Source organism: Trematomus bernacchii, unplaced genomic scaffold (assembly GCF_902827165.1).
Source record: "Trematomus bernacchii unplaced genomic scaffold, fTreBer1.1, whole genome shotgun sequence".
Classification (NCBI taxonomy): Eukaryota; Metazoa; Chordata; class Actinopteri; order Perciformes; family Nototheniidae; genus Trematomus; species Trematomus bernacchii.
This window is the reverse complement of record NW_022988043.1, coordinates 4,114,759-4,169,149: the sequence shown is the minus strand read 5'-3', so window position 1 is coordinate 4,169,149 and position 54,391 is coordinate 4,114,759. Positions and strand designations below refer to the sequence as shown.

At 39.8% G+C, this 54,391-nt stretch overlaps 4 protein-coding genes across 4 annotated transcripts; 2 read left to right on the top strand and 2 right to left on the bottom strand.

The window, feature by feature from the left end:
- Nucleotides 1–2,573: 2,573 nt before the first annotated feature.
- LOC117472723 (calcium release-activated calcium channel protein 1-like) lies at nt 2,574–7,397 on the top strand. The gene is made up of 2 exons (XM_034118085.1): nt 2,574–2,922; nt 4,837–7,397. Exons 1-2 carry the CDS (start codon nt 2,809–2,811, stop codon nt 5,380–5,382), a joined length of 660 nt encoding a protein of 219 aa, XP_033973976.1. The 5' UTR covers nt 2,574–2,808; the 3' UTR covers nt 5,383–7,397.
- A 1,324-nt stretch (nt 7,398–8,721) lies between these two features.
- Nucleotides 8,722–19,143, top strand: LOC117472554 (histone-lysine N-methyltransferase SETD1B-A-like). The gene is made up of 17 exons (XM_034117818.1): nt 8,722–8,859; nt 9,722–9,826; nt 9,913–10,183; nt 10,286–10,398; nt 11,087–12,093; nt 12,434–13,085; nt 13,206–13,322; nt 13,418–13,496; nt 13,594–13,787; nt 14,084–14,222; nt 14,312–14,707; nt 15,044–16,048; nt 16,636–16,802; nt 16,881–17,006; nt 17,720–17,839; nt 18,062–18,199; nt 18,891–19,143. Exons 1-17 carry the CDS (start codon nt 8,722–8,724, stop codon nt 19,062–19,064), a joined length of 4,941 nt encoding a protein of 1,646 aa, XP_033973709.1. The 3' UTR covers nt 19,065–19,143.
- A 188-nt stretch (nt 19,144–19,331) lies between these two features.
- On the bottom strand, nt 19,332–25,736 carry hpdb (4-hydroxyphenylpyruvate dioxygenase b). Its single transcript, XM_034118084.1, has 14 exons — nt 25,662–25,736; nt 25,294–25,320; nt 25,020–25,082; nt 24,600–24,704; nt 24,312–24,354; nt 23,705–23,787; nt 23,509–23,598; nt 23,313–23,416; nt 23,140–23,217; nt 21,488–21,650; nt 21,317–21,388; nt 21,109–21,231; nt 20,274–20,390; nt 19,332–19,971 (listed from the first exon to the last, which is right to left on the bottom strand). The coding sequence occupies exons 1-14, from the start codon at nt 25,662–25,664 to the stop codon at nt 19,861–19,863; spliced, it is 1,182 nt and encodes a 393-aa protein (XP_033973975.1). The 5' UTR covers nt 25,665–25,736; the 3' UTR covers nt 19,332–19,860.
- Nucleotides 25,737–39,855: 14,119 nt separating this feature from the next.
- aplnra (apelin receptor a) lies at nt 39,856–41,896 on the bottom strand. The gene has a single exon (XM_034118723.1). The coding sequence runs from the start codon at nt 41,766–41,768 to the stop codon at nt 40,683–40,685; it is 1,086 nt and encodes a 361-aa protein (XP_033974614.1). The 5' UTR covers nt 41,769–41,896; the 3' UTR covers nt 39,856–40,682.
- Nucleotides 41,897–54,391: the final 12,495 nt, after the last annotated feature.

Sequence of the window (54,391 nt, the reverse complement as noted above, 5' to 3'; positions counted from 1 at the left end):
GATAAACGAGCGACGTGATAGCAGCATCAATGCAACAGGAAATGGAGATCAGCAGGCAACACAAGATGATTCACTCCCACACACCTCCGTCTTCGCTTCTACTGGTTTTTGCGGGATGTGTGAGTCTAGCTATACAGGTAAAAATAAGGCATTCGAAATAGTTTATTTACCATTATGTATTATAGGTTTGGTGTTAGTAATGATGATTACAATGTCCTAAATGTTGTAGCTTAATGACCAAACAATGCAATGGTTTTTGACAGGTTAAGTAATTAACCTCATATAATCAGCACAACCTGATTAAAGATATCACATTGTAAGTGTCAACATCGTTTTATTGTTCAAGATTTGCTAGCAGATATGATTTTATATTATCATTTGGTTAATCTGCCCAATACATATAGTTTCCCCTTATTTGAGGGACTATTTATGTATTAAACATTTACAATTACCACTCACTATGTTGATCTGATGTCTTAAATAAATTAAAAGGGAAAGCTGGCCATTTCACCTAAACATATTGCTTTATATTAGATCCAGTGTAGGGTAGAGCTCCATACAAACACCAAACGTGTCTCTGGCTTAGACTGTATGATATAATAATCATGTGAGGCCATTATATATATAGATAAACATCTCTCTTTGGCATCATCCAGTGGTAGCATGAAGTGGTGGACAAATGCATGCAATATCAGGTATTGGCAGATATATTTGGCATTATTTGACTGTGTATTTTGATTTCACTGTGAATTGTGTAATGTATTCTACTGATCCAACACCAGGGAAGTTCTCTACACTGGTTTTGTATTATTTTACCTAGGTTATATAACTCGACACATTTTAATCGTCTCTCAGAAATAAGGATATGCTGCTACATGCCGATGAATGCTGTTTTTATTGCACTAAACTATTTATCATTCATTCACAATTTGTTGTGTTTTCTTTTTACAAAGTTTAGTTTTTTGATTACCAATGGACATTAATATAGTTTATATATGTTTTTATTCAACAGCAGGTGTACTGCAAACAGATTGAAGATCTACTTAAGCAAATAGAGTATGATGCATTAGGACTGTGACACTCTCTTTTTTTAATAATAGATTTATGGCTATGAGTCATTTACTGATGTGTTGTGCTTGCTGCCCTCAGGTGGTGGAGGGCTGCTATGCTACACCCTCTATTCATTCCACATTGGTCAGAAGTGTGAACTCAACACTGCAAACATCCTCACAAACACAAGTGACGGATTATTTAAACTTTCTCCTGTGCTGCAGCAGCATCACAACACAAATACGTCATTATTGTGAGATACAAAGTAATACAATTGAGAACGTTTTTTCCTTAATTTTAGAAACCAAGTCATCGTTTTGAAATAGCCTATAGGTTAAATTACTTTTTTGATTATTATTTTTGAAAAAACTAATATCGAGTAATTGTTGTATTTACATAAAAAAAATTCTTTGCACTTTTTTCTTGAACTTTTTTATGTATTTTAATTTTTTTGTATCTGCTCCATTGTTGAAGGAGCCAGAGACTAAAGCTTTTGCCAAAACTAAGCTATAGCTGTTGTATAGAAATGGGCGTCACGTTGTTCGAAAAAGTGTTGGGGACATTTTCTCCAGATTTAACATCAGCATAGCAGAAGACAAAATATGTCCTTCTCCTGCTGAACCTTGAGCACCTGCATGATAATCCAATGCATGGACCTCTGGACCACCGGACCACCAATGTGTTTTAAAATGTTGAACACCCAACTATAGGTCTTGCTGTGATGTGCATTTGTAGGTATGGAGGACAGAACATGACATAAGTAAAAAAAACATGAATAAATACAGGAATACACAAATACAAGAATAAATAAATGTGAAAAAAAATAAATGTAGAAATAAATACAGGAATAAATACATACAAGAATAAATAAATGTGAAAGAAACCCAGAAATAAATAAATGTGGAAATAAATACACAAATAAATAAATACAAGAAAACATTTATAAATATGGAAATAAATGAATGAATGTATACATATTTTCACTTACAAATGAACTTTGATTGACTTGAGTAGTAGAGTAAGGAGGAACGTTTTTTTTTTTACATTTTCTATTAAAGTTTACTAACATGTCCAAATTGCACATCTTGACACTAAACCAGTGTTCTTTAAATTATTACATTTCTTTGTGAACGCTATTTTTCAGAACATTTGTAAGTGAAACTTTTAAAAAGTAGTGGGGCCAAAATTGTCCGTTTCAAAAAGTGGTGGGGACATGTCCCCAGCGTCCCCAGCGAAAATGACGCCTATAATAAGCCTTTATACTTTTTTTGAAGATCTGTTTTTCATCGCAGTGTACAGTCTATGGCGGAAATGGGCTTTCATAGCTTTGTATACACATGCTGTTAATGTTTCCATGTTTTATGAAATGAATAATGAGTGGAAAAGGGAAAGAAAAACACATGCCACTAAAATATGCAGAAAAGCAGATGAGCGGATGGGTTTATGATAACAATATGTTATCTAAAAACAAGAGCTCCATAATGAATTTCTGGCGCAAGGAGGCGGACTACCGCAGTGGATTGTGGGTATCTTGTGTTTCCTGATAGACCCTGACAGTCGGTCAGCTGTTGCAGGAAAGTTTTGACATAGTTTGATAGCTTTCTGTACTATCTAGTGTTTATTAGATGTTTTACCTCATCTGAAGCAAATTCCCAGCGTGTGCTTTTCGTCGGTGTACTTCATCGACTTCCATCCAGTAAATCACTTCGGTTGATATCTTTAATTTGTAAAAGTTCACCGGGGAAGTAACTTTTCGGAATGAGTTTGAACGAGCACTCCTTGCAGGCTCTGTCATGGAGAAAACTGTACTTGAGTCGAGCAAAGTTAAAAGCCACGAGTCGCACTTCTGCTCTTTTGTCCGGATTCGCAATGGTAAGTTATCATTGATTTAACTTATTGTTGTTACAGAGTATTACTGCGCTAATGCAAACTCAACTTTAGGCCATCGGCATGTACTGCAGACACACAGCCGCACGTTATGTGACGCAGATGATTGTTTTCAAAGGCTGTCACTTTAAAGGCCTAATGACGGTTGCAGAGCTTAATATTTTCCATCTATCATTTCCGTAATGACAGACAGTGTTGGAAAAAAACAAAAAGTTAATAAAATATACTCCGAGATGCGTGTGCCTGTGCACGAGATGTATCTCACGGTGCAGTCGTGGAATGATAATAACGGAACAAGATAAACAAAACACTTTATGTAAACTCCACTGTGCTTGCCAACATACCAGTGCGGGATAACCTTCCGCCACAACAAGTAGACCGCATAGCAGCACTACAAGCACTCACCCATGTTGTTTAAATGTCTTTGTTCCTTTGGTTTTCAATTGACAGAAAACACCAAGTTGACATAAGCTTGTATTGTTAGCTTATTTAGGTAACACAAGTGGACAAGTAGCCATACTTGTTTCTAAAATGTATTAATGGGGAGGTAAGATATAATACCCCTTGCACTTGCTTCAATTTTTGTAATTCAATTTTTAGGAATACTTTCATTTTATATCCTTACACTACGGTGGCTGAGAGGTGCAATCGACAATTACAAAGTGTGAAACACTTTAACAAAGCTTGAGACAAATTTACATTACATACATAGCAAAACACTTTTACCAAAGAAGATACGATTCATTAGCCAGCTAAAGAGCGACTACAGGCTGCTTCGTTATAGCCACACACACACACACACACACACACACACACACGCACACGCACGCCCTGGTGACCGGACATCTCCTTCATAAATAGAATAATAAGGTGTAATAATCGGGCAGTTCGATGTGTGTGTGTGTAGAGGTGTGTGTGGCTATAACGAAGCAGCCTGCAGTCGCTCTTTAGCTGTCTAATGAAGGTAAACACAGCAAAGGCTGTGTGTAAAAGGCTCCACTTCCTACTTGGCGAACCTGTAACTTTCTCGTGTGCACGAGAACGTATCTCTTGCGCACTAGGAAGTATATCGTGCTGAGCAAAACCATGTCACTTGGCCCAGGTGGTTTCCACAGAACGGACAAAACATGTTTAACGACCATAAAGGTCCATAGGTACCGGCGTTCTATCCACCAAAACAAACTTAAGTTTGTGTCAATCACTTCTGGTATGATGGGCATTCCCTTTCCGGTTTGATTCTCTAGTTTGTTTACGTGTTTCGGCAAATGTTAAAGTGTTTCGAGAAATGTTAAAGTGTTTCGACACTTGTAAATTTGTCTCTAGCTTTGTAAAAGTGTTTTGCATCTCGTTAATTTGATTTTGTTAATGTTATATCTTATTTTCTTTGGTAAAAGTGTTTTGCTAATGTAAATTTGTCTCAAGCAAGGTAATTGTCGATTGCACCTCTCAGCCACCGTATTACACCCCTAGTATTAAACAGCAAAAACACACCAATACTGCATACAACTATAACCCATGCTCCTCTTCAACTTATCTGTGGCTCGTATAATGTTATGATTGATTTACAAATTTGTATTTAAGCAATGTAGTTACAATTACTTAGTTGTCCTGCTCTTATGACATTCAGGGGCCCGTACATCTCTTTATTGTAAAGTCTGCGTTTACTCTTTTGTCCACACACTACTAATAGTATCTAAAAATACTTGTATTTTACATTATATTCTATCCACATACGCAGCTGTCTGTCTTTGCTGTGTGGGAAGAGAAAGCAGTGGTTAGAGTTGTCTGTTAGACTTTTTATGTAAAACATGTAGAGTAATATAACTGATGTCTATTGTGTTACTCACTGATGAAGATATCAATTGGAGAAGATAAATTGTTCTTGTATGATTTTCCAAGGTTGCCATGGTGGAGGTACAGCTGGAGCGGGATTATAAGTACCCCCCCGGGCTGCTGATAGCCTTCAGTGCCTGCACCACAGTCCTGGTTGCAGTCCACCTCTTCGCCCTCATGGTCAGCACTTGCATCCTCCCGAATCTCGAGGCTGTCAGCAATGTTCACAACCTCAACTCCGTCCACGAGTCTCCCCACGAGCGCATGCATCGCCACATAGAGTTGGCCTGGGCTTTCTCCACAGTCATCGGCACCCTCCTCTTCCTCACAGAGGTGATGCTCTTGTGCTGGGTGAAGTTCTTACCCCTCAGAAGCGTCGACGAGAAGAACAGCACTATAAGTTCAGGGCAGGCTGCAGCCATCGCTTCCACCTGCATCATGGTGCCGTTTGGACTCGTTTTTATCATGTTCGCCGTCCACTTTTACCGCACTCTGGTCAGTCACAAAACGGACCGGCAGATCAAAGAGCTGGAGCAGGTCATCCAGCTCCAGACTCAGCTGGACCATCGGGGTGAGAACGACGAGCTGAAGGCCACTATCCACTATCCTTGATTATAGCCGCTAAGCACGCTACAGCAGCAGACATTCAACAATGCCTTTTATTGTGAAATAATCTTATAAAAGCTTTATTTGTTATGTATAACTGTGCACAAATGCTTTTTTGTGTTCACAAACCATTGAGCATTTCAGGGTGAAGTATCTTGCCCAAAGACGCTCTGACATGTTGACAGCAGGGAATGGGATCAAACCTCTTGAACCTTGCAACTTTTCTTTCAATATTCATGTAAAACATAAAAAGCCTTTGTTGAAGCCTGGTATAAAATGATAGTCCTGCTCCTTTCAATGGTCTATTTGAGCTGCCACGGTTTAATCTGTGCTGCTGCGGGTAGACACACTGAGTGACTCACCACCACTGCTGCATGCACCTGTGGCCTTTATATTGTCCCATGGTGGGTTGCATTGATTTCACATGTTCTCACATTTGTCTGGCTTTAAATTAGGCTTTGTAGAGAGCATTACCAGACCTTTATTTTCAATGCAGACGTTCAAAATCAAGGTTTGAGTTATCTGACTGAAATATCAGTTTGATTTGAATCACTGTATACATGCTTTAAAACCGAAATTATGGAACAACTTGCATGTTTTAAAACGTTTTTTTATATACAAACATTCATACTCATTGAACTAATTGGTTGTTTAATGAGTAAGAATGTAATCATAGCATAAGAATCGTGTGGGAACTTTACTACATGTTTTAGTCTTGAACAATGTACATTGTGTACATTTGCTAAACTAGCTTCGAAAATCAGTTTGCATTGGAGTCTTAAGATTTGAGCAAATAGCAGTTTAGATCTTTTACAAAACAAATAGTTACTGTATAAATCAACCCAACAGTATGTGTGTGTAATCTGAGCCAAAATTCCACTTCTGAATAAAGGGTGTTATTGCAGTACACATATGTCTATAGCACGGGTTCAGTGACAATCCAAAACGGTTTATTGAATAAAACCAGCATTCTTAATTTGTACCCTTGTAGAATAAATGTAGGGGACAAAATATGATGAGTTTTCTTGATTTCCTGCTGCTTTTGCGAACATACTGTTATCCATAAATGGTAACTAGCTTTAAAAGTATTGTTGAATGTATTGTTACAAAGCATGCACATATTGGAACTGTTGTTTTAGAGTTTGTATGTTTTTTACTTTTCATAGTTTACAAGCTTGAGTGTGTTCGTTCGTTGTTTAGGTTACAGATTGTGTGAATTAGCGTGTGGTGTCTTTGTCCTGTGGCACATTGTTGAATAGTTTTACATGGGTTTGACCATTTTCTATACTTTTCTTTATTATATCTACTGTAACGCTGGTACAAAAACACAGTAAGTGCTTAAATGAAGAAATATGCAAATATTTGTAGCTGCTGGACGACAATTCATTTTTTTCATAATACAATAGTATTATGAACAAAATTAATTGTCGTCGTCCAGCAGCTAACTGTAAAATACTGATATTATACCAAGGTAACTCTGGTCATTGTTGCAATATCCGATTTATCTAAACGTGGTTTGTGCTGAGTCATGGTTATGTTTCTGTAGATCACTAGCGCCCAATATTTGCATTGAAATTGTTTCCACCTGATAATAATATCTTCGTGACACAAACCAGAGAGCTAGAATCCAAAAGGGGTCAATCACTAACACACACGTTTAGAAAAATGGTCGTTACCTTTTTTAAAGATCACTGTTGATGTTTATTTTCACACAATGAAATATATAAAGAAGGTTTTATCCAGATAACCTCACACTCTCTGGACACTTCTGAAAGGAATTACCACAGATCAATGCAAATGAAGGCATTTTCTTCTGTGGGTCATTTTGCTGGTTTATTTATTTAATCCATATCAATGTATATAGAGAGGTTCCACTGTTTGTGTCGATGCACAGCTTTTAAAGGGATTTTTCTTTCAGCAAATACTGTATTGTAAGTTTTGCATATATCTGGTGTTTTAAACTTGAGTCAGAAGGACTTTGTTTTTGTTGCCGGTTCGAGAATAAAACACATCTGCGATAATTTGAGTTTTGTTTGAATTTTTTTAATACAGTTTTTTACATTTACAAAAATGCCTGGATAAAACAAACAAGGAAAACTAGACATGTATTGCATAAATAGTATTTTGGTCTATGAAAAACCAAAAGGAAAACCACACATACAGTTTGAGATAGCTGACACTCAGTCAAAGCACACACACTCCTCCGCTTGCTGACTTTTTCTGACAATCCTTTCTCTATTAGTGCACGTTTTGTTGTTTCTCTGAACAAGTAGTCCACATCTTCCCTGCATTCGCCTGTGCTAAATATAGCACAGCATCGATTTTCCAACCCGATTTTCCTTCTCTTCTGTTCTCTTCTCCCTGTTACAATGGAGTTTTACTCCCAAAAAATGATTGTGAAAAAAATATTTGTTATATCCAATGATTACACATTAATAGTCACTATTAAAAAAAGTCAAAAATAATACATCAGATTTATATAGCCCTAGTCATCATTACCAAAGAAGCTTTGCATACTTGAGGAAAAGCACAATCAAGCAATACAAAAAAGATAAGAATAAAATGAACATACATAAGAATGCTTGTAAAGACTTTTTTTTAATTTATGCTCTTTCTTATTATTGTAGGATCAGTTATACATTTTCACAATAACATCTCTGTAAGGATGTTTTATAACTGGATTATTAATGCCATTACACTGATAATGTGTAATACTCAATACTTTCTTTAAACTTTAAATGAATGATCCATTTATCATGCTCTATTCGGAGTCCCCTGATTTACATCTGATTAACATTTATATTTTACATTAACTTTTTATATTTTGTCATATTATTCGATTTGTGTTTGATTGTTAGTAAGTCATAGGCTGTATTCATAACTTATGAATACATATTATAATTATGAACATGTATTATTAAGGTTTATAGAAACACACCTCACACCTGTTCACACCTCCAACCCATCTAAATCCTTCCGCCTCACCGATGGATCTATATTCCGTCTCTGTCTCTTGGCGGATTGATCTTCTATCCACCTGGGCGACGAACTGTAAAAACAACCGAAGATCCCAACAGCTTTTCCACAATGTTGCTCCACCAAAGGATATAACCTTTGTAGTTACAGGTAAGCGAGATAAAGCATATTATTGGTCGACTTAACTTTGAGTATTTGATCACGTTTCATGTCACAATCTGTTTGAAAAGGATAACGTTACAGGTGATGCTCTCCATCACCTGTTGGGGCGTGTTAAGCTCCAGTGGCGGACTGATGTAAGCAGCTCTGTTTATCATGCTAAATGATACGGTGTTTATAATCTTTTATTTCCAGGTGTTGACGAATGTAATGGAAAGCGAAAAACAAACTACTGAGAGAGAGACACCGCCTCAGTTCTGGAGAAGCTGCAAGTTGATTATTGACCCTGCATTGACGAAAGGACTGCACAAAGTGTATCGTTACGATGGACAGCAATTTAACATACCCGTGAGCATTTATACATATATTTGTGTTGTCGCCTGTTTCCTATATTGATCAAAACAAGCATTGCCTTTGTTTCTATTATCAAAGATTCAAAGGCTTTATTGTCATATGCACGTAGCTGTGCAAGAAAAACAAGAGTGGTATAGATTAGAATAAAAAAGTGCATATTATGTTGCAGACCAATGTGCAAGTAATGCAGATGAAATAAACTATATATGTCTCAGAAAAATAAAAAAATAACTACAACAAGCTAAATAATGCAGAGAATGTTGTAAGTGACCAAGTAAATGCAGGAGTATACATGTAAATAGATAAGTGAGTTAAAGTGAACTTATATAGCGTACTTACATTTTCGATATTAATATTTTGAATTTTCTGCTGCTTTATACTTCTACTTCAATCTAGAAGTAAATATTGCTCTATTGTGCTTATTACTCCATTTTAACATTTGTATTCTACTGTTTCAGTTACTTTGCACATTAGGATTACATTAAGAACAATTAATACAAATATTCTTGTAAAATACTATTCAGTTGTTAAACTATTCAAATGAAGCAACCTCTGAGTATATAAATAGAAGCAGCAAATTATTAGCTCAAGACTACCTTAGTAAGCTACAATGTTTGAATGCTGCTTGCATTCATATCAATAATCTAATAGTATAATTTATGAGTAATTAACACAGCCAGAGCCAATCCCAGTGCGTTGATAGTACTACAATTTTATACTTGAAGATTATTTTTGTAATGTTATTAATGCTTGTATCAGAGTCCTTTTTTGTGTGTAACTGCTACTTTCATTGAATGAAAATAACGTAATACTTCTCCCCCCACATTATATTGATGGATGTTGTTTACTTCAACAGGTGGCGGATTTAGGTCTGTTTCCTGTAGGGACAGTCAGAGATCCCCGTGTCTGCCGCCTGTGGAGCAAATGCAACAAGACTGACCTTTTGATTTCTAAATTTAAGGTAATCTTCATTATGAGCATGATAGTTATTATAGTAATAGTAAACATGACAATAATGGGAGCTCTCGTTTACCTATGTCCTTTCAGGTTGATGAATGGTATGTTGGCCCCGTTCCTCCCAAAGAAGTGACAATTTCCAGGCTGAATGACAATGTGAGGAAGGCGTTCTTGACTAATATGTGCAATAAATATGGGAACATCGAAGAAGTGGAAATATTTTACAATCCTAAGAACAAGAAGCATTTGGGGATTGCAAAGGTCGTCTTCGACACAGTGAGGGCTGCAAACGAAGCTGTCCAGCACCTCCATCAGACCTCAGTGATGGGAAATGTTATTCATGTGGAAATTGATCCTAAAGGTACGACTGACTTTAGAACTACCTCATATTTGTATGAATTGTAATTAAACATTTGAATCTCTTTGAGTTTGTTGACTAATTACAATATGCAACCTTCCTCAGGTGAAAACAGGACGCGATATCTCCAGCTCCTCTTACAGGGGCTTTATACTCCTTGGACGCTGCCAGTGGGCAGCAATGAGCAAGCTATTCAAAGCTTAGTCGAGGGTTTGCTGGTAAACTGTTTAAGCTGCTTATGATTGATTCATTTATTTATTTATTTTCCTGCTATACACACAAAGCACTTAACCCTCAAAGGTTTACAAGATACCAAAGATACAGTTCCAGTGGTCAAACCTTTAATTCACTTTCAAAATCACAGGTTATTTTTCAGATTAGTTTTAAACTTAATACTTTTGCTTTCTATACCCAAACTTGGCAGGTAAACTCTGCTCTGTTTCCTCAAGCACACCTCAAATGTTTTCAGTCATCCATCCAAAGGAAATCAACATCAATTGAGGTCATTTAACTAAGAGGTGCATGTTTTCATAGACAGGACAGTAAATCAAAAAATGAAACCCATTTTTGATTTGCTACAACTCACACAACAGACCCATTTATAATCGTGAAGTAATCGTATATCACCCATTCTTGAGAATTGGGACAAATCATGTCCTATCAAAAAAACTTTGAATTAATACTAATTAATATATATCAAAAATAATTCCATGTTCTTTTTGTGAACATTTATTTTTAAAGGATTTATATATATGAAATGAATATGATATATAAATGTTTTGGTCTGCTTTCATTTTTGTTCTGGTTTATGAATATTGAATACATTCAATATTTATAAACCAGCTGTTGAACTAATACGTTTTTATGGACAATATAACTCATGTGTTATCTTGTTATCTCTTACAGAGCAGCGCAGCCACACAGACACATCTGAGCATCTCCAGTCCCACCAGCATCGCCACCCCCTTCTCTCTGGACACAGCCTACTCCAGTATTTGGCAGGATACACCTTGCAGCTTCAGGCTAACACCACATTCCCAGGGAACCCCCCGCACTCCCTGCCTGTCTGCCACTCCTCTGTCCCAGGACTCCTGCTACTCCAGTCTTCAGGCGACTCCAGTCCTCCAGGGGGAGCCCTCCACCTTTAGTGATCACAAACTTTTAAGACGAGAGCTCTGGCGTCGTAAGACTGAGAGGTATTGCAGAGGATCCGGCGAAGTCTCAGATGTGAACTTCATTTTGAGGCAATGCCAACCCCAGCTAGCAGAATCTTATTCTACCACAAAACAATCTAGCAGCCAAGAGTTAGCACTGTGGGGGCACAATGCACAATCCTCCAATCACAGTAATGCTTCCTTTAACTTTAAGTCTCCCAGTCAGGAGTCCAGAGCTGTGGTCACTGCTACCTCTAAGGATTTTGATAGAAGCTCCAACTCTTTAAGTATGCTGAGCATTAATTTCACATCTGAATATCAGACAGCAGCTTCCTTTCCATCTGATGACCATGCACGCATTACAGAACTACCCCAAACTGCTGGTAACTCTTCTTCAAGCCCCAGGCCTGAGGTGGAGAGTTTGGACTCTCGTATTGAGAGTTTGCTGATAAACAGCCAGAGTACTGACCCGTCCTACTTCTATAGAAACTCTTTGGAGGCTGATGTTCACTCTCAGGACAGCCCGACCTCACCTTGCTCCCCTAACGCCTCCCCTTTCTCAGATGACTCACCTGTTCGCACTCCAACTTCATGTGACTTCACAACGATAGATCAGCGCTCCTTCAATGACCTCATTGAAGATGAGCCAGATGAAACCACTCAAGCTGTTTTGTTTCTAACAAGAGACTCTCAGCCTCCATCTGATTTCACACGTTTTGAAAGGAGGGCTCACGTAAACCACAAAAAAGAGGCAGAAAGGTTGCAGTTATTCTCACGTTCAAAGGTAATTACTCCTCAAACATTCTTAAACAAGGTCATAATGGAAGATAATGTCCTAAAAGATAAGTTCATGATCATTTAAAAAAATTAACATTGTGTGAATTTGTTTGTTTTCACATGATAATTCCTGTTTTGTTTAAACTAGGCATTTTACTATCAAAAGTGGTAGTAGTTGTTGGTATCTCCGTTTTATTTTAGAGTCCTGAAAACGACTTAAAACTGATTATTTTGTGTCTTAGGAGCGTCATTCGAATAAGGATTACTCGAATAAGGATTACTCGAATAAGGATTACTCGAATAAGGATTACTCGAATAAAAGAGCGTTCAGAGCTTCAACGCCAGCCAGACAGATCCTTCTCCCTCAGCCTCCATCCTTTTCTCTCAATAGCAACACTCAACCCCCCTCCTCCAAAGCTCCTCCTGCTTTTAAATCAGGGTGCCCCCATCCACCAGCCACCCGTTTCCCTTTCCCCCTTCCTCCCTTTCCCCCATCTATCCCATCTATCCCACCTCGCCTGCCTAATGGCACCATCCCCATCCCACCTCCAGGTTGGATCCCTCCTCGGGGCCATCACCCCGGCATCTCTATTCCTCCTCCCGGTTTTCCACCTCCATCTTCTATTCCTCCACCACCAACCTTCCTTGGACCCCCACCTCCTGTGTACAGGTACCCCTTACCTGTTCATCCTCCAGGCACTTTAGATAAGGGGAATCCTCCAACCACTCCTTTGCATTTCCCTCGACCTCCATGGCCTCTTCCACCTTTCCCCAGGTTTAACCCCTTTGTGCCACCACCAGACTTCCTGCTTGTGCGGGAAAACCCACATAAGGCCACGGTGGAAAAGGTTTTAGAAGTCATCATGGATGAACTGAAGTCGATTATTAGGAAGGATCTTACACGCCGAATGATTGAAGGGGTCGCTTTCAAGGCATTTGAGGACTGGTGGGTATGTCAAGAGAAGAAAGTAAAGGTAAGTTCTTTATCTTTCATCTGTTATCTCATAAAATGGTTGATGAAACAGCATGAATAAATACATAAATGTGTCCTTTTAGAGACAGTATGTTCATTGTTATTGTTTTTCTTTCATAAGATACACGTTTCTCCTTTGAAAAGTGGAGCAACAAGTATTGAAGAAAGGAGCAAACTTATAAATCCCCTCTGTCACATCAGTGGCCAGGGCAAAAAACCTCCACTGCCTTCATTCAAGGTATGCTATTGTGCTTTATATGATGTGAAATATGCCAGCGTTTGACCTCTGAGCGTGCATGACTTGATGTAATAAAATACAATTTGATCATACAGGTAAAAAGGAAAAGAGCAGATGATACTGTTACATCAGAAGAGATAGAACATGTGTTGTGTTCTACTCATGAAAGCTCTGGTGAGTGCTTTTAACGCGATTAACCCTCATTTACAATTGATGAAGTCATTTATATGGACTGTAGCTTAATTCTGTCCGTTGCTCTCTTTGCATGTAGATGTGAAACAGGGGGAGGACAAAGGGAGTTTGGCATCTGAGAGAGCCAAACGCAGACATGCAAGACCACATGAGCTTGAAAGTGACGATGATGATGATGAAGGGAAAGACGAAGATAACACACTTCAAGATGGGGAAACAACATCAGATAAATTGGAGGCGGTTGTGCGAGTTCACGATGATCCTCAAATCCTGGTAAATATACATTTTGCTCCGAAACTTATAGTGAGATTGCAAAAAGAAAAGCCAAGACTTTAAAGCCAGTTGTTAGTTTTTATTTGAACATTTTGCTATCAAGTTGATTGAATCCTAACTTGAAATAAATATCTTACATGAATTTCGATAAACAGCTGGAAATATGCAGTCAGGGGTCACAACAAATTGAGAAGTTGTTCATACTCCCCTTACAACTAGAATCTATAAAAGTTATACATGTGCTGTCAGCTTTAAAGTGTGAAAGAATGGATAATTGAACTTGTGCTCTACTGTAGTGTGACAGAGATGATGATGATGATGATGATGAGGACAGCAATCATCCTGAGGAAGAGAAGGAGTCCGCACAGAAACACACAGAAGATGAAGATGCAGTCATCTTCCAAGCTAGTGAAGCAGTGGCGAGCTTGGATAGCGGTACGTTAAACATCATACAGTTGTAACATTGAACATCTCACGAATAATGACATGTATAAATATTTGTGGTTCTTTTTGTTCAATTATAGAGACTTTCTCAGAGAGCAGCTCCTCAGAGGACAGTGAGTTCTCGTCAGACTTCGACTCCTCGGACTCGTTCTCCTCTGGGAGCTTCGAGGACTCGTCCTACTCTGAACTCAGTCCTGAAGATGAAGACATGGAGGAGGAGGAGGGCGACAGAAGAGTTGAGTGTATCTCCATATCGTCAGATGAAGAGTCGATGGAGCTTGAGCCCCCCGCCACCCCCTTGGCCCCGCTGACCCCTGGTGCCAAGCTGGAGCTGGAGCTGCAGGAATGGCCAGATCCATATCACTGGGAGAAAGGAGAGGAGAACCAGTTCCCGTCCTGTCTGGAGGACATGATGGAGCTCCAAGCCAGCGAACCCCCGGACCATCTACAGCCCCTCTCACCTACAGGACTCCCAGGTTGAACAGTTTGAGTGTTGTGTGTCTCTCTGTGGTCATTTTGCATCCCTTTCTTTCTGCTTCACCTTTTGGTAAAGTGTTTCTCTTCCTGGTGATTTTCTCTTTATAGTGTCTTTGGTTGTTTTGCTTCTTTTTGAGGTCCTTCTGTGTGTCTCTGTGGTTTGGTGGACTTCCCAACAAGAAATGTGACTTTTAAACAAAGACATCCAAGAGACCGTGCGCTTCAGCAAATGGTCCCCTGCACGTCTTGTGCCTTTTCCCATTGGGCCCTTTTTAGACATTTGTTCCAAGGAAATGTTGGTGAAAATATGTTTTTCTAATATTTTATTGTTATACTTGTGCGTCAACATCTTGACGTAGAGATGGAGAGCCCTCAGTGGATGGAGGAGTCACCGGGGAACAGAGAAAACCTGAGGCCTCTGACTCCCACTGGCTGCCTGGTGGACAGCGACCCTGACCTTCTGATGAGGAGCAAACCCACATCCCCCGCTGTGGAGGAAGAACGACCCCAAACACCAGGCAAGGGCATAGTGGCCGGACTGGAAAGTGAGGAATCTACCAATGAAGTGCTTTCTCCAACAGCCACCAAGGTCGTTTTTTCTCCACTTGCTTTGTACCCTTTATACCAGGATATGCCCAACACGCCTGATTGCGAGGATAGACGAGCATGGACTCAGTACAGCTCTGTGAGAGCTCCAGCTACACCAGGCAGAGAGACCACCTCGTCAGAAGGTAACACAGTGATGTGCCCCCATCTTAGCAGCCCCCTTTCTAGCAATCCGTATATCACAGCCCCAAAGACTCCTGGGAGGGACATCATCCTACCCCGGAGATCCATAGTCCACAAGAGAAAAATGGTGACGAACTTACAGCCAATGTTTTACGATTCTCTCGGAGGCTCCCCCATCTCAGTGTCCTCTCCATGCAGCTCCTCTGAGTCTTCTTCTGACTCCGCTCAAGGGAAAAGCATGTGGGTCAGTTCAGGTGTGAGAATGAGGCCTTTGCAGGGCCTGGAGAATATGCCTGGGCTCCTTGATGAGGAGAATAGTAGAGAGACGGACAAATCCTTATTAAGGAGAAAGGAGTGGAGGAAGCGAAAGAGGAGGTGGAGAATTCTTCATCGGAGAAGACTTCTTAAAAGAGACTCTGGTTCTCTCCCCTCTAACATCGCTTCTGACAGGTGGCGCTCTCTCTCTGAGGAGAGGAGGATACTTCATAGTGTTTGGAAGGAGGGTCTGGATGAAGAAGACGCCAGGCTGCTGCAGCGGACATACGACAGGCTGCAGGCGCGGGATAATGGCTTCGGGTGGATCAGTGACACTCTGTGGATACCTCACACTTATATCCTTTTTAACCAACTTTAATGTTGAAATTGAATAACATCCAATTGAGTTACTTTAGGATTGCATCTAAAATATTTTTGTATTATCAGTTAATCAGCCAATTATTATTATCACTGGGTTTATAAGATGTAAGAAAATTGTCTCCAGTTTCTTAGGTTTCCAGTCTAAAACCAAAAGATGAACACTTAATAACACTACATACACTTAATTGATTAGTCTACTAATTGTAACTCTTGTTTACAGTCGCTGAACTAAGTAACTTATATTGTATGAATTGGTGTGATTATCTCCAATGTGAAACTGTAGCATACACAAATGAATTCCATAATAGTATGTATATATTTGAATCGAAAAAAAGAAAAAACAAAGCTCAGCAGCATTCAAATGTTGATTTTGAATATGAAATGTAACTTTGTGAATGAAGCTTCAAACTACTCGGGTGTAAAGGACTGTTGCAAATCCCTTGCAAGGTTTGTTATTGAAACATGAATTTACAAACTAATAATATATTAAGATAACTTTATTTGCCTGATACACAATATAGTGCATTTTATTCTCTGATTGACCTCCTTAACCACCGCTCACTGACTAAAGTCATGGCAGAGCAGAGTGAGGAGCACAGATCCTGGTGGCCCAATCACAGGACCGGCTCTGCTCGCTCTGAAGGATTCTACAAAATCAGCAAGAAAGACAAAATGAAATACATCAACCACTCAAAGCTGAACCCTGAGCTTCCATCTACAAGCACACAGGTATCAACCAGAGGAAACTGGGATGATCTCATTGCCCAGTTTATTAGAGTCAATGCTTAATGTCAACATGTGTTTCAGGGAACGAACATCCCTGCCCAGCAACAGACCTCACTGCGAGCCGGATCTGACTTCAGGTCTGAACAGCGTCGCCTGCTCTCCTCTTTCAGCTGTGATAGTGACCTAGTCAAGTTCAACCAGCTGAAGGTAAGTACATTAAAGGTTCAGACAAAATCACTTGGGAAAACCTTGATGCCAAAATCATTTTATAAAAATGTACCTGTAGTAACTATTGGCATACTTTTAGTCTAAATACAAAGAACACAATTGAATAGTCTTTCATCAGTGTCACAACCGAGGTCTGTTGAATATACATTTGATTAAATCTCATCAGGCACTGTTTGTGTTTATATGTAACTTTGTAATTACAACAGCATTTCCCCATATGCTTATATATATATATATATATATATATATATATATATATATATAAAGTAAACAAAGTATCTTGTACTGGCTGTGCAAGGTGCCAGAATAGTGAGAAACGTACTGTATGTACAACTTTTTCGTACCTGACCAGTTGTAGGACTTTGATATAGATAGTTTCATTGTATTTGCAGATGTTTCAAGATGTTTCCACAGTTGAGATGGCTACTACCACACCAATTCACTTTACACACTATTTGTGAATGTGTTTTTTAATGTGATTTTGCTCAAAACAATGAAAAGTCTACGCCTGAGATATTCGAAAAAAACGAACAAACTCAACAGTAGCGTCTTTGCCCAGATTAACAGACTTTGTTGTGGTGATGTTTTTTTTACCTGAGGTAGAACAAAGTAGTTTGAATGACCTGCATGCAGATGTGTGGCCTGTGTTAACGAATGCCACGTGTCTCATTTTGTCATGCTCAATAAATCAGTTCCGAAGGAAGAGGATTCGTTTCAGCCGGAGTCATATTCATGATTGGGGCCTGTTTGCAATGGAGCCGATCGCAGCAGAGGAGATGGTGATCGAGTATGTTGGCCAGATCATCAGACAGGTGAGACTAGCTAATCATGTGCTCATGATGCTCCCTTGGTAACAAATGTCTCTGTCGAGCTTTCAAGAGAGCCGCTTTCCCCCTGATTGTTTCTCCTGAATCGGCCCAGTGGCCCCCTGGGACCCGCCTGTTATTCTGGGTACTTTCCAGGAGTGTGAGGACTGACGGTAATGGTCATTAAGAACACTCGTGAAAAGGCTCATGTGTTTTCACTCTCCTTAGATCATCGCTGACATGAGGGAGCAGAGGTACGAGGAGGAGGGCATTGGCAGCAGCTACTTGTTCCGGGTTGATCAGGACACCATCATTGATGCCACTAAATATGGGAACCTATCCAGGTTTATCAACCACAGCTGCAATGTGAGTACGAGCCAGTACTCCATGGGGAAGAGGCTCTATTATGCTTTTTTTGTTTTTCCCTTTCCTGTTGTTTGTTATTTCGTTTTTTGTGGTTACCTCCGAAGGGAGTTTCCTCTCCCACACAATCACCGCCTGCCTGAAACGCCTCCATTTTACTCCTTGGTTTACGTCTGTAATAGTGACATCACCATGTAACACTGGCGCTTCTGTTGGCTAACACTCCGACACATTGTACGTGATAGGCTTAGGGACAGGACATCTCTAAGCAGTTGACCAATCACAACAGACCCGGCCAGCAAACCAATCAGACAGAGGGTGAAAAGAGGTGCTGCAGCACAGTATGTGAAAAATAAAGACCTTTTTGAACATCAAAGCATGTAAACATGTCACAGTAGAGGCACAAAATAGAAATATGAACCTGAAGATGAGCATAATAGAGCCCCTTTAAAGGGGTTCATAGGCTTTCTGCTGGTCCTTTAAAAGCCTAAAAGTTAGTGGTCTGTAATTACAGGGAATACAAATATCTTAAATATGGTGCTCTTCTGTTGTGGTACTGCAAATAATTTTCAAAAAAAATTGTAATAGTGTCTTAAAAAGTCTTAAAGTAATCTTGTTGAAACCTGCAGAAATCCTTAAGGTAACAATTTGTTTAGTAAGGTCATTAATGCAAAATACCTTTTTTGTCTTGCAGCCTAACTGTTATGCAAAGATCATCTCTGTGGAGACCAGGAAGAAGATAGTGATTTACTCCCGGCAGCCAATAGGTGTCAATGAAGAGATCACGTACGACTACAAGTTTCCCATCGAGGACACAAAGATCCCTTGCTTGTGTGGAGCAGATGGTTGCCGGGGCACCTTGAACTAATCTCTAATGAAGTGTTCAGATTTATGTCAAGAGCCAAAGTTGCCTGAGGTACTGTACAATCCAAACACAGACCCTGAAGATTATTTTCATGCTGATTTGTTCTACCAATGACTGCCTTAACGCCAAACAGGAACTTATGAATGCTCTGCAGACATGTGGAGGTACTGCTCAGTAAATAATGATTTATTTAAACCTCCTAATCAGTGCTTGAGTACAGGAGCACTTACAACTTCCTCATTATCTGGTAAAACATTACAAAACACTTCATTTGTTTGTACATCACAGTTTATGAACACATCACAACCACGGTTTCACACATTGCAAATGTTTCCTCTTGCAACATTAAGGGGAAAATGGGCGCTCCTATTATGCATAGCTCTTCTGTTACATTGAAATTACTTTTAAAGTTATTGCCAAAATGATAACAATCTGTAAAATTACTTGTTTTCATTTATGAGAGCTTAATTGTGTTTTGCTTGAGTCAAGCTTATATGGATTTCCTTGTTAACATTTGATAAAAAGAAAGCCTTACATGGTGATAAAGTTACAATTAGTTGATCTTTCATGAAAATCCAGAGAGATTATAATGAAATACTTTTTGACACATGCTTATCACATGTAAAATAAATGTTATTATGTTATCATAATAAAATATGCAAGTCATAAAAACATGCTTTGTTCATTATTGCACAATACTAGTTTAATACTAAAGTACAGGACCCTAAACAAAAAATGGCCTCTCATACTGTAGTAAATAGACATTGAAACTGAAATGTCTACTTTAATACAACTAGGATCAGATGTTCTTTGAAACTCCGTTTGGTGTCAGGATCGTCAGATTTCCTCTTGCATTCTGGTCCGCTTCGATGGCTTCAAACAGAGACTTGAAGTTTCCTGCACCAAAGCCCTGTGGGAAAATCATGTGTTTAAGTTATTGATTAACTAACTTAATGAATCCTGTTTCTAACACAGATAGTGTGCACAAAGAATTAGGGCCACAAGTGAAAAAGGTCTGAGATAAACTTCAGAATTGGCTTAGAAAAATACTTAGTTTAATAAATACCTATGACTTTTAACTCACAAGTCAAATAAAAATGTTTAACCAGTAGGCTGAAAATGTGGTCCTTATCCTATTCCCTAAACATTCTAGAAATATGTGCTATTCTCTTCAGCCTTGTAAAGTTGTTGTTTATCCAGTGGCGCCCTCACCTGGTGGTTGTGTCTCTGAATGACCTCCAAGAACACAGTGGGCCGATCCTGAACTGGCTTGGTGAAGATCTGAAGTAAGTAGCCGTTTTCGTCAAAGTCCACCAAGATCCTCAGCTCCTGATGTGAGTAAGATCACAAGATCACATTGTGAATTGTAATTCATTTATCCATTTTGTTTTGGCAAGGCTGGATAGTGGACACTCACAGCCATGAGTCTATGAAGATGAGAAAACTAAATATGGCCATAGATATTAGAGAAGGCTCAATGACACTTTGCTAATGTCCTACACAGCAAACCTATTATAGTATCAGCCAATCTAAAATCATATTTTTCCTTAACAAGTTTTTCTTAAACAACTAAGATGTATTTCATTTTATGAATGCACTTTGCATCACCAAGCCTTTAGGAATAACATTGTTTCAGCTGTGAAACAAGTATTGTATTACCCTAAAGCAACACATACATAGCTCCCAACATGACCCAGTTATGCAAAACTGCTGCTAAGTACTATTAAACCTTTTATAGAAATAAAGATTTTATTGTTTTCATCTGTCAGCACCATCCAAAATTACATTTAAAGTGTCAACCTTGTGCAAAAGTTTCAATTTGAATGTTTACAAAACAAGGTATTTCCATTTCCTATCTTTGTTGCCCACACCCTGATTACAGTTGTTTATAGATAGTCAGGACTAATTGTTGAATGAGGCTTTTTGACCCCTGACATTCAATCATTTTCAGACATAATATATATAACCATTGCCTGGGCTGGACCAAACATAATATCATAAAGTTCATTCAGTTCTCCAAACTGGTTGAATATAATTGTGTTCTGACCTGCAGGACATCCAGGTCCTCTGAGACTTTGACCTTTGATTGTTTCAGGTTCTCTCTCAGCTGTTTGTAGTACGTGTCTGGCACGAACATAAACTCCATCCCACGCTCCTTTAGGTTACGAATCTGCAAATTGAAATTAATCAGAAAGTTATTGTTGCTTCTTTCGGGATGCATCCACACACAAAGCCAAAGTGTCCTTTAATCTTACCGCAGTGATGATATCTGACGTGTTCATGGCTATATGCTGCACGCCTGGACCTCCATAGTACTCCACATACTCCTGTGAGTGAACATTTGGAGAAATATACAAGTTATTGAATCATTCATGTGCAAGTAAACAGTTTAAGACCACATATTTGCTGAAGTGAGCCAAACATGCCTGGATCTGAGACTTTCTCTTCCCCATGGCAGGCTCGTTGATTGGCATCTTCACAGTCTCCTCGTAGTTCGCCACAACAATGGAGCGCAGGGCGCTGAACTCTGTCTGAAGCTGCTTGTCATCCACTGACCAGAAGCGGTGAAACAGAAGGTTTCTTTGATACCTGATGGGTTAAGAATCAGAGATGAAGAGGTTCAAATATCATTCACTTCTGAACTGTTGCTCAGGTGTTATCTTACCATATGTTGAATAAACAGAGCTGATGCTACTCGGATGTGGAGGGAGTACTCAGATCTGTTAACTAAGTAAATAGTGATACCAAAGTGTAGAAATACTCTTAAACACCCCATTTCAGAATAACATATGTTAAAGTATTGCATTATAATTATTGACTGCTTGTTTGGTTCAACACTTTTCATTGTTACCGATTAAGGAGGATGACTTTAAAAGCTGCTGGGTAACTTGTGAGTCTGATCCTAGAAGACGAAGAAGTAGCATAACATAGAAATAGTCAAGTAAAGTTAAACTTCAAAATTATTCTCAAGTAAACTACTTCAGTATATGTTCTAAGTTAGGGTGCACCGCTGATGCTACTATCATCTTATGATCTGAATGATGTTGCAACTTCACAGTGCGCTACCAAGCAGGAGTTTTGATTTATGAGCGGCTCCATATGATTCTTCACATCTAAAACCCTCCAGTCTGTGTTACACCCCTTGTTATAGGATCAACCAATGAGCACCCTGTTCTTGAGAACTGCCTTTCCCCGCCCCATGCATGCCTATGTAATGGGGTCAAAACAAGATCCAGATGTGGAGAAAATGCAAAGTCATGCTGATGACTGACTCCTGCCCAAAAAGAGTTATGTAAGACACCTCCTCTCATCCGCCCCTCTGAAGAGCCGGTATATTGTTATAATAATAATAATAATAATAATTTGAATTTTTATAGCGCCTTTCAAGAGACCCAAGGACGCTTTACAATGGGAAACAAAACAACAAAATAATAATAATCACATGTGCCACACTGCGTGCTTCTAAAACCTAAACAGATGACTGAACAGGCCTCCTGAGTATCTGTTAGAAGTTACTGCAAGCTCTTTTCTTGATGAAAAGTTAAGAATGACCACCAAAGAGACCCATTACTACCACAAACTGACAAAAAAACAACCCAAAAGGGACATACAATGAGGACAAAAAACATAAAATACTATGCAAAGACACAAAACATCCAAAAAGAGATACCAAAACACTAAATAAAGAGACGCAAAACCTCTATAAAGAAAAGCAAGGCATCCATGGAGAAGCAAATGACCATAACACGCATTTACACCCAAAATGAGAGATACAAAAACATCAAAAAGAGTCCACAACAATGAAAAAGAGATGCAAAAATAGACAAAAACTGAGACACACAATGACCACATAGACCCAAAACAATCACTAGGAGACAGAACAACTGGAAAAGGGACACGATATGATCACAAAGAGATGCAAAACCACTGCAAAGAGATCCCCAAAGATGTCTCTTTTAATCTGTGGCTCTTATTCCTATAAAGGTAAGGGCCCTCTACATGTTAGCACCTAGGGTCCTAATGTCTCATGATCCGCCAATATTTTAAACTGAGCACAAGAAATAGTTGAGTCCATTACCAATCCACCACTGGGACCATCTCATTATCCGGTTGGTTTCCCACAACGTGATCGATGAAGTTCAGTTTTCCACTTGGTCTGCAAAGAAGAATGGAAGCAAAAGCAAATAAACACGCTGTCACTTTGCTGTCAGTCTGACCTCTGTTATCTTTTAAACATTCGTATGCACTCACAGTTTGGCCAGTGAAGGATCCTTGAACATAGAGGGCTGGAAGCCTGGCAGGAACAACCCGGTGTATCCGCTCCTCTCCACAAACGTGTGTGTGGTGTCACCATACTGCAGCAAACAAAAGCAAGAGTATACATCTGGCATTTGTGCTAAATGGAGAGTCATAACTACTGAATGTACATTTGTGTTTAGTGCCTTACCGTTTGGAGCACGGCCAGTCTGACTTTACCATGCTTATCCTCCAGGGTGTAAGGCTCCTTCACGATAATTGCACCTCGCTCTCTGGCTTTCTGTTTATGAGGATGTATGGTAAGTGGAAATATTATAAATTGTAATGTAAGTTAATGATGTGTGAGAATAGAACTGTGAATGCAGGTTTGAAAGAAAACCTGTTACCTGCACAAGGAAGTCACAGTCCTGCACTGTAAATGCAACATCCTTCACTCCATCACCGTGTTTGACTAAATGCTCTCCCATCTCTGAGATAAAGACGAGACAAAAATATTTAATTTAGCCACACACAAGCAACCATTGTTGGCATTTGTTTTTTTTCAACACGAGACATTTACAATTGTAACCCCCCCCCCAAACATTTTTTAAATAATTAATAAATCCTTTGAATGATACAGGCAATAGACATTATTATAGTAAACCAACTAAATGAATAAAAACATTTAAATTATGTAATAGGAAATGTAAAATTGTGTTTTCAAACATTCTGTTAATATTATTATTAATCTCTAACTCTTTAAGTGTCTTGAATCATGATGTCAATGTATGAATTCAAGACTGAATTGACTTTTGCAAATCAATAGTGATTTCAAATATATATTTAACAATTTTATATTTTTGGAAATGTTATCATCCACAAAAAAGATGTTTCTTGTAAATGCCAGATACATTAGAGATGAAAAAAGTTGTGATATATTATAGTCATGTATGTAAGACAATAACTACTTCATCCATGTCCATATTGATTTCTCGGTCTATGATCAGTGCGTACCTTTGTTTCCAGGGTTGAGGGCAGATGAGAACACGTAAACGATCTGTGAAAAACAAAGTGAAGACATTAACTTCTCCCACCTTGTCTAAGTCAGTACAAACGCACCTTTTGAGTCCAATAGCTATTAATTGACCATCTTCACTGCTCAAGAAAACCATCTATTACCATTTCAGTCCTTTTAATTTGAACTCATTTCTATAAAAGTCAAACATCTGCACAAACAGATTATTTTTGTAGATGCAATAAACCATTCTTCTTGCTGATTTCCAGGCACTGCAGATTCTTTACCTTTCCTTGTTTGACTGCATGGGACACCACATCCCGACAGCCTGTCTCCAAACCCTTGTAGGCCAGAGACTCAAATCCCAGCTTGTTACAGTAATACGATGCAGCCTGTTGAAGAAAATGAATTTATTCAACTGATAATCTCTTCTTGTTACAGTGAACTGAAATTGGGCATGTTTGCAACAGGTTCATTTTAAACTCTCTGATAGCACCATCTCCTGGTGAGGAGGCGAGACTCAGTTTGTGCTTTGGGAAATTAAATATGTGGTCTGAGGTTTGACATGCTGTCTCCCCCTCCACCCCTCAGCAGAACCAATAGCCTTGCTGAATGTTTAGTATACCCCTCCATCTGTGAGAAAAGTTGGTCAGAAAAAAAAACAATGTACCCAAAAAACCCTTGGCAGCAGTTATTGATTAACTTACCTGTTTTGCATTTCCAACCCAGAACGTGAGGTGATCAAAGCAGAGGAACTTGCCCTGCTCATGCTAAAGATAAGAACAAATATTTTGTTGTGAAATCGTTAAAACACACAGCGCCGCTAACATTTACATTGGGGGACAAACACATAGATGGAAACCAAACACACACACAACTGATGTTGGTTAAGTGTCATTAAAATCCTGATATCTGTGCAGTGATTCCACTTGCTTAATGGCCTCTGTTCTGCGGTAAAACACATATAAAAAGGAAACTTACCTTTTCGCCTTTATCTGTGTATGTCGTCTATAATGACAAAAGCACATCATAAAGTTATAACAAATGAACAACCCTGCTGAAGTCCAGTGACAAATGTTATTTACCACACAACACAATAATAGCAATAACAAACCTTTTGTATAACACTTTTCCAACAGAGTAACAAAGTGATAAGATGCCAGACACACAATTAAATCATAAACAGTTTAAATGTTTACAACATTTAATTGAAGGAGCTACTAATAGGAAAGAGTGCAATAGGCTAAATGAACCAATTAACCAAAGTTATTGTATACTTTTATTAACAATGTCTCTTTTTCTAGTTATAAAAGAATAGCTATCTGGCTCAACACTGAGAGGTTACTCACCATCTTGCTCCTGTTGACCTGCCCTGACTGTCAGAAGGAAATAAACAATGAAACTCTGAATTTAAAAGCTCAAAAGGACGTTTCTAGATCCACTCCCACCGGTGAGGAGGAGGAGGAAGAGGAGGAAGAGGAGGAGGGGTATCGATGCTTGGTTCACTTTTGCTGTTAAACAATGATTACTTGGGGAACAATGTCAACACAGGTTAAATTAGACCTGCAACTTGATCTGCTTCCCTGCTACCTAGTGCATGCTGAATACATTTTATTATTATTATTTCTGCAAAAGCATACAGAAACAGGGTTCAAACAGGTTTAGAATTACAGCTGTATGTTTTTTACCAGAAGAAGAAGCCGACGTCCATATGTTAGTGTTTAGTGGCGTGGCGAGAGGAGGCTCACTCATGCAGGACTCCCATTGGCTCACTGGCGTTGAGCTGTTTGAACTCCTGAAAATGACCCCATCCCATCAATCCTCCACCACATATATTCTTACAACAATTCTGATTTCTTTCAGTAAAAGAGTGTATAGAAAATGATTCAAAGCTGTCATATTAGCGTTGTAATGATGTGATACATCGAGAATCCGTAATAAGTGGTTGTTTTTGGGACAAGCTGGAAATAAAGGCTTTTGCTATAGGTCCAAAGTGCAGATGGGTTTATTGTGTGCTTTGTTTCACCAAAAAGAAACTCAAATGTCACATGAATCAGGCTTTGATCTGTCCTTTAAAGGTACGCAATCAAACTTTGAGGTCATTACGACTACTGAGTATTTTTTTCTCTTTCTAAGCTTTTTCTGTTGTAAACTGTTTAAAACCCATTTTAGGTACAAATGAAGGTGCATGAAATAATAATAATACATCATTAATCTTGCTCCCAAGAGGGCTTTTACCCTTTTGCAACTGAACAGATTCATAGGAACTAAAAGTAATAATGTTGTCTTAGCGACAACCTGTAAATCAGCTTAAAGATTACTCCAAACTTCTTCATCTACATATACTGTATATAACATGTAGAAACTCAATATATTCCAAAGAATAAAAAAAGACTTGAAGAGAATCTGAATTGCAAAGTGTTGCCAGTATAAATGAAACATATGTAGTCAATTCCTCCAAGGAAAACATGTTGATGAGCAGCCTTACTACATACATAAGTGTTCTCACATTCCAGTAACAGCTCACTAATGAGGAGTCAGAGCCCCCCCCCCCCCCCCTCAGTCCCTGAAGATTTTTGTTTTTCATGCAGTCTCCTGGAGGTTCACTGTAGTCATGGGATGCAACTACACTCATGCAGCCAGTAGAACACAACATGCAGGATAACAAATAATAACATTACAAATGTGGTCTGCTGTGAGTGACATTGGACAAAATTGCATACGTTGCACTTATTTGAAAGTGATGTTTTTTTTTTTTTTTTCAAGATTTGATATTTGAACTGGTATTAAAATAGTTTTCAACCCATGTTGTTTTTGTAACTTCTATTCATACTGTTCCTATATGTTTATTCGTATTTGTATTCATATAAACTCCTGAACTTCCCTACGGGGATCAATAAAGGTGCATCTTATCGTATATTACCTTATCTTAAATCAAATCACCTTAACGATAAATGTACTAAACAATTAGTAGCAAGACACCAACAACATCATTTGATAATGAAATATGGGCTTATGTTATTTGTATGCATCTAGAGCCACTCAATTTGTATTTTAATTTCTGTGGCTTTACTGTTTTATTTAAAGACAACATCTTGGACATTGAGAAACTGTGATTACCTTTTTCTTCACTTTTTTCTGACATTTTATAGTGTGGGGGAAACTTCTGTGTAGCAATGCAGTGGGAGTCATCGACTCATGAAGGAGACACGGGGAGAGCTGGAGCTTTGATGTCAAACACTGATGGTTTATTTAGGAGCTTCGGCCGGAGAATTCACAAATCAAGTCCAAGAGCCAGAGGTTCTGACTTCACGGTAGAGTTGCCACGTCAATTCTGAATAACTCTACCCCAGACCCATGTATTTAGTTCAGAGAGAATAATCCACATTGTGCATAACAAGATAGGATGATAACACCTCTATCAGCTGAAGTCAACAGGCAGGAACAGGGGCACAAAACGCTGAGAGCACAGCAGCCAAGGTTACAGTTGCGTGTGCTCAGTCAGGACATGAACTGATAAACTGGGTCAAAGTCATGGGCCTTGGAAAATATTTCCCTAACAGTTAGCCTCAACTTAATTAATCAATGATTCAAAAGATAATCAGCATTTTAACCAATAAAGAAAATACTCTTTAGTCGCAGCTTTACTCCCCACATTATATTAAAGCATTATCTCATACATCATGCTGCATTACATCAGACTGTAAATCCCCTGGTATCAAGTCTCTCTAAGGACAAACACGGCAGTGGATCAGCTCCTTCCCACGCCAGCACTCCTCACATCATTGTAGTAGCTCAGTCAAAGGGAGCCAAACAGCTCTCAAGACGGAATAGAAATGAGCAAATCATCACCTGAAACAAATCCCAAAATACTGTTGAATGGTAAACAACAGGGGAAACATCAGGAGGCTGCAGGAGGAGAGCAGACCTCTGTCCTGCTGGATGATGAGTGTTTGGAGGACAGTCGTGCAGCAGAGAGGGAAACACAAGCAAAGGTGCAGTCTGTTTTCCAGCAGGTACGTAACCAGATCAGATCACAGGCGGGTGTGAAGAGCAGCATTCTGGAGCTGGTGCAGAGAGTCAAAGACAGAGAAACAGAGAGTGCACAGGTGGATGTCAAACCCGAGGGCACAGACGTCAACGGTGGGGAGAAGAAAGAGATGCTGACGGAGGACAGCAAAGATGAGATGCATGTAAAGGAAGAGAAGCTGTGTGTAATGTTCAAGGAAAAGCTTGAGGCTAGTCAAAAGGATTTAAAGGATGAATTTGAAGTGCAGATTTCTCAGGTGCGTAAAGAAATGCAGGCCTACATGGACCAGGCTCTGAAAGGCTTGGAGAGTCAGATGCAGAGCAGCTGGCAATCCCACAATCTCCAACATGACAAGGAGAAGCAAGAGAGCAAAGGTCCAGACAAGAAACAGAAGCCTTCAGCAGCTCCTACTCTGGCGTCCAGGAGAGGAAGAGTCCTGACTCGGACCATGACCACCATCATCCCTAAGACGTGTCCCCCTGTCATCATTGGCCCACGCGCCAAATCAGAGACACTGGGCTACTCCAAGCGGGAAAGCTCTCACGTCGTGCTGAGGGATCCAGGCTTCTCCCTACCAGGAAACAAGCCCTGCCAGAGCCGCAAGCCGCTACCTCCAGTCTGCCCTCTTCTGCATCAGCACAAAAAGCCGGTCCGGCCAAAAGATAAAACAGGAAACTGACTCGACTTCTCGGAACACAAAGGAGATGTTGACAGTTTATGCAACTGCCCTGATTACAAAGCAGGGACAGAAGCATTCAGGTCAAAATGTCAACCTTGTTGTGTTCATTTTTGCTCTGTCACTGTTATTGCTTATTGTACCTGACAGCTGTTACTGTCCAGTAGAGCTGCAACTATTAGCCATTCTGTTAAATTAGGTGAATCATTAAAGTAATTATGTATGCAAACATGGCAGAACATGCTGCTTTCAAGCCTCTAACTTTTGGAGATCTCCAGCTTTTATCTTTTTTACATCATAGAAAATTGATTACTTTGGATTTCAGACTGAACAAAAAGTCACAAGGTCATTATCCTCTACTTTCATAAATGATATACTAAAAAACAAATTGAGACAAAAGTCAAGTTGCAGCACTACTGTCCAGTTGATGATTTGCTGAAGGGTCTTTGCTAGTGTGAGAATGATGTAGAAATAAAAAGTGTGTTTGGAAATTGCAATTATAACAACACATAATAAAGTTGTGAGAGTTTGAAAAAAGATTTCCATTTTACTTTAACACAATCAATGAATTTTGTGTGAAATGATTAAGCCTTTTCAAAAAAGGAGGAGTTTTGGTATTCCCCAGGCATCAACAAACCCAAATATCTTGATGGTCAGTCCAGGCTCTGTCAATGAGCTTTAGATTAATACAAAATGACTAAAAGATATTGCTTAACCCTCCTGTTATCCTCAGATTTACTTTACACCCTTTATCCTCTGGGGTCAATTTGACCCCAGTAGTTTAAAACTCAAGACAATGATCATATTCCAAATGTTAACCAACATGTATGTCTCTGGTGCTTTAGGTATCTTAGTTGACTACCTAAATAACCATTTAAATAAAACATTACCCCAACCTTCCCCCCACAGACCCCTTTATACATCCAGAGTTCCTATTATGTGACTATCGAAAAATATATACATCACCATAAAATCTCACTGACTGAAATAAAATGTTAAAGTAAGATCTTTTTGATGTTGTTAAAGGACCAATAACTAAAGCAGAGGGTAGTTTTGTTTTACAATGATACATTTGCATGTAATAGTCACCTCAATATCATCCTACACAATCAACACAAATATGTGTAAAATGTTGACATTGATTGTTATATGTTTTATACTACTAAAACAGCCTGGGGTCAAATTGACCCCAAGGAACACCGTTGCGTACAAAGTGCGTACAGGACATTTAAATTAGGAAAAGTCATGAAATACTAAGCAAAAAAAATAATGTGAACCATTTTTTTTAGATACATTAAACATTGAATGGGGTCAAATTGACCCCAAGGATAACAGGAGGGTTAAATGTGTTAAATTTGCGAATGTGAACTCACATGAGTTCTTTATGTACTCTATGAGGAGTAACCAAGCATGCATCACATTTGTGATGAGAGCTTTTTCTTTAGTACACTGTGTGACATGTCCCTTTACCCCTGAGGAATACAAATAATGTGGATCCTGTACAATCTGACCAACAGGTGGCAGCAGTTCCTTTATTTAGAATCACACCAATCCCATTTTAATTAATACAACTTCTGTCGCACTTTCTCTACGGGGAATGTTGAGCAAATTCCCCGCAGAGACTTGGGTAACGTTGAGCAACATGAAACGATCATTTGAATCTAATTTGTGTTTTTGCAGTAATTTAAAAAATAGAAATACGTGCAACTCTGAACAATAACAACCAAAGACTCTTTTCATTGAAATACCCAAATCGTCATATGTCAGTGAGTGAAGAGTACCTGACCCACGAAGTCCCAATTTGGAGATAAGAGACCAGTTATAAGGTGAAGTAACCTCCACCATCACTATGTTGTGCAGCGCACTGCTGCCCGCCAGTGGCTGAACACCACAGGTCTGCAGCTGCACGCATCATCTACAGAGGAAACACATGAGTAACTTTAATGAACAGATGAACCAAGAGTGCAAAATGAAATACTAACTACATTTTGACTTAGAGGTGACCTCCTTATGACTGATTCAAGATACAATCATCTGTTTTCCTTAGTTTAAAAAAAATGTTTTGCTGTTTCTAAATGGCCCCTGGTAGGTATTTACCCTAACAATATGAAGGCTTATAACTTGATACAGACTAACTCATTTTAGATGCTTTCATATATTTCCATTTCTTTCCTGCAAAAATCCGCCATTTTCTAGCTCCTGGTGAGTGACATAAGAGGTGAACGAATTGTTGGGCCTGCACATTGTTTATGGGGTGTAACTTGTGCAAGATAGGTGATCTGTAGTTTACCTCTGATATGTACTGAGGGAGCACCTGAGTGCACAGCAGCTGAACTGGCACCGGGCTCAGCCAGTGACAGGAGATGCATTTAGCCCTGAAGCAGCCACGGGAGCGGTGTGCCTCGAGGCAGGCCCTCCACAATGGACGGGATAGAGAAGGATGTGAAGAGGATCTTTGTGTCTTAGGGACGATGGTGGTGGGCCCTGAGCGGCCATATCCGGAGGGGACGAGAGCCCAGCACATTCAGGTCTGGCCAAGCCGTGAGGTCCTCGGAAGCAGCATCTCTCGCCTAACGATATCCACCAGCAGCAGACTGATTACTATGCAGCATGTAGACAGACATAGATAGATTAGATAGATACATAGATAGATACATAGAAAGAGATAGATAGATAGATACATAAAGATTTTTATTTTATTTAACCTTTATTTAACCAGATGAAAACATTGAGACAAAATCTCATTTACAATGCTGACCTGGCCAAGAAGGCAGCAACGTTACACACATAACACTGACATATAAAATACAGAAAACACAACTAAGTAAACAAAAAGACGAAAAGCAGTCACTACATTGTGCACATTTGGGAGATACATGTACATAGATTCATAGATACATATAGGCATAGACAGGCATACACACACACACACACACACACACACACACACACACACACACACACACACACACACACACACACAATGTAACAGATGTGCCACATATGCGAATAGTTAACCCCAGTCTTTACAGTGCAATGCACGGATACTGAACGTACAGGTCCCGTGTGGCTAGCCACCATTTCACAATGGAGTAACTTTTCTTTATTTAATGTAAATAAGGTGCTAAAGAGTGCATTAAAACCTTCATAATAAACAAAAAGCTTGTTTAAATACATGTAAGGGGAAAAAAGCTTCTAAACCGATAATAGTTCACACTTTAACAGCTTTGATTTGCCATTCATTCTTTTCCTGGCAGTCACGGTTTATGAACCTTTACAATGTTGGAGTGATCGCTAGATGGAAGAAGTCATGTTCAAATGGCAATAGACAATATTTTTGCTTTATTACTAGGCCTATATCCAATATATGTTTATTGCACAATGTAAAGGTTAAAGAGCATAGAAGTATCACAGTATACCGAAGAACATTAAGAAAATAGGTAACGCAACAGAACAGCTAGCAGTAGCTGTCCATAGGTATCAGAACAACAGGAGTAATGCTTTCATGCAAAAGAGCCCCAAAAACAGAGGAGGGAAAGTGATAAAAACTGTCTCCACTAGATCACACAGATCAGTAAGTAACAAACCTGACTCCTTAGAAATACTACCAGGTGTTTTACTCTGCCTGGCACTGATTTGGGGGTTTCTTTTTAGCCAAGCTGCTAGCGGTCATGATGCTTACAATGTCAAAAAGAATGAAGATCATAATCAATGTGTCTATTTTCTTTGGAAACAAATGCAGTGTTTCATGTGTTGTTGGGCGGAAAAGGAACCCAACAGTGGCACCAACAATAATACCAAACGCTAGGGGGTAACATTCAAAAAGTTATCCATTTCAGCTTAAATGTTGCATAAACTCTAACCAGAGCAGCTGTTGCATCTAATAAACCGAGTAGAATATCTCATTAACTGTCATATAACCCTTGTGTCAATCCCTGGGCCAAGTTAGTTTACTTAAGAAGTTAGGATAATAAGTCAGTTAATTTGAATTATGGGTCTTTAATATTCATTTAATCTGATAAAAAGTATTAATGTTCCTTTCTTAACTGGTCCCTGGCCTCCTTTCGTTTTGCAAAAGTGGTCCACGGGCAAAGCAAGTTGAGTATCCTTGATGGACTGTACAGTATATCCTCTTATATATTTTCTCAGCTGACTAAAATCCTCTCAGCCACCCAATCAGATGTGGTTAGTGCCGGGTGGAGTGGACATGACCCTGAACAACAGGGAATAACAATGACAGGGAGGCGACGTTGGGGGAGATCCATTTGAAAGCCTGATTTCCTAATAGCCTTTTGAAACGTGCCAAAAGATAACAACATTACCATGAAAACACTGATCTCATGTAAATGCTGTATTTTTCTAAGCCGTTGTTCTCAAGGTCTGAACAATTACAGCGAGAGGCCACATCCAGGTTAAACAAGACGGATTACTGAGACAAGCTGATTTCAATAGTGACTCTAGGGCAGACATGGTAGCAATTTACAGCCATTTTTTATGGTGGAGAAGTCAGGGAGAGAAACTGAAGCGTCGGTGTGTATTGGATACTCAAGTGGCCACTTTTGTGAGTCATGATTAGACATGTAATACCCCATTAATTGTGAGACCTTATTGATAAGATTTGAGGTGATTTGGCTCTGTTTTCGAGGTCTGTGGAATGCCATTGATCACTATCATCACAGACTCAGGCTAATGGGAGGGAATATCGGTAGAAATGTTGCTGTGAATGCAGTTTTAATTTACATCCAGAAGCACAATCTGCAAACAGATTGATACGTTCTGTAAAATTATGGAAAACTGAAAAGAAACGTTTTTGAAATTAGTGAATATTCCCACTTTGTGCGACCTTCCCTTTTACTCCAAAGGATGTTTTTATTTTAGCAGGAATAAATCTGCAGATTACTTTCTTCATCAATGGTGTGCTTTATGAAAATACTGAACAAAAGTCCATAACAGTTTCCCAAAGTCCAAGGTAAAGCAGCTAATTTGGGGTACTTGTTTTACAAATGACCTAAAAAGTGTTGCAGATACAAATTTCTAAAAGTTATTTAATTGAATGAACAACTAATTTGCGTAAGTCATTTTGGATAAATATAGAATACCATTTCTTATGCCATTGCGTTTCATAGCTGTTTTCCAGAATTTCTAAAGCGTCACTGTCATCTTTCGATAATTAAAATGTAATTATACAGGAAAAGGGGTTTATTTTTCAGAGGATGCCAGCATTTGGGAGGGGCGGCATCAGGAAGACAATACAGACTGAAAAAAGAAATGATGCATGTTCAAAGTGTTTACACTGTAAACCAGCAGTGTATGGCATTAGTGGCGTGGTGAGGAAACTGCTGCTTTCCAAGTTTCTGTCAGGTTGGACTGATTTGTTTTTGTGGATCAGAGGATCGGCTGTCTAGACTGTTGCTATAGGCTCATACTCAGACTCTTTATGTTATTAACTGTACAGTGTGAGCCTTAATCCTCTCTACAGTTTCTCATCACAAAGCTGTCAATCCATGGCTTAAAAGACGGTTACTAAACCCTACCTGTTCTTCTATGTTCATATGCAACGGAGAACGAAATGGATTTGTAAAGAAATTGGCATGTTTACAGTATCAGCATCAGTATCAGAATAGTATCAGTATGCTACTTCTTAAATACCCAAAGCTATGTTTTATCAACCTAAACGGGAGAGCAAACACTGTACTCACAGGATGTGGACTCAAATCAAGAGTTTAATGACTTAAAGGTGGGGTAGGTAAGTGTGAGAAACCGGCTCGAGATACACTTTTTGTTATATTCCATGGAATGCTCTTAACATCCCGATAGCAATGAATATCTTAAGTGCTTTGACAAAAAATCCATAAAAAAATGTCATCTGTGGAAGCCGTAGTACTGTAAAAAGCACAACCAATCATTTTAGCCGGCCCGGCTAAAATAACTGGATGGCCTACCTGCCTGTCAGCCTTCCATCTGTGCACAAACTTATCTCGTGCCCTCATTGGTCATGATGTGCGCTGTAAGTGATGAAAGTAGGGGATGTTGACTTATCAGGCGCCCACAGCTCACAGCCAAAGTGCGAGCGAGCCTCCAAACGAGCAAGAGAGAGAGAGAGAGGGCGCGCATCGGTACCGCGGATTGTTGTTGGATTGAGGCTGATAACTACAGCTCAGTGAGGTAAAGGACTCTGAGTGTTTCGATAGTTCACTTTAGTCTAAGTTATCTCAGTGGGTCTCAAACGGTTTGGTCACAATTTATGTAAACAAATCTTTCCAAGGCACACCTTTATAATTATTAGGATAAATAACAACAGGTTTGAAATCATTCCAATGCATACTATAGGACAGTAAACCAAAAATATCGTTTAAAACTGGAGATATGAAAAAAAATGCATAAATAAATGTTAACTAGGTAAAATAAGATATGAATGAACAACAAAAAATAAAATATGTTACATTTATTTGTTATTGGCTATGTTCACATACTTATTTGATTATTAAAATGTAAACCGATCTTTTTCATACGGGTGTTTTAGAGTTGTACCCCCTAGATCTAGTCTCTAGTAATTCTGCTCAAAGTGCACCAGATTGAAGCATTTTACTTTAAAATGTTAAAACAAATCCCCCCTAGAGGATGTGACGTCCACCCCCCAATTAAAACATGTTCATACAATAATTAATACATTTGAAACCTTCTTTATGTATACAACCAACATGTCAATACGTTTCAGTTGTTGTAGTGTATTGGTCTTTTGTAGAGATTTTTCATTTATTCTTTATATATTCTATTGTGTATTGCTTGGAGGGGGGGGGGCACCAAATCATAATCTCGCCTAGGGCACCAACATGTCTAGGGCCGGCCCTGCCTCCCTAATACGTGAACAGTTTTCAAGAAAAATAACCAAAACAATTAAATATTTGACATCACATTGTGTTCATGAAAGACTCCCATTGCTTATAGGAAGAAAGCCGATTGAGAAGATGTGTCTTTAGGGCCTTTAACGAAATATCAATGATACCCATGTCTTTATAAGCAAAATTATAATGCCTTTAACCTTCTTATAGTACTGCATAACCATAATTATAAGCACTCATAGGCATTATACTGTATATGCCTTATAAACATAATGATAACACATTTTAAAGCGACAACTTCTAAGGTCAAATATAGTAATACTTCATAACTCCTGCATATTATTTTGCATGGATTATAGTTTATTTTAGTTCCCATTGTTGTAATACATTATAATCCTTGTCATAATGCATTATATTAGCTGTTATAATGTTTTGTGACAGTATTTTTTTATGGTCATTGGATGCTTTAGTGAAGTAAGTAATCCAAGAAAGAGGTGAGACAAACACAACACACGCACCCTTCATGTAAAACACACACACACACACACACACACACACACACACACACACACACACACACACACACCCACACACACACACACACACACACACACACACACACACACACACACACAACACACACACACACACACACACACACACACAGGAACAAATGGAGCCCAAGCTCTCTTGGGCTCCTTTTGCTCCCTTTGTGATCCAGATTCACAGGTGAGATGAACAAGCAGGCAGGGAGAGGGACACCCACAGGTCCTTTTGATCTTGCAAAGGTTTTGGGTTGTGCTTCCACCCCATTCGACGCCCCTTCACCCCCCCTACATCTTCCCGTACTAACTCTGCTCTGTGTTAAACCAAATAATGGTTGGATTGTAAGGAGAGATACTCTACCTAACTACCGCTTTTTTGATACACCCCGAGATAATGCTGTTAGTGTTAGGAGTGTGTGTGTGTGTGTGTGTGTGTGTGTGTGTGTGTGTGTGTGTGTGTGTGTGTGTGTGTGTGTGTGTGTGTGTGTGTGTGTGTGTGTGTGTGTGTGTGTGTGTGTGTGTGTGTGTGTGTGTGTGTGTGTGTGTGTGTGTGTGTGTGTGTGTGTGTGTGCGCAGGCGTTTGTATGTGTTATGGTTGAGTAACAGGTGGACGAAAGCTACAGAGAAAGTAGGGTTAGCGTTGACAGCGCACAGAATGTGTCATATGTCTGTTTACAAGTGCATATGGACACACACACACACACACACACACACACACACACACACACACACACACACACACACACACACACACACACAGACACACACACTGCGGAGTACATTTGTTGCTGCTTGGGTGGGATGGAACAGCAGGGAGATCTGAGGGGAGGCGAGCAGTTGTGTTTTGGTTCAGATGTCCCATTTGGGTGTGGCAGCTCACACTGACGACAACACTGGGAGCGAGCACCTGCGTCTGCTGCTTTAATGTGTTTCACTAAGACTAGTCATGCAGAGTGATGGCGCAACCAGTTAAATAAGTCTGGATATATTCTATACTTTACTTATAATCTACAAATCTACACACAAAATATAATGGATCATATGTTTTGTTCGTAGAAAAAAAGCCTGATAAAGCTTTGTTGACATAGGCAGCACATTCTGTTCATGGTGGACGACTCTCAAGTTATTAAAACAAATCAGAGAGCCACTCTAGATGAGTTCCAATTGACCTGTTTTTATGGGCATTTACATTTCCGTGTGGAAATGCTGAAATTCTAAGAAATGTTGAACTTTCGCAAAGAGCTTTGTACACTTGGCTGAGGTTGAAAAGATTACATTTTACGATCAGTTTTGGATGGAAACCTGCCTACTGTACACTAGCTGACATGCTTCTTTATTAACTTGAACATGTGCAATATAGTTTCATTTTAATCAAAACCATACACAGTTGTTATATTCACTATAAAAACAAATTCCCTACAAATGCACTATTCACTCCTTTATGAGTTGTGTTTTCTAAAAGCTACAGTGCACAGACTTTAAGGAAATTATTTTGATAATTAAAAATAATACATAGTTGAGACCAGTTCTTACAGATTCAATATTTAGCAGCACAGCTCTTGACAACAGCAACATTATTGAATATGTTAACCATTACAAAAAGTATTTACAAGTGTGGTTGCAAACACAGTATAAACGTATAAGATGTCCAACAAGATAAGAGAGTGTAACTTCACTTTTTTTTGGAGCTTGTTCCATTTGTATGCTGCAATGTATTTGTCACAAAACAAAGAGTCACAGCCAAGTTTTAAATGCTGTGTTCATGTTCTGCTCTGTTAATGAGAAAAATAATAATATTTTTTAAGGGGCACAATGGGTTGAACATGGTTGAACTCCCTCTAAGAATACTTTAAAAGAACTGTAAAAACACACACACCCAAACATCCATACACGCAAACAGGTCACACAGGCCACACACGATCACCACCAACATTTATATGCGTTCAGATGCCTTCACAACTGTTGTTTTTGTGCTGGCGGTCTCCCCCGTGCACCCCCGGTGCTTTGCTCAGCTGGTATTCTGGGTGAGTTATCCCAAAGTGGACTTCGCTGGCTAACAGCATGAGACAAGCTGTCAGCCCAACTCATCTCAATAACAACAACAAGTCTGTCCAGTGTTGCATGCATGATTGACTCCACCCTGATTTCACTCACTGGTATGTTTAAAGATGAACCAGATGCTTTTTGGTCCTTATAATGGTGCTGTTAAAGAATGTGTTATGGACTGTCCACTTATAAATCCTTCCAAATGGCACCTGATTCCACTTTGAAGAATAACGGTGTGTGTTTATGCAATCGTGAGTCTGTCTTTGTGTGATGTACAAACTTAGGCCTCCGCACACATCCATCACAGTGACCATCGTGTGATCTGCTGTCAAATATGCTGCGTTTTGCAAGGATGGACAATAAGTAACATATGATCTCTTACACACAAAGACCAGATGAATAATGCATCTTCAGGTTCTCACTGTTTCACACATGTTGTTACTTTAAAACATGATGACAGATGAACTCGTCTATAGCTTTGGCTTTTTTTCCCCAAACTTCCTCACCTCGTTCACTATTTTTCCTCTTTTATTTTCTGTTGAGGCATCTGCAGTCAAATGCTCATCCCCCATCACCCCCACCTCCGCTTCCCAGCCCCGCCCGCACCCTCACCACCGCTCTAACTGCGACCACTTGTCAGTGGGGACAAATATTGACTTGTTCGTTGGACTAACTTCTGCCAAGATTAGAGCCCCACTTCCCCCCGCCACCGCCATTTCTAAACGGTGATTACGTCCAACAGAGCTCATTACTGTCAAATCAAAGGATCCCTCAGAAGAGTCACTCATTGGTAATGACCCTATTATTCAGTGAACATGTGTGGTTTTGGTTGGCTTTACCTCCTGTGGATAAAGAGTCTTTTTGTGACATTGTTTTACATGAAAGTACTTTAAAGTGGAGTTGACTAAAACACATCCCTCAAAATATGTTGTGCCTCCTCCTCCTACTTGTTACACATAAAAACACTTTCAAATTCAAAAACCTTTGATTGTTACCCACAAGACTGTGTCATCAAATAGTTAAAGTGCCACAGTTGATTCACATCTGAGTATCGAATACACATCTCAGGATGAAAATCACTTTGCCTAATCCGGTTACAGTCTGGATACTGGCTGTGAATCAATAGAGATTAGAGATCTATTAGTCTGAAGGTGTAAACCAAATGCAAAGGCATTCATAACAAAGCTTTAACGCTCTGGAGATACTTAACACTGAAATAACAGGATGGTGTAATGAAACTGATGGGAAACCACAGGATTTTAAATTAAAAAAAGAACCCGTTTTGTACAATTATTGACTTTAGTATTACTGTAAAACGTTCTCCTCTCCACATTTAAAATGACCTTTTTAAAATGTCAACAAATGAAGAACTTTTGTTTCCACACACTCAATGAGTCTGAGAGATCTGGTTCATAGAACACATTTTTATTACAGTAGTTAGTTACAGTGATGTCGAAAAATAAAACATATACATCAAACTGGATTTCATTTATTTACAGAGTTCCTTTGTCCCCTTTTAGTGCTGTGACTACACTGCGAAACCCCTCCACCCACCCCGCCCCGTTCCTGTTCCCCAACAACATTTGTCAACTGCCATCTGCCTGTCTGCCCCCCGTCTCCTCTCAACAAACTATATAATTAAGCCGAAACACCTTCTCTCCTCTTACACCCCCCCTCCCTCCTGCAGACTTCTACCTTCACAAACAACAAGAGGACACTGCTCTGTTTGATTTCCCTGCTCACACGTCTTTTTTAACAAGTGCTTCTAAAACAAAACAGCAATAGATCTGAACAAGAAAGAAAATGCTATGGTATGAAAATACTGTACAGCTTTATGTTTCATCCAGTGTAAACAGGTTTTAAATTGATATACAGTTCCCAACAACAGTGTGTGTTTCTAAAATCATAACTATGCCCTCTTTTCATGATAGAAATTAGAACTTTTACAGAGCAGGACAAAACAAAAAATGTTGTTCTTTTTTCTCTGAGAACTTGAGGAACAAAGCAGCGAAGGAGCGCAGCCCGCTGGCCCCGGCTTCATGTCCACACGACATACAGAGCCTCCACATCTCTGGCTGTAGAATAGGAGGAACATATTATGGATTTCATGACTGTGAGCGGTGAAAGTTCATCATCTCAGCTTCCCAGCTTTAAACAACGGACACGTAAAGTGTTTTTTTCAACAAGTGTTCCAGTGGTTGGAGCCCTGCTCCACCTTTCTTTTTCCCCCTCTACACCTTGGTGGCCAGAGACTGAATCTCTGACTTCAGAGTCTGGGCGCTGAGCGTAGAGGACATGGAGCTCATGTGGCCATGCATAGCCTTCTTCAGGTTGAACAGGCACAGACACTGAGAACGAAAGCGCAGGTCAAAGAAGGCGTACAGGAAGGGGTTGAGGCAGCTGTTGACGTAGGCCAGGCAGGTGGCGTAGGGATGAGCGAGCAGCAGGAAGCGCAGGAAGCCACAGGAGCTGGGAGCCAGGTTCAGGTAGGAGAGGGCGTCCATGCTCTTCAGCACGTGGAAGGGAGTCCAGCAGAAGGCAAACACCACCACCAGTGTGGTGATAATCTTCAGCAGCCTCTTCTTCTTCTGGTCCTCCTTGCGCAGGTTGTTGAAGTGGCGTGTGACGGTGCAGCCGATGAAGCAGTAGAAGATGGTCATGGCCAAAAAGGGTAGGAGAAAACCCAGAGCAGAGGAGGAGAGACTGAGCCCGGCGATCCACAGGTAGTCGTGCCTCTGGTTCATGGTCACCAGGCTGAAGTCCATGGCGCACGTGGTCCTGTTGCTGCTCAGGTCGTTCACAGTGGTGCGGAAGAGCAGTGTGGGCACGGCCAGCACGCCGGACAGGAACCAAATGGCCCCCAAGGACGCCAGCATAGTCCCTCGAGAGCGCAGCCTGCTGCTGGACAGGGAGTGCACGATGGCCAGGTATCGGTCAAAGCTCAGGCAGGTGAGGCAGAAGACGCTGGCGTACATGTTGACCAGAACAACATAGCTGCTGATTTTGCACAGAGCCACACCAAAGGGCCAGTGGTAGCCCAGCGCAGTGTACACGGCCCAGAGAGGCAAGGTGATAACAAAGGTGAGGTCAGCGATGGCCAGGTTTCCTATGTAGACATCTGCAGCACGCCGCTTAGACTTGGTTCTCCAGACAGTGAAGATGACCACGCCGTTACCTGACAGGCCCAGGATGAAGATGAGCATGTAGAGCACCGGGATGAGGGAGTAAGATGGCTCCCACTCTGAGAAGTCACAGGCAGTCTCATTGTCATCATAATAGTCATAATTGTCAACATATTCCGCAGTGGTGATCTCCATGCTGGAAGAAAAAATCCTTTGTTTTCAGAAAATAAAAACGTAGAGTCCAGTAAAGTTCCAAAGTTCTTTGAGGTGAATCAAAACTCAGAGGATCACCGAGGAGCCGCAGAGCTGCTGCTGGAGGAGACTGAGTGAGAGAGTGAGTGACTGCTGGCTGCTGTCTGCCTTTTTAAACTCGGCCCTCCACACCCCTGGTTCCCTCCCAGGACGACCCCCCTCCTTCTCCCCTAGTAAAACATCTCTCAGTCAGCCCTCCCCCTCCTCCACCTCTTCTGGAGCCCCGATACGCTCCCCTGACCAAACCTTCATTACAAATGTTTTTATAGTATGCAAAATTACTAATAATCATATTTGAGGAATTTGCACGCTAAGCCAAATACATGACCCGATTAAATAAATACAAATTCGCAAAATCATGAACGTGTCGATCCCACCTGAGGTCTGGTCGAAGGGAAATCAATCGACAAATCGATCAATCGATCATCAGTTAATCAATATAATCAGTCATTTAAGTTTAATTGTGCTTTTTAACAAATTAACTTCAGATTTTGTAAGGAAGAACAACTATTTAATTTACATATTTGTAATAAGCAATCGTTAGTACGTTCCAGTAAAAACAATTAGGATATACCCTAATAACATTAACAAAAAGAAAACATTACAATGACAAAACTAATGTTCAAAAAGTTGATTAAATCAGTTTTTGTGCGTTACTGACGTGAAAATATGCCATCATGTAAATTAAGCGGACCTGTTGGTCAGGTTGCACCACCCTGCCTCACTTTCCTTTAAATCTTTTAAATCTTTTAATCAACATGAAAATCTTCTTTTCAGCGTTGCATTAGTTTACAAGCGAGTTAGTTAGAAAACGAGATTTTGCTCAGGTGGGGAACAAGCCTGGACATTTCAACCCAACTCGTTTTGCATCACAATCAGAATTAAATGGCTGTTAAAAATGCAATCTGTCACATTTGACAGTCTGATCTGTCTGTTTCTGTCGCTAATTTCTACTAAAAGATCGTTTACTCTCAGATTTAAATGAGCTGCAGCCTTTTTTGCCACATCAGAAATATAATCTGTTGAGTTGAAATGAAAACGTAATTCGATCGACAGTGAATTGCAAACTGTTTGAAGATTGATTAAACATCAGCGGGCAGCTCAAGCCGGCATGTGTGAATTCAATTCTCAAGTCTGGGGATTTATTACCATGATAAAAGGGCAAGCAAACGCACCGGTTCGTAACAAAAACAAAAGGAAACGTTGACACCATCGCTGTGCTAACAATGTCTATTTCTAAATCCTTTTCATTGAGCCTGCTGGTTAAAACATTTAACTTCTGATTGCATCAAATAAGGAGTTAATGCAGTGCACATTTTAATAAGAGAAAGTTATATAATATATTTTAATCACCTGTAAAACTCACCACTACAACAAATAGGTAGGCCTACAGTTAAGATTTTTGTTAAATGTTTTTTGTTTTTCTGTTAATTTAAAAAACAAACCAAGAGAGAATATAATCCTTCATCAAAATCACATACAACTATATCATTTACAGACATAACACATGTATTCATCTACACATACACATGTAATGTACATAGGCCTATAGGCTATGTAGACGATTTTATATAAATGAAAATCAACACCAAATCAATTATACATTAGTTAAAATACTTCATCCAAAAGAAAAAGACAGATACACAGCATATTTATAGCAGCTCAAATGAATAACCTTTATTGAAACAAAGGGTGGACAAATCTGATAAGTGAACATTATTTACAGCAGTAAGTAAGATTTATTTAATGTGGCCTCCTAGTGGGGATAACAGGGAGATACTCAGTAACTCTCACAATGGATTATTACACCGTAAAGTGTTATGAAGGAATATCTGGATCACATTTTATCAGCCTGACTGGTTATTGTGCTGTCCTTATAAACCAGTGTATGAGTCTAACAAGGCAAATAATTTGTTCTTCTTCTTTTAATAATAATAATGGAGCCCAGCTTTGTCTTGACTTTGGCTGCACTTCATCTGTTCACATGATTTTGTATTTGTGTGTCAAAAGATTGTGGAGATCCCTCTCAAATTGGTTCTGAAAAAAGAAAATGCAACATGCTTATTCGGCTTGTGCTTGATCCTTGATCTTAGAAAACCCCACCCAAGAACTCACACAAACACACACACACACACACACACACACACACACACACACACACACACACACACACACACACACACACACACACACTCACACTCACACACTCACACACTCACAAACAAGCACTCACACACAAGCTATCACACAAACACACACACATACACACACACACACACACACACACACACACACACACACACACACACACACACACACACACACACACACACTCACAAACAAGCACTCACACACAAGCTATCACACAAACACACACACACACACACACACACACACACACACACACACACACACACACACACACACACACACACACACACACACACACACACACACTCCAGGTGGGTCCCACCTCTACCTCATTCCCCGGGGAGAGGATTGGATGCCTGCTGCTTGCAATCCCGATATCTCTAAGACAAATAAATTAGCAAATTTAAAAAATAAAGGTGAGTAGATAAGAAACAGATGGTCAGATTAGACCATCGTCTTGGATATCTTCAGAAGACCTCCTCACTTGTTAATCGGAGCCTTTATAGGTGCCAAGATAAAATCCTGCTGCTGATCCTCAGCTCAGTTTTACGGGGGTGGGAGGATGATTATCAGCTGGGAGTGAGGATTTACTTTCCAAATAAAAGTGAAATATATTAAATGTCGGACCATGAATCACGGCACATGCTTATATTTTGTGTCATATCTTTTTCCAGATCCAATAGTTAATTGCAGTAGTGGAAAAATACTAGTAGATTTACTAAATTACCGTACTTGAGTACACATTAGAGGTACTATAGGATTTCCATTATAGTCTACTTTTTCATACGTTATTCTTCCTCCAATACATCTGCCTGACACCTTTACTTACTTTCAGTTTACAGTTTTTCATCCCCCTCCTGCACCATGGAAAACAATGTTCCTCCAGATGTGTGGATTTCAAATGTTTGCCATCAACTGAAAGATCTCCATTAAGTGCTCCTTTTATTTTGAGAATATCATCTTACTTATTTAACTAAATAAACTAACTACTTAAATCAGCTGCAATATGCATTTTCACAAACCAAAAAATAAGTCTGAGCTCATGACATTTGACTTTTTAGAGTGAGTGGTTCTTGCACGACAGTAATGCTACAATGATGATCTTATAGAATATGATGCATTGCTGTAGTTAAGCAAGAACAACTATTTACTTTACATATTTGTAATAAGCAATCGTTAGTACGTTCCAAAACAATTAGGATATACCCTAATAACATTAACAAAAAGAAAACATTACAATGACAAAACTAATGTTCAAAAAGTTGATTAAATCAGTTTTTGTGCGTTACTGACGTGAAAATATGCCATCATGTAAATTAAGCGGACCTGTTGGTCAGGTTGCACCACCCTGCCTCACTTTCCTTTAAATCTTTTTCATCTTTTAATCAACATGAACATCTTCTTTTCAGCGTTGCATTAGTTTACAAGCGAGTTAGTTAGAAAACGAGATTTTGCTCAGGTGGGGAACAAGCCTGGACATTTCAACCCAACTCGTTTTGCATCACAATCAGAATTAAATGGCTGTTAAAAATGCAATCTGTCACATTTGACAGTCTGATCTGTCTGTTTCTGTCGCTAATTTCTACTAAAAGATTGTTTACTCTCAGATTTAAATGAGCTGCAGCCTTTTTTGCCACATCAGAAATATAATCTGTTGAGTTGAAATGAAAACGTAATTCGATCGACAGTGAATTGCAAACTGTTTGAAGATTGATTAAACATCAGCGGGCAGCTCAAGCCGACATTTGACTTTTTAGAGTGAGTGGTTCTTGCACGACAGTAACGCTACTATGATGATCTTATAGCATATGATGCTGTAGTTTATAGTATATAAAGGGGTTCAAATTAGTTCAACCATAAACATCTACAGGAATAAAATGCACCAATCCCATAGTTTAGGGGAAATATAATGCAAAAACATCATTTATATTACAGTAACACACTGACAGTGAACCTTATATTACACATTTTTCAAGATAATGCTAACACACTTGAACTTTAAGTAATGATTTGAATGCAGTACTTGAATGTAAAACATTTTAGGTGAGGTTTTGATGTTTTTACTTAAGTTCAGGGTGTCAATACTACTTCCACCACTGCTACCATGGCACCTTTAGCTGCATTGCGTCACATGGCTTTCTCTCTTCAAGTCTGGACCACACATGTGTCTCGGCCACAGCTGCGCCGGCTTTTGATCTGCTGCTGTAATGACCCTGCTGGTGTGATAAGACTGCTTCTGTCTCGCGCTGACCATGCGATGGGATATCATGTATGGTTGTGTAACTCTTCTGTAGAAAGTTGCTGATTTGTACCAGCTGATTTTTATGTGTGATATTCATCTTTAGAGTTCACTGGAGTCAATGACAGGCAACTTGGGGGATGTTTGTAATGGACGCATGTCAGCTCCAGTCTGGTCAGAGGTGGAGATAAGTCAGTGAAGGTGTAATCTGTGAGCTGTGGCTTGTTTGAAGTGTAAAAATTGATGGCATCTAACAAATCCCCCACTTTCTGACTTGATTTGTGGCCAATACAGCAGACCCCAGGAGCCACAAATCACGCAGAGGCACCGAGGGTAGTGGACCACAGGGTCACAGTGAGCCGTCATCTGAGAGACAAAGTTGGTCCCTAAGTGTGCCCTCCTGAACACACTTTATGCAGAATGAAGATTATTGATACTGGACTGTATTTTTTATTTTCATCCTATCTTACCTTGAGCCAGAGCCACGGCCCTTTCACGGCGGCCTGCTAAGTGCCGACTCAGCTGTGTCAGACGAAGTCACACTCCTGTGCCATGGAGCCAGTGCCACAGCCTCATATGTGCGAGGGCACTGCTCCTGCTCAGGGCTTTCTATTTGGCAGAGCTTCTTGTCAAACTGCAGGTCATCTGAGGATGAGTGGCTGCGGTGTGTCTGCTACTCCTGCAAGACAATTTGCTTCTGCATGTCTTTTTTTTAACCAAAAAAATCTCATCGTGTGAAGTTCTGTAAATAGCCCCCAAGAGGCATTGTTCTGTGCTGTGTGTGCTTGATTAAAGTCAGCCGTATCACAAACAGCTATCTTTTCCTCACATCTGCCTACTCTTGACCTCAGCATTGAACTGAATAGAGACCTCCACCCAATCATTAGAAATGTGTGTGCTGATAAGGAGGCTCTATTGTTTCATTTTTGTCGCTCTAAGCACTTTTCTCTTAATGAGCAATGCATCTGTAGTTACAGTGCTTTTCAAAATGTCATCATGCATCCGTGATCAGGTTGAAATATTTTATTTCTCTGTTTTCTTGAAGATTGGAATACAGTTTCTGTTGTTTTTACAAAAAAAAAGTTGCTGTCTAAACTTTTAAAATACCCATACCTCAGTAACAATAAAAAACTCAATTTCACTGTAATAACTTTTTTGATGGTCCCTTAACTTTTGAAAAACAAACTTGTCATTCTAAGGGGGAAGGCAAACTCCACCGATTTTACACATCAAAGTTTATTTGGAATTGCTGTGGAAAACTAAAGCACAATGTGAAAAAGGAGAAGAAACAACTTTAAAAAGGATAGCAGTTTGACGCTAAATTAGCAACTATTTCCATATAAAAAACATGCAATATCTCCAAATGTAATCTAAAAATCGTGGAATTGTCAGCTTTTGAATTGCACAGTAATGTAGGTGCTTGTTTTGACAAGGGAAGGAGTGTGAATAGTAAAAAAGACAATGTTTCTTGTTGGGCCGCATCAATTGTAATGCTTTTTTCTCCATCATGAGTCTGACATTGTAAATCATGTGTGTGTGAAGCTAAATCACTAGAAGCTTTCATGCACCTTCGAGTTCAGCTTTCTCTGTGTATGTAGCTGCATGATGAAGAAGTAACTTAATTCAGATTGACTTATTTCAACATTTACTCTGTCGGTGAACTGAACATGTGCGTGCATCAAGCAAAGTTTTCCTTGGATGGCTCCAATGGAGGGTGGGTTGGGAGGGCTTTATCAGCAGCAGAAGTCATGCTGTCTGTGTCTGGGAGACAGTTCATCCATATCAAAACCCAAACATGGCCCAGCCAGAGCCAAACTACAGCCGTGTTTAAAAGCTGATTACCGCTGTTGCCACCAGAAACAAAATCCTGACTGTTTATTTATGATTTATCCACCTTCCTCATTGCATGTCTGCCAAGAAACCACAAAAAAAACTGCACAATCACAATGAGGACAGGATTATTGTGACAACCATTTGAGCCTCTGCTTAGTTTAAATGTGCACTTCTTTAACACTTTTCCCCCCAGGAGACAATGTTTTTTAACACTTAACAAATGCAACAGGTTTAAGCTGGTAATTGTGATGTTAAATGTCTGCCAAATAGTGACTCAAATCAAGGCAGCTGTGCAGAGTTGATCTTGTGCATCCTTGTTGTCTCCTCCAGTAGCTCGGTCAGGAACAAGGGGGTCACAAGGTGTTTCCCCTCTCCCTTCTTAGGACCCTAGACCACCCCTGTGTGTGTGTGTGCGTGTGTGTGTGTGTGTGTGTGTGTGTGTGTGTGTGTGTGTGTGTGTGTGTGTTTGTGTGTGTGTGTGTGTGTGTGTGTTTGTCAATGGACAAAACAGCAAGCACCACAGGATGCACTATAGCAGTGTTGTTATGACAGTGTGTCCTTGCCAACTGAGATTCATCTGTCCGACTTTTTTTTTATATCTCCTTAAGGTAAGCTATTTTATTATTTAAAAGATGCCGTGATTAAATGATTGTATAAATATTATTTGTCTTGCCATTAACAACAACTATACAGTTTCCTTTCAAATAAAAACAGCACCTTGTCTATTTTTTGATAATCAAGCAGAAGCATTACACAAAACAAACTAAAAGGAAGCTGACCAGTCATTGTTTATACCCACTACAAATATAAATCATGTAACATAGCTAATATAAACAACTGTCTTGCCACTTGTCATTGTTTTCAGAGTGTTGTAAAAATAGGTCAGATTGGTGGTTATATAAAACAAATTGTCAAGATTGTTGCTTAGTCTGGTTTCTGTTTAAACTAAGTGTGCAGGTGAAACACATGTATGCTTCACCTGCACCCACAGGGAAGATGAGGAAGGAAATCCTGTAGAAACCGTTGGAAACAATCCCGAAAATAAAGTAGCGGGAGACAAGTCTAATGAAAGAGAGGATGTGAGGGAAGAAATAAGGGGACAAAGGACGGGCTGATGAGAGGGTAATGGCAGGCGAGCAGGCCATTTCTCTCCGTGTAGTCGAGTTAATGACAGGGATTAAGGAGCCGGGGGAACTGCTGGGATCTCCAAGCTCTGCTAGACTCCAGCCCGACCCTCCCATCATCCCAGGAGATCTGCGGGAATCTGACTCCATTTGGTCTAAAATCTCCTGACAAAACAAAAAACCCTGTGGCTCAATTAGGAGGAAATTAGTCTCCCCTTACACATTTGCATTGCTTGTTTGTTCATATGATATTCAACATCAATTATCCAGCTTGCTTTAAATACAACCTAACTATGTCTTTAAAGTTGGATGCTTATTCTTAATTGTTCTATCTGGAGATATATTCTGAAGTGGCAGGAAATGTCTGGATCTCATATCCAATAAGGGTAATTTAAGTCTGTTTTTCTTTAAACTAGAGGCACAGCTAAATCCTGTCCCTGTTATGAGAGTGGAAACCCAAACAGCAGCCCATGTGAAAACCAGGTGCGTTGCAGACTTTTCATTTAGCAGTCTTACAACGTCCAAGCGCTACTTTTGTCTGTTATATGATCATTTCCTTCAGCGGAGGAATGAAAGAGCTGTCACAGACCAGACTGGCACTGAGAAAGACCAGGGTAGAGACCCTAAAGAAAAAGCTTGGTGAGCTAAATCTTAAACAGAAACAATCAGTGGGCTTTAAAGAGGCCTTATTATGTTCCTTGGGGTTTTCTCTTTCCTATAGTGTGTTATATAGGTTTTGTGCAAGTAAATGGTCTGCAAAGGCTAAAATCCCAAAGTTCCCTCGGTTGACCAATCACAACAGAGCCGGCCAGCTAACCACTCAGAGCAGACCGGCCTCAGGTTTTAGACAGAGGGTGAAAAGAGGTGCTGCAGCTGGTATGAGAAAAATAAAGCACCTTTTTTTTTATCATTAAAGCATGTAAACGTAAAGGCACAAAATACAAATATGAACCTGAAAATAAGCATAATAGGGCCCCTTTAATTGTTAACTTTAATGCCCAAAATACTTGTCATATGATAAAAATGTGCTCTATGCAGCAGGGCACAAAAAGTGCTAACAGGTTTATGTCATTTTAATAGTAAGTGATGAAAGTCCAGCCCAACACTGGAGCCTTTTAGAAAAACAGCTCAAATAAGAAACAAGTTGTATCCCACACTATGAGCATGTCAGACACATTCACACTATTTATATCTCTGGACATTTACAGTCAACATGACGTCCGCGATTTAATCACAGACAACACTGTGTTACATTTTTGTTCTTATTTCATAACCAAGAATGACCGGGTTTTTCCAAGAGTTTTCAAAAGATGAGAACGTATGTACAATGTGGGTACAGTTTGGTTGCCGAAATAGCTTTACCAGGATTTTTAGCAGGTTCAATGGTCATCACAGGTACAAAACAATAAAGTATGTTCTGTCCTGTTACGCTTTTATGGTAGCTGTTAACCTCCCATCAAACTTAAGGAGCGCTGCTCAGCATTCTTGCCACTGGGGAAACTGCAAAGCATCTGAGAGTGGCGACAGTGTGGCGGAGGCAGCGCTGCTTTCCCATCTGTCAGCTGTTTGACAGACAGCAACAAACTGTAAATCAGTCACCTCTGAGGCGAGGCCAGCCCTCTGCATGCTTAGAGCAAACAAACCATAGAGGGTGTGTGTGTGTGTGTGTGTGTGTGTGTGTGTGTGTGTGTGTGTGTGTGTGTGTGTGTGTGTTCGCCTCGAAAGTGCATCGTCATCGCTTACTTCATTTGTGTCATGTGTTGCTGATGCTACAGTACATCACTGTATCTATACTGTGTATTTGTTTTGAGTGAATTATGTTTTCTCAGGGGGATGGGTGGGCGTGGACAAGAGACTCCCTATCATATTTTTGCTTTTTTCTGTGTTCTCACTTACATCATTTGAATCTGTATATCTGTGTCCCTCTGTGAAGGTGACTAGAAAACAATAACAAATGGGAAACAAAAAATATTTCCAGATTTGCACTTTTGAAACACGTGTTGATTCTTTTCTATGTTGTTGAATTTATGTGTAAAGCACTTTGTGACTATAAGTCTGTAAAAAAAGTGGAGACAAACCATAGGAAAATGCTTAGATGACCTTATGAATTAATTGAATTTCCTTATTAAGATATCTTAATTCATAAGGAATTCAAGGTGAGTTCTTTTTTTATTTCCTGCTTTTTAAACACATGTGCTCTTCAGTACAGGTTAGCTCTGAGTGTTAGCGAGGCTTGCTAATGTAAACAAAGACGAGATTACGTCCAAAACACGTCAGGCATTGTTTCTGATAGCAACTTTCTGTGGGTCCGCCGACGTCACAGCGGATGGAAATCGTCACAGCGGATGGAAATCTGTATCCGCTCGTTGTACACCCGTTTTTAAAAGATTTGGGTACGGAGGAAAAGAGAGAGGGTTTTATTTTCTGACGTTGTGTGAGTGCCCCGACGCACCGGGGACACATATTTATGTATAAAAGACTTCACAAAGTGCATTTTGCATGATAGGTCCCCTTTAAGTTTTTTATATTACGATATGACCAAGAGCTTATAGAGGCTAATGTTAGCAAAGAGACTTTGTCACTGACATTAACTAGGTAAATTAGTTAAATAAGTTGAGTTTTGCTAAGTTTGTTGACATTTAAGACAGACAAACTTTGTTTTAAACATACTGTGCATGGTGTTTCATCCAAAGGAAGAAAGTTGAGTCTTCCCTTGTTAAGTTTCTCAAATGAATACAGAGCGCCACCAAATGTTCAACATCATGCCCCATACATCTTACTTTCGCATATAGTGGACAGAAACCCATATTGATCTGAATTTTCTTTTGCAGATTTTCCTGTAATTCTGTTAAAGTAATAAAGCAACTCTAAAAGCCTCATTGTCCACAGTATTGAGTATGTAAGTCGCTTTGGATAAAAGCGTCTAACAAGTAACATGTAATGTAATGTGCATTCATTAGTCAAATGTTGTTTAATCCTGTTTTTAAATCATCCATTCTTAGAAATAATCAAGTGTATGATGGCTCTTTAGCTCACACCAGGATGAGTTGGAAAACAATTATTTAAAACATGCTTTCTAAAAACAGTGTGAGGTAGAGAAATTACGTACATCATTTGTCCGTGTGACTGAAGTTTGCAGGTGAGTTTCAAACTGAAAATTGTTTCTGGGAACTGCATGCATTGGTGCGTGTGAGTAAATCCCACCGCTCGACATTGTTCCTTTGCCACTCTATTCTGAGTCTGTCTGGGCTCTCAGCTGGTAGCGCCAGAAGCAACGGCTCCTTTAAAAACTGACAACTGCTTTCAGGAGTCAAACAATAAAATCAACTTTAACACTGTCGACAACTTTGATGTGCAATCACAAGGCGAGAGAATAGTGGGGGGGGGGGGGGGTCAGAGTGGGAGTAAAAACATCCTCTGACTTGCCCTAATTGTTTCAGCATCTGTTTTGCTGTTGCTATCACCCAGACAGGCTGAAAACACAACTAAAACACACATCCAAAGTTTCCACTCGGTCCATTTCCTTTAATCAAGCTGCCCTCACAGTGACTGATAGCCAGAGCAGTCCCTGACTTTGTACAGTGTGTTTCTCCGTCTCTGCTTACTGTACAGCTCATGTTAAACTCTACAATTGTTTCTCCTCAATAATGCTTTTCATTTCCCTTCAGGAGCAGCTGATTATTACATTGAGTATAATCAGAACATTTGACAGGAGGAAGAAAAGTGGAGCCACCAGGTTGTGTTTGGATTGGAGTTAGCGGCCCGATCGTGCTAATGAAACAACACCAACTGGCTGTGGAACGTGGCCTTCCCATTATCCACGCACTTCAGGTTCCTAAAAGAGGAAGCGGGACACAGTTAAAACACAAAAGGTCCAGATGTGAGGTCCCTTGAAACACATCGCACTGTCTGCCCCGTTTTGAATGCTGACAAATTGGCCTTTAACGATCCCAAAACAGCCCCAAAGTCAATGTCAAAGCCATGTGTCACTCTTCTGAGCGCTGTGTGGGAAGGCTAAGTGCTTCCAAAAAGAAGCTGGGACTCTAAGACAATATTTACACAAAGCCCGGCACTATTTCAGCCTCCAAAATGGGTTGATCCATGTAGATGGAACTCAGCACATGTTGTTGCACTTCATCTCGCTCAAGGATTGAGGGCTTGGAAACACAGCTGAGGGATTAAGTAAGACCTCTTGCCTTTCCAACTGAGTAAGAACACATTTACTGACTCAAACACAGGTGATAGTGGCAGGAAAAGATGTTCAATTAATCATTTTAATCAATAGTCATTAAACAGCATTTATTTTTGGTCTTATTGAGTTTCTTTCTGGTTGGTTCCTTGAGTGACATGTTTACCCTGGCTAAAAGAGACACATGCCAATCAAGAAGAGACTGAAAATGACCAGAGAGAAACATAAAAAGAGAATAAACAGACAAAAAAGAATAAAAAGCACAAAACAAAACTACAAGGAGGTGAAAAACTGCTGCAAAGATGACATAAAACCACCAGAAAGATTCACGACAAAAGAAAGAGGAATGACAAACTAAAAGAGACACAAAATGACTGCAAAGAGACACAAAACACCTACAAGAAGATGTAAGTCAACATAAACGAGGCCATAAAGCAACTAAAAATAGTCACAACGGCCATGAAAAGGGACAAAACACACACAAGGAGAGACTAATGGCGCGTTTCCACTACAGCCCGCAGCCCAGTTTAAGAGGGCTGTGACGTCAGCGGCCCGTCTTTGGTTGCGTTTCCACTTGGCCTAGTACCGGCCGGCGGGTCCTAATTCACAGTTTTTCTGGCCTCATAAAATCGTGGGTCCAGGGCCAGAGACAACGAGGCTGAGTCGGGCTGAGTATGCTAAACTAGAGAGAGCGTCGCTGGCAAGGGGGCAACAACTACAACAAGATGGACATATTTGACCGTGATTTAATTGTAATACACGTTTCAAAATGATGCCGAAGTAACAACATACTGATACCGGTTAGTAAAAATCATGAATTAATGCCTTGTCAAGTCTGCAGACAGACGGCAGGCGAAAAACCTTTTAAAATGCTTGTTTTCTAAATGGAGATTGGCTAAGCTAACGCAGTATATGCTCCAACCGTCCACACTCACAACAACGGCCTATACAGACATAAATAAAGCAGCGACTGTATTCGCCATGACACAGGCAGTCTGTGGTTTGTACTTGTTTAACTTTTGTCTAGTTT

Coding starts and splice junctions, on each gene's coding strand:
- LOC117472723 (XM_034118085.1), top strand. CDS start 2,809: ATGAGTTTGAACGAGCACTCCTTGCAGGCTCTGTCATGGAGAAAACTG. Junction 2,923..4,836: donor TTTTGTCCGGATTCGCAATG/GTAAGTTATCAT, acceptor TGATTTTCCAAG/GTTGCCATGGTGGAGGTACA.
- hpdb (XM_034118084.1), bottom strand. Junction 24,705..25,019: donor GGGTTGGAAATGCAAAACAG/GTAAGTTAATCA, acceptor TTTCTTCAACAG/GCTGCATCGTATTACTGTAA. Junction 23,218..23,312: donor GATCCTTCACTGGCCAAACT/GTGAGTGCATAC, acceptor TCTTCTTTGCAG/ACCAAGTGGAAAACTGAACT.
- LOC117472554 (XM_034117818.1), top strand. CDS start 8,722: ATGGAAAGCGAAAAACAAACTACTGAGAGAGAGACACCGCCTCAGTTC. Junction 8,860..9,721: donor GACAGCAATTTAACATACCC/GTGAGCATTTAT, acceptor TTACTTCAACAG/GTGGCGGATTTAGGTCTGTT. Junction 10,184..10,285: donor TGTGGAAATTGATCCTAAAG/GTACGACTGACT, acceptor AACCTTCCTCAG/GTGAAAACAGGACGCGATAT.
- aplnra (XM_034118723.1), bottom strand. CDS start 41,768: ATGGAGATCACCACTGCGGAATATGTTGACAATTATGACTATTATGAT.